The sequence below is a fragment of the Callithrix jacchus genome, chromosome 12 (assembly GCF_049354715.1).
Source record: "Callithrix jacchus isolate 240 chromosome 12, calJac240_pri, whole genome shotgun sequence".
NCBI lineage: Eukaryota > Metazoa > Chordata > Mammalia > Primates > Cebidae > Callithrix > Callithrix jacchus.
Genome location: NC_133513.1, coordinates 114,495,226 through 114,567,314, shown reverse-complemented (window position 1 = coordinate 114,567,314; position 72,089 = coordinate 114,495,226). Strand labels below are relative to the sequence as shown.

Here is a 72,089-nt window from a genome sequence, read left to right as displayed (position 1 = left end):
CCTGAATGAAGTGAGAATGTGAGCCATGCACATATCATGGGGAGAAGTGTTCCCTGAAGAGGGGACAGGAGGTGGGAGTGTGCTCCTAGTCATAGGAATAACAAAAAGGCAATTTTGGCTGGAACAGAGTAAGCAAGGGGAGAATGGGGAGGAATGAAAGCAGGTAGGAACGGATCCTTTGACACCTTCCAGGCCCTGCTAACAACTTTGGATTTAAGGAAGGCTACATCTCAAATGACTTGAGAAGAATCAAAGTAACTGAATAGAAAAGATCAATAAAACTAGGAATTGGATTTTTAAGATAGACAAAATTGACAAAACTTTACATAGACTAATGAAGAAAAAAGAGAGAACACTTGGATAAATTATAAGTGAAAGAACATAACAACTGATACCACAGAAATACAAAGGACCTTGAACAATTATATGCCAATAAATTGGATAATCTATAACTGGGTAAATTCTTAGAAACACACAACCTATCAAGACTAAGTCATGAAGAAATAGAAAATTGAAACAGATCAATAGTGGATTTAATCAGTAATAAAATATCTTCCAATAAAACGCTCAGGCCCTGGTGGCGTCACTGGTGAATTCTACCAAACATTTAGGGAAGAATTAATGATAGTCCTTCTCAAACTCTTCAAAAAAAAAAAAGAACAAGAAGAAGAAGAAAACATGTTCAAATCCAGTTTACAAAGTCAGTATAATCCAGGTACTAAAGCCAGCAAGGACACTACAGAAGAAAAAAAAAAATCACAGGCCAATATCCTTGATGAACATAGATACAAGCATCCTCAACAAAATACTAGCAATTCAATGGCACTTTAAAAAGACCATGTACAATGATGAAGTGGGATCTATCCCTGGGATACAAAGATGGTTCAACATATGTGTCTTGTTCTATTTTCTGTTGTTTGTAACTGAAATCCTGAAACTGGGTAATTTATAAAGAAAATGAATTTATTTTTTACAGTTATGGAGGCTGAAAAGTCTAAGGTCAAGGAGTTACATCTGGTGAGGGCCTTTTTGCTGCTGGGGACTCTCTGCAGAGTCTCAAGGGAGCATATGGCATCATATGATGAGGAAGCTGAGCATGCTCATTCAGCTATCTTCCTCTTCTAAAGGCACCAGTCCCACTCCCATGATTCCCAGTAATCTACTAACTCTTTATTAATTTATGAATAAATCAATCCATCTATAAGGGCAGAGCCCTGATTCCCCAATCACCTGTTAAAAGCTCCACCTCTCAATACTGCCACACTGAGAATTAAGTTCTGATACGAGTTTTGGAGGGGAACCTTAGAAGTGTGGAAATCAATACATTTGACATACTGTAGTAACAGAATAAAGATTATAAAAATCATGTGATCATGTCGTTAGATGCAGAAAAAGCATTTGACAAAATCTAATGTATTTTTATGAAATAAATTATCAACTAATTATGTGTAGGATACATGTACCTCAACATAATGAGGACATATAAAACAAGCCCACAGCGTATATTACCTCAGCAGTAACAAGCCGAAGGCTTTCCCTCTAAGATCAGGAGCAAGACAAGGGTGTCCACTGTCGCCACTGTAATTCAACATAGTATACTGGAAGTCCTAATCATAGCAATTAGGCAAGAGAAAGAAAAGCCATCTAAATTGGAAAAAAAGAAACGAAATTGTTTCTGTTTGAAGATGACATGATCTTATATAGAGAAAACCATAGAAACTCCACCAAAAAACTTTGAGAAGCAATAAGCAAATTCAGGAAAGTTGCAGGATATAAAATCAACATGCAAAAACCCAGTAGCATTTCTATACACTAACAACAAACTATCTGAAAAGGAAAATCAAGAAAACAGTCCCACTTATGAAAACATTGTCTTAGTCCATTTAGTGTTGCTATGAAAGAGTATTGGAGGCTGTGTAATTTATTTTAAAAGTTTTTGTTTGGCTTGCAATTCTGCAGGCTGTACAATATTCATGGCATAGGCATCTGCTGCTGGTGAGGGCCTCAGGCTTCTTCTGCTCATGGCAGAAGGTGAAAGGGAGCTGGTATGTGCTGAGATCACAGAACAGGAGAATAAGCAAGAGAAAGGAGAGAGGAGAAGTCCCAGGCTCTTTTTTTTTTTTTTTTCCCTGAGACAGAGTCTCACTCTGTCACCAGGCACTAGGCTGGAGTGCAGTGGCACGACCTGGCCTCACTGCAACCTCCGCCTCCCAGTTTCAAGCAATTCTCCTGCCTCAGCCTCCCGAGTAGCTGGGACTATAGGCACTTGCTACCATGCCCAGCTAATTTTTTTGTATTTTTAGCAGAGACATGATTTCACCATGTTGGCCAGGATGGTCTCCATCTCTTGACCTCATGATCCGACCACCTCGGCCTCCCATCCCAGGCTCTTTATAACAATAAGCTCTTGTGGGAACTAACAGAGTGAGAACTCACCCTCCAGAGAGATTCATCTATTCATGAGGCATCTACCCCTTGAGCCAAGCACCTCCCATTAGGTCCTACTTCCAACACTGGGGATCAAATTTCAACATGAGGTTTTGGGAGGCAAACATCTGAACTATAGCAAGCATCAAAAAATAAAATACTTAGGAATAAATTTAACCAAGGAGGTGAAAGTTTCTACACTGAAAACTGTAACACATTCAATAAAGAAACTGCAGAGGGTATACATAAATGGAAAGATATCCTGTGCTCATGCGTGTTTTTTTTAGATGGGCCTTTGCAGCCGTTGGCTGTCACTGTCACGGTTTGTCCGTAATGACCGCAGTGGTTATTGTTCATTGAGCACTGACTCTGTGCAGGATTTGGAGCCTGCTTCTGAGCCTGTGTTCCTAACCATTGTGCTTGCTGTCCTTGCCCCCGTCTGGCAGAGGCACTCAACAAATGATGCTTTGTATTTTTGAGGCTGTATGGAATGGAAAATTATTTGAGGCCAGGAAACAAGTGTGTGGGGCGGAATTTAAAGTCAATCATTTATTCTTAGAAGTGAAGCCTCCTGGAAGCAGTCGGAGACACAGTTCCCATCAGCACCTGCACAAGCCACGCTGTTCTCTCGGCCTCACCATGTCCAGGAGGGAGCTGGCCATTCTCAGCAATGCTGTGTTGTCTCCAGTGATATCAACTGACCGCCCTAGGAACCCCATAGCCTCCCCGACTCCAGCCTTATCTCTGAACAAAACACCCTCCTCCACACATCAGCGAGCTGCTTGTGATGCTAGTTCTGCTCCTCAATCAGGCTCTATTCATCTGTGACCCTAGACGCGAGCAGAGGAGTGCAGGGCAGATCCTTCTTTCCACCTGAGTGGCTGCGATATGAAGACTTGCTTTGGAACACTGGGGTGCCCTGAGCGTCTCCGTGCTCCCTGGGCCCTGCACCGCTGCATGAAAGGCCCTTCTTGTTCTGCGAGCGGCCGACTGTGAGATAACCGCCAAGGTGCTTTTCATGTGGCTGCATCCAGGCGCTCCCGTCTGCATTGTAATCGCCAAGTTAAAGGTAACTCGATAGGCAGATAGGCCAGGAGCCTGGAACTCGGGCCTATAGCCCTTTATCCCTACTTTAAAAAAATTGAGATGGCAGTAGCTTTAATTGTTAAATTCCCCCTGCTTTCTTAAATATCTCAGTATGCAATTTGGCAAGCAGCTAAGCTTATTTCTTAGTTGGAGAGAAACCAAAGCCCCCCAAATTTGAGTCATTTGCTTATATCCTATAATTCCAAAATCATCTGCTCATACTCATGGCTTCACAGTTGATTCAATAAGGCATGGGATGAAGATCACAGGATGCCGTGTCATGATCTCACTGTGCAGTTCCTGCCTTCTGCCATGCTCTAGTCACTCCTAGAAATAGCCAGGAGCCAGTCAGGGATAAGGGGATGTGCAAGAATGCCTGAAGAGACTGAGGATATAGTAATGCATACATTGCTTTTTACTTTACTTTGGATGTGGATGTTCCCAGCAAGAAATGGCTGACATGGGAAAACTTGACTGGGTGAAGGTGGAAGGGTCACATGCCTCTCTAAGATTCCGTCCTCCAGTCTGCAATGGGAAGGGTGTGACCAGAGAGTCTCTGCCACGCTGAGAATGGAAAATTATCTGAGGCCTATTATTTTCAACAGTCCTGCAGGCCAGCTTCTAGAAACGGGCATGCATCCTTCAATGGTCACATTGGCACCTGGGTGTGCTGATCATCCTGGCTTGCCTGAGAATGAAGGAATTCCTGGGATGCTAATCTCAAAACAGTATTGGGTAAATCTGGACACAAGATTTTAAATCATCCTGGGCAATTTTACCCTACCTTTCTAAATATATTTATTAGCAAAAGCTGCAGGATTTGTGTAACAGGCAAGCACCTGTGCTTTATTAGTGGTTACTGAGTGTATCTTTCAGACTGGAGGGAATTTTCAACAGGAATGGTAGTGGCTCCATTGGAAGATGCTAGAACTGTGGTTTTCACAGGAAATAGGAGTGAATCAAACATTACTATTTGGGGTCTAGGATGTCAAGCGTCCTAAAAGAAGGATTTCATCCAAAACTCTGGTAGCCTCCCTGCTGAGGAATGTTGGCTGTCGCCAGGTTTCTCCCCCTGCCTCTGGTCTTGATCCTCTGTTGGTTGGCGGTCCAGCGCATTGACCGAACATGCCATTCTTGGTGGCATGAGGGTATGGAGGGGTGGAAGCTGCTCTGTTAATAGAGGTGGCACTTTTATATTGACTCATTCATTTATTTTAAGAAATGTTTATTGAGCACATACTATGTGCTCTGGGAATAAAGGGCAAAGAAGGCGTGGTTTCTCCCCATGGAGCTTATACTCTAGCAAGAAATGCACCACAAAAAACTGATGACTGCTAAGAAAAGAAATTCAGGGTGAGGAGGAGCCTAAAGCAGGCAACGGTCCTCATCCAGGGAGAAGAAAAGAAAGAACAAAGGAAATGACTGCTTCTGTGGCTCCTGTTGAATGGCTAAGAGGCATCTCACAGTGAACAGGTCCAAAATAGTGCACTTGGCTGCCCTAAGTCCTGCTCTTTCTGCAGTCTTCCCACCACAGCGGAGGGCACTACTTTCATCTCCTTGTTCAGACAAAAGTGTTTAGAGTCATCATGTCTCTCCTATTCTATACCCAATCTGTCAGCTGATTTGGCTGAATAAACTTTAACAACAGAATGCAGCCACATGTCCCACAATCCCTGGTACTCCCCTAGTCCGGGCTTTCGTTCCTGTTGGTCTGGAGTTTTGCAATAGCCTCCTAAGTGTTTCTGGGTGTGTACCTTTTCAGTGTAGCCACTGGAAGGTCCTTTTAAATGACAACGATAACAATGGTGAAAGGAGGAGGGGCAGCAGCCACCACTGCAGCTTCAGTCTTCCATTTTTACTCTGCTAGGGAGACTAAATGGTTTGGACCAAGGAGGAATTCCCCACAGCACAGCACAGCAGCTGTGGCAGATCATGGCCAGACTGCCTTTTAGGCCAGACCCTGACCCATCCCTCCACACTGTGCAGGGCCTCCCTGCAGGAATTGCAGCAATTCCAGCCAGGGGTTTAGGGACAGAACTCTGATCTCCCTGGGACTGAGCCCCTAGGGGAGAGGGGTGGGTGTGGTCTCTGCATATCAGCACACTTAGTCTTTCCTTTTGCTGACTCTGAGGAATCAGGACAGTCTGGGCGAGTGGGATTCCCCATAGTGCAGTGCTCCCCCTCTGCCAAGGGGCAGCTAGAGTGCTTCATCAGGTAAGTCTCAGATCCTGTGCCTCCTGACTGGGTGAGACCCCCCCAATAGGTGTCACCACATACCTTATATGGGGGCATTCCTGCTAGCATCAGGTTGGTGGCCCTCTGGGACAGAGATTCCAGAGGAAGGAGCAGGCAGCAATCTTTGCTGTTCTGCAACCTCCACTGGTAACACTTCCAGGTGTGGGAGGGACCCAGGTGAATAGTGTCTGGAGTGGGCCCCCACCACACAGCAGCCGCCCTATGAAAGAGGAGTCTGTCTGTTAAGAGAAAAACAAACTAAAAGCACACCAACAACAGCATCAACAAAATGTCCCCCCGAGAAACCCCATCCAAAGGTCAGCCTCAAAGATCAAAGCTAGGTAAACTCACAAAGATGAGAAAGAATGAGTAAAAACATGCTGAAAACTCAAAAAGCCAGAGTACATCTTCTCCTCCAAATGATTGCAGCACCTCTCCAGCAAGGGCATAGAACTGGGCAGAGGCTGAAATGGATGAATTGACAGAAGGCAGGTGGTAACAAACTTGGCTGAGCTAAACTAACATGTTCTAACCACATGCAAAGAAGCTAAGAACCATGATAAAACATTACAGGAGCTGTTAACCAGAATAACAAGTTTAGAGAGGAATACAAATGACCTGAGGGAGCTGAAAAATACAACATGAGAACTTCACAATGCAACCACAAGTATCAATAACTGAATAGACCAAGTAGAGGAAAGAATTTCAGAGCTTGAAGACTATCTTGCTGAAGCAAGACAGGCAGACAAGCTTAGAGAAAAAAGAATGAAAGGAACAAACAAAAACTCCAAGAACTATGGAATTATGTAAAAAGACTGAACCTACAACTGATTGGGGTGCCTGGAAGACATGGGGATAATGGAACCAGAAGTATGTTTTCCAACCAAGTTGGACATCATCCTGAAGAACTTCCCCAACCTAACAAGACAGGCCAACATTCAAATTCAGGAAATCGAGAGGATCCAAGTAAGGTATTCCATGAGAAGACCAACCCCAAGACACACAATCATCAGACGCTCCAAGTTCAAAATGAAGGAAAAAATGTAAGTGCAGCCAGAGAGGAAGACCAGGTCACCTACAAAGAGAAGCCCAACAGAATAACAGTAGACCTCTCAGCAGAAACCCTACAAGCCTGAAGAGATTGGGGACCAATACTCAATATTCTTAAAGAAAAGAATTTCCAACCCAGGATTTCATGTGGCCATACTAAGCTTTGTAAGTGGAGGAGAAATAAAATCCTTTTCAGACAGGTAAATGCTGAAGGAATTAGTCATCATCAGCCCTGAAGGAAGCACTAAATGTGGAAAGGAAAAGCTGTTATCAACCATTGAAAAAACACGCTGAAGTACAAAGAGCAATGACACTATGAAGCAACTACCTCAACAAATCTGCAAAATAAACACGTAGCATCGTGAAGACAGGATCAAATTAACGCATGACAATATTAGCCTTAAATGTAAATGGGCTAAATATCCTAATTAAAAGACACAGAATGGCAAGCTGGATGAGTCAAGACCTATCAGTGTGCTGTATTCAAGAGACTCATCTCATGTACAAAGGCAAACATAGGCTTAAAATAAAGGGATGTAGGGAAATTTACTAAGTAAATGGAAAGCAGAAAAAAGCAGGGATTGCAATCCTCATTTCTGACAAAACAGACTTTAAACCAACCAAAATTTTTAAAAGATAAGGGTATTACATAATGGCAAAGGGACCAATTCAACAAGAAGAGTTCACTATTCTAAATATATGTGCACCCAATGCAGGACCACCCAGATTCATAAAACAAGTTCTTAGAAACCTGCAAAGAGACTTAGACTCCCGCACAATAATAGTGGCAGTCTTCATGCCCCACTGTCAGTATTAGATCATCAAGACAGAAAATTAAAAAGGATATTCAGGACTTGAACTCAGCTCTGGATCAAGTGGACCTGAGAGATAACTACAGAACTCTCCACCCCCAAAACAACAGAATATATATTCTATTCAGTGCCACATGACACTTTCTCTAAATCAGTCACATAATTGGAAGTAAAACACTCCTCAGCAAATACAAAATAACCGAAATCATAACAGTCTTTCAGACCACAGCACAATCAAATCAGAACTTGAGATTAAGAAACTCATTCAAAACCACAACTACATGAAAATTGAACAGCCTGTTCCTGAATGGATGGATCCTGGGTAAATAATGAAGTTAAGGCAGAAACCAAGAAGTTCTTTTTTTTTTTTTTAGAGACAGAGTTTCGCTCTTGTTACCCAGGCTGGAGTGCAATGGCGCATTCTCAGCTCACTGCAACCTCCGCCTCCTAGGTTCAGGCAATTCTCCTGCCTGAGCCTTCCGAGTAGCTGGGATTACAGGCACGCGCCACCATGCCCAGCTAATTTTTGTATTTTTTTTTTAGTAGAAACGGGGTTTCACCATGTTAAACAGGATGGTCTCGATCTGTTGACCTCATGATCCACCCACCTTGGCCTCCCAAAGTGCTGGGATTACAGGCGTGAGCCACCGCGCCCGGCCAAGAAGTTCTTTGAAACCAATGAAAATGAAGAGACAATGTACCTTATATGGTTTGGCTCTGTGTCCCCACCGAAATCTCACCTGGAATTGTAACAATCCCCGTGTGTTACATGAGGAACCAGGTGGAGATAACTGAATCATGGGGGTGGTTTCCTCCACACTGTTCTCATGGTAGTGAATAAGTCTCAAGAGATCTGATGGTTTTATAAATGGGAGTTACCCTGCACAAGTCCTCTTGCCTGACATCATGGAAGTTGTGCCTTTACTCCTCCTTTGCCTTCTACCATGATTGTGAGGCCTCCCCAGCCATTTGGAACTATTAGTCCATTAAACTTCTTTCCTTTATAAATTACCCAGTCTCAGGTATATCTTTATTAGCATCATGAGACCAGACAAATACAGTAAATTGGTGCCACTAGAGTGGAGTGCTGCTGTAAAGATACCCAAAAATCTGAAAGCGACTTTGGAACTGGGTAACAGGCAGAGGTTGGAACTTGGAGGACTCAAGAAGAAAGGAAGATGTGGGAAAGTTTGGAACTTCCTAGAGCTTGTTGAATGGCTTTGGCCAAAATGCTGATGGTGATATGGACAATGAAGTCCAGGTTGAGGTGGTCTCAGATGGAGATGAGGAACTTGTTGGGAACTGGAGCAAAGGTGACTCTTGTTATGCTTTAGCAAAGAGACTGGTGGCATTTTGCCCCAGCTCTGAAGATTTGTGGAACTTTGAACTTGAGAGAGATGATTTACAGCATCTAGGGGATGAAATTTCTAAGCAGCAAAGCATTCAAGAGATGACTTGGGTGCTGTCAAAAGCATTTCGTTTTATGTACTCACAAATATATGGTTTGGAATTGGAACTTATGTTTAAAAGGGAAGCAGAGCATAAAAGTTTGGAAAATTTTCAGCCTGACAATGCAATAGAAAAGAAAAACTCATTTTTGTGGGGAGAAACTCAAGCTAGCTGCAGAAATTTGTATAAGTAACAAGGGGCCAAAAGTTTATTTCCAAGACAGTGGGAAAAATGGTGATAAAAGTAATGATTTGTGCATGAATCATGCATGAATAGTCATCATGGACCAGAAACTGAGTTAAGTGTTTTATCTGGGTTGGCTCTTTACCCAAAGTAGGATGAAATTAGCAGAAGTGGGTACCACAATTCTCATTGTTTTTGCAAGTAAAGAGAAAGAGGCACAGACCAGTTAACTACCCCAGCCAAGATCACACAGCAGAGCAAGGATGTGAGCTTGGATGGTAAAACTTGAAAGGCCACACACTAAATTCTCACACTCCCTAGAATGGCCCTTTTGCAGGGAGTGGAACACAACTTTACAGCATGGAGCTTTAAGAATCATCTGGATCATTAATTGTTGAAAAGAAAGAAAGTGGCTTGTCCCCATCCACACAGCTCTCAAAAGGCAATGTTTCTATGTCCAGACCCAGCATTTGAGGCCCTTCCCACTGTACTTGTAACCTGTGACTGCTGGGTAACCCTTAAATGGGCAACCATCTAAGGTAAGTTAAGACAGTTCTTTTATCTTCAAAGACTTTGAAATCTGGGTCACTTTTCCAACAAGGAGACTGTTTCTTAGCATCCACCACATGTGGTAGCAATAACCTTGACTTTCTGAACACACTTGAAATTTTACAGATCTCTGGGTAATTGTCCCATCATTTGGTAAACCAGTATTACCAGCCAGTCTCTGAGGAGTAACTCAATGCCCATTACTTGTCATAGCTCTGAAACTGCTGCAGCTAAGCCAAGAGACAGGCCCGTAGGGCACCCGCATCTACCAACATCCTGCCTCACACAAGGCAGCCGCAGCACGGATTATGAAGAAACCATCGTGTATGTAAGGGGAAAAGTGTTTGACTCAGTGTGTCACTGTCAGAAGGACTTGGCCTTGCAGATGGTCATTCCCTCCATGAAAAGAGAGCAGTGCTCCTTCAGCAGTGGCACCCACCTGGCTGTACCCAGTGCATCTCCCGCTGCTGTGGACCGTGATGGGCACAGCACAGGGAATGCACTTTGGGCTCCTGGAGCCAGTGGAACATGACTGGAAGGGGTGGGTGTTGAAGTCAAATGGTTCCTAGCGCCCATCAGAGAGATTTTTGGCATATCCGTGACCTTCTTTGAGTACTAGTCTTCTTATCTGAATACAGGAAACAAATAAAACCTCAGAAGTTATTGCAAGAATTAATTTAGGCTATGTGGAGTGGGGGTTGGCAAATATTTTCTATGAAAGGCCAGCTAGGCCTTGCAGTCTGTCTGGTTTCTGTCACAACTACTCAATTCTATTGTTGCCAAAAGCAGCCGTAGACAATATGTAAATAAATGGACATGGTCGTGTTCCAATAAAACTTTATTTACAAAATAGGTCAGAGGCTGGATTTGGTTTGTGAGTTGTACTCCTGATGTAGAGCCTCTGGATCAAAATCTGGCACATGCTAGGTACTAAGTAGAAGCCATTATTATTGTCATTATTATTACTACTTCTACTGTTACTCTGCTGATTCTACCATTTATGGCTGGGTGATTGTAAGCAATCATAATTGATTGATGGTGTAAAAATAAAGTAAGATATATACATATAATTATAACAAAAGTAATCAGAGAGTTATTCTAACCAACACTTAGAGAAGGCTTACCATGTGCCAGTCAGTCTTCTAAGCACATTACACATATTAACTCTTTAGCCTTTTAAGCACATTATACATATTAACTCTTTAACTGCAGGTAGATTTTATTGTTTTCCCCATTCTGCAGGTGAGAAAACTGAGACAAATAGATCTTAATAACTTACCATGTAGCCAGGATTTGAACCTAGACAACATGGCTTCAGAGCCCATAACTCATTTCTTTGCTTCCTCTTCAAGTGTGAGGCCTTTTGAAGATTTGGGGACTGTGGCATGGCTCAGCCTGTTGAAAGACTGAACCACAGGCCCGGTCATGTCCTCAGCTTGGGAGGATTCTTCTAGCTCCCTGTCCTTGACTCTAATTGCTGGCCAGTGTGGGAGATGTTTGGGGCACAGCTAATTACGTCTGAGCACCTGGGCAGCTCATTTACTGGCGCTAATTAAATGACTTCAGTGCTAGTGGTACCCATTAACCAGCTGATTACTTTTTCTCTGCCATTAACAGTGAAATTACTGAGCCTGGAAAAGGTCTGTTGGGAAAGAAAGAACTCTTATTTGGGTGGGACGATTATTTCATTTTTACTATATATTACGTCCTTTAAAACAAACAACCTTTAGACATCATTTCATTTTGGAAACCTATTTACCAATCCCCAAATCCAAAATTTGGCAGAATTTGGTGATGATAAAATTTCCACTTCAAGTAAAATTTTAATTTCTCAAGGATTTATTGCCCTTTTCCATGGCTAGGTGTATTTCCCTTTGAATTTAGAGCACTTCTCCTTTGAATGTCTCTCCAGAGCCCAGGATGTGTGTGGACCTGAGAAGCCAGGGAATTGGCTTTGCTGTCCCCCAGTGACCTCACAACGGCAAATTAAACCAGGAAAGCAAAAACAATCAGTTCCTTGCTGGGAAAGGAGAAACAGCCGTGCCCCTCTGTTGGCAGCAAGTTGAGCAGCCTGATCTCATGGGTCTTTTTCATGTATGACATGTGATTCATACACACACACACACACACACACACACATACATACATACATACATACATACATACATATATATATCAGTGCAGTTCTCAGTGAGCCAGGCCAGTGGGGGGAGAATAAACCTTGCTTTCTTTCCATTTGATTTCCATATTTATAGGTAGGGGTCTTTGGGCTCTCTGCCTTCTTTTGTTGAACACATTTGGAGAGATTATTTTTCTGAGCATGGTGGGTATTCTCTTTGAGGTCACATGCCTGCTGTTTCAAAAACCAACCCTGGGCGATCTTCCTCTGCTTGATTTATTTGGAAATATCTGCATCCTCAGTGCCACTCACCCATCAAAGCTGGAGAAAGCCAATAGCCAAAAGCCAGATGGCATTTCTGTGTTGGTACACTCCCAGATGCACCAGGTGGCGGGGAGAAAGATGGAGGCAAGGTTTATGGAGCAGATCAACCCAGACGGGAGAAAAGGGAGTCCTCTGGATAAAAATAGCTCGGTATGAACTCCCGTCCCCCACTCCTTAATGATTTCTCTCTGATGGTGTTTGCTCTCAGAGGAGCAGTGGGCGGCGAGGATGGCTACTCAACTGGAGAGAAGCAAAGGGAACCCGCCTGCCAGGTGGGTTTCCCAACCCTGCACGGCTCTAAACTTCCCCACATGTGAACAAGTGTTTACGGTTTTAAAGATGTGTTGAGTAATTGCACATGCGAGATATCTCCCCTTTAATGCGCCCAGCATGTTCCAAGGCTTTCTACGAGAACACCCTGGTTGACAATGAAATTGTTTGCCTTCTCTGTGTTGAGGCTTAAGGAGGTACTGGTTTGTGTTGAGATATAATTGGTAGCACTTGTGCCTTTGTAGTCCTTTTTTTAGCTACTGAAAATTACTGCCTTAATCCACTCTTTGCTTACCCGGATTACCACAGAAGCCCCACGGAGCTGCCCTTCACAGCAGAGAACACAGTGACAGTTCTTAAAACTGATTTTGATGCTCACATAACATTTCAAGATGCTGGGTAGAAAACAAAAACAACAACAGCATCAATTCTCTTTCAAGTTCTCTCAATTTCCAAAAATTTTGAATCACTGCAGAATCATATAATTGTTCTTTTGCTATTCAAAAGTCATCAAAAACCCTCCTGTTTTTACAGATGGGTTTTTCTGATTCTCTTCCCCCACCTCCAGCCCTTCTCTTAATTATTCCTTGCTCTCTTTATTTTCATGGGAAAATAGCTGGTGTCACCTCAGGGAGACAGGGAGGGCATTCTGCTTTGCTTGTTATTTTTTATAGAGTTCTTTGTCTTCTCTCCAGCTTCCAGCAAAACATAGCCAAAATAGTTTGGCAGATCACTTTGCGTTAGTAAAACTCTCTGTGCCAGCCATAACCAAAAGTTGGAGAAAAGAACTAAAGTCAACTTGCAAGTATGTCTCGCAATCCACAAACATCTTACCCTCAGTTCTCAGACGGGATTCTGTGATTAAGCAAGACTGATGGGTGGCTGAGATGTCACCTCCCTGTCAGTCCTCCACTTGCCCCAGGATCTCTCCCCATCTCAGCGGCAAATGATGGAACTTTACAGCCTGGCCGCTTCCTATCAATTTGTTCCACGACTGCATATTTCCAACTTGAAAATCTTTTTACTACTGTTTTGCAGTTTTCCCAACTGAACACTTTGGCATCTGAGAAAGAGACTCTGAGAGGCGCAGCCCTGGGAGGATGGAGCCCTCCCTCCTAGTTGACCAGCTCTGTCCCTGCTCCAGACTCGCTGTGGACAATGCCTTCATTCCTCCTGCAGGCCTTCTGTAGGTTGTGAGACAGGGACATCCTCACCTGACAGCTATGTGCTCATGTGGAGAAGACCTTACGATTTCCAAAGTCTTTCCAACATTTGAGTCTGAGCTTCTGTCTGGCTGGAATCAGACATTAATTACCTTTAAATGAGAAGTAAAACCTTACTAACCCTTCTTGCTTTCACCCAAACCTTTTCCATGAGGCTGCACTGCCTCCCCTCCTCCTAAGCCAGGGTTAGGGCAGCCTATAGATGAGTTTTTCTGCTAGTTGGATGATCTGGTGGCAGCGACAACCAGAGAAGCCCCTTTCCTTTCCTCCTGCTGCATCCCACTCTCATGGCTGTAGCCGTGGAATTCGGATGCTTATTATTCCAGGAAAATTACTTGTTCCTTTGCCGTTTTGTGAGATTCTTGAGGATAGTTTTGTTGCTGCTCACTTTTGTGCAACTCTCATTTTTGAGTAGGGTAGGTGCTCAATAGATGCTGTTTGGCTAAATCCTATATTCTCTCTGAAGTGATGCCTCTTTCTGATTGGCATTAATCCTAGAACTGGGAGTAAAGATCAAATCCCTGCAGCATGGCAGAGAGGTGCAAGGGCTGTATGGGAAACAAGAAGTGTAGGCATGGCCTTGGAGGAGCAGTTGGCACCGGGGTGCTCCCACATGGACGATGGTGGTGATGCATGGGCAATCTGGAAGGTCTAGAAAGAACAGAAGAGTGCAGGCATCCATTCATTCACCAGTAGGTGTTGGGTGTCTGGGGCAGGGGAGCAGATACTGGCTGGGGTCCTGCAGTGAACAGGAGAAAAACAAACCCTCTGCTTCTGGTGTGTGCCGCTTACTAAGGGAGGCAGATGATAATGTGTAATTAACCTCAAGAAGTTCTGCAAAGGAAAGGTGCTCCCTCCCCAGCAGGGGTGCAAGAGTAGTAGATGGCCGAGTGCAGTAGCTCAAGCCTGTAATCCCAGCACTTTGGCAGACTAAGATCATGAGGTCAAAAGATTAAGACCGTCCTCGCCAACATGATGAAACCCTGTCTCTACTAAAAATGCAAACAATTAGCTGGGTGTGGTGGCATGTCCCTCTAGTTCCAGATACTCAGGAGGCTGAGGCAAGAGAATCTCTTGAACCCTGGAGGCAGAGGTTGCAGAGAGTGTGCCACTGTACTCCAACCTGGCAACAAAGCAAGACTACATCGCAAAAACAATAGAGAATAGTAAACCTGAATCCAGGGATTCTTGGACAAGATAAAAGAGGGCAGATGATGAACACGGGGCCTTGGGCTCAGAGCATCAGTGTGGGTACTCAGGATCATGATGGGGGCCCACGGCAGAGAAGGAGTTGTAGCAAGGAAGGCTAGATACTGGATCCCAGCAATCCAGGTTGGAACTCCTTAAATCTCTCTTGAACAGGTAAGAACTTGTCCCGAAGGAGACAGGGCTGAGCTTAAAGTTCGGAGCCAATTTCACTCCAATCATTCATTCATGGAGCAGCTACCACGTGACTGATAATGTTATAGGCAAATAGCAAAACCAGTTCAGTTCCTGTTCTTGCAGAGTTTTCACTCCAATGGGAAAAGCGATCAAGTAATAATTTCACAAACATATCTAATTATAGACTGCTGAAAGTGCTATGAGGGAAAGAAACAGAAGCCATAGTGAGTAACCAGAGGGTCTAATTGAAAGTGGATTTTTACTGAGGTCTCTCTGAGGATGCAAAGTTTGGCCTAAAGGAGTTGGGCTGATGAGAATTGGGTGGAAGAGCACTTTAGGTAAAGCAACAACATGTGCAAAGGGCCTGTGGTCTGCAGAAAAATGTTCCCCCCGACCACACAGGTGTTCACACCTGAATCCCTGGAGCCTCTGAATATCTTACCAAACACAGCAAAAGGAACTTTGCAGATTAAGGTTATGGTCCTTGAGATGGGTTCATAGCCTGGATCATCAGGGGGCCCCAATCTAATCACATGAAACAGTAAAGGGAGAGCTTTCCCAGCGGCAGCCAGAGAAAGATGCGCCAACCAAAGAGTCAGAAAGATGCTGCATTTGAAGATGGGCTGTACACTGGAGGTCAAGCAGCTCCTAGATGTTTGAAAGGCAAGGGAACACGTTCTCTCCCACAGCCTCCAGAAAGGAACACATCCCAGCAGACATGGAGACTTTAGCCTAGGGAGACCCATGTGGGCTTCCAGCCTAGAGAACTGTAAGATAGGAAATGAATCCAGTCTTGGTACATAGCAAACAGCTTGGTACATTCCAGAGACCAAAAGGTGGCTGCTGGTATGGCCAGAGCGTTGGATATGAGACAAACACACAAACCATTTAAGTGATTGAAACCGGGAAAGGACAGACATGGCAATCTGATTTCTATTTTGCAATTCCACTTTAGATGTTAGGTGGAGAAAGGATGAGGGGCAAGCATAGAATGGAGAGACTAGTTAGGAGTCTATTTTAGGAGCCCTCGTTAAAGGTGGTAGGAGCTTCAATGAGGGCAGTGTCAGAGAAGAGAAAGTAGCATATGCAGTTGAGAGCTGTCTGGAGGAGGAATTAATCACATGTGATGATTGACTGGATTCAGGGAGCAAAGGAACAGAAGAATCAAGCATGCCCCCTCTCTCCCCTTCAGGCTTTTGACTTGATCATAGGGTGAGAGCAAAGGTCTAGGAAGCTGGGCAGAGGCAGGGTTCACTACACCCAGCCGCTGCACGGATGTCTCCACCTGCCACCATCAAAGCTGATCACTAAGAAGCATCTGTCACCTCAGAAGACCATGGGAAATCCTCCAGAAAGCCAGAGAAATGCCTACTGCAAGATCCACTGATTGGGACTCTTTTTGAAAGTATGAGTGATAGAAAAACCAAAGTATCTTAAGTATCTTAAGCCCAAAGATAATTTATGCTTATTTTTAAGCTGGAAGTCCAGAGGTTACATCTGGCTTAATCTGGGCTTGGTTCAGGGTTCAGATGATGTCACAGGGCTCATCCCTTGGCCTCACTTTCTTTAAAGGGCTCCATTCTCCATCCCTGTATGCTGACAGCCCCAAGTCCAGCAAAAGAGAGTAAGTGTCTTTGTCCTGGAATACCCAGTAACATTACTGAGATTCATTTTGGTTGGACCAGCCTTGATCTATCCCCACCACCATCACTAAGGGCACCCTAGGACAGGGAAAGAAAGGTGCTGGATGGCTTTGCCTGGGTCAGGAGTTCTCCTTAAGCTACGGCCAGAGAGAGAGGAAGGGGTGGAGGCCCAAAGAGAAGTCAGGAACGCTCCCTGCAGGAAACAGGCTGGATAGGCACAGAAGGGCCAGCTCCCCAACCCCTCACACAGACATCCACAATCCCTGGATACATTACTGATTCATAGTAAAAGTGTGTGCGACCCAAACGTATGGCTTTTTGACTGAGAACCTTGTGTAAAACTAAAGCAAACTGAGTTCATCATCAGAGCTTTCTCTTCCCTTGGCTGTTGCTGTTCATAGTCACAGTGTGAGCAGAACAGAAGTGCCAGGTTGGAAGGGATGGGAAGGGTAGAACATACGAAATGGCAGGTGGTGTCAGGGAAGAGACTGACTTGGAAACTACAGATGAAAGCAGTGCTCTGGGGCCACTGAGTGTGGGGGCAGCAGGACATTCTGAGGCATCGCCGCACTGTCCATCTCAAGTGTTGGGCACATCTCTGAGGAAGGGTCCTTGTTTCCGTGGCCCCTTCCCACGGGAAGAGTAGTGTCCCAATGGCCAACTTGTCCCTTGCTTTCATCCTGGCTCTTACCTTTTGCTGCTGCAGCCACAGCCATGAGTATCCTCAGGCTTCAGAATAGGCTCACCTCTAGTGTCCTCTGCTGTGACAAGGAGAAGATCTGGTCGGACCCCAATGAGACCAGTGAAATCACCAATGCCAACTCCCGTCAGCAGATGCAGAAGCTGATCAAAGATGGGCTGATCATCCACAAGCCTGTGACTGTCCATTCCCGGCTCGATGCCAGAAAAATACCTTGGCCCACTGGAAGGGCAGGCACATGGGCATAAGTAAGTGAAAGGGTACAGCCAATGCCCGAATGCCAGAAAAGGTGGCATGGATGAGGAGAATGAGGATTCTGTGCCAGCTGCTCAGAAGATGCCACGAATCTAAGAAGATTGATTGCCACGTGTATCACAGCCTGTACCTGAAGGTAAGAGGAATGTGTTCAAAAATGAGAGGATTCTCATGGAACACATCCACAAGCTGAAGGCAGACAAGGCCCACAAGAAGCTCCTGGCTGACCAGGCTGAGGCCTGCAGGTCTAAGATGAAGGAAGCACACAAGCACCGTGAAGAGGCCTACGGGCCAAGAAGGAGATTATCAAGACTTTGAGAAGGAAGAGACCAAGAAATAAAAGCTCCCCCTCTGTCTGTACATACTGGCCTCCCTGATTACGTAGATCAGCCATTAACATAAAACAAGCCTTAAAAAAATGAATAAATGGCATATAGTTTCCAACTCTTCCCCCATTCAGGGAGGCCATGGGAGTTTTGGTCAGCCTCAGAGGGCTGTGTGTCTTCAGCAGATATTATTTGAGGAACTAAGCAGGTCCAGGAGCCACAGGATCCATCTCTTGGCTCTACTGCCTTTGGGTGGGCTCAGGAACTCTGAGTAATTGAAAAAGGCATGGGGAATATTCTGAAGGCTCTCTAGAAGGCAGTGATGTGTGCGTCACATCTTAGAAAAGGCCCTAGAAAAAATAACGCTAAGACCTGGGCACACAGGCAAGGGGTATTTTATTTGATATGGCCCGTGGGCAGTTCAGACCAAAGCAGATGCTGTCAGGGCCCTGGCTGTAGTCCCTCAGCTCTCCTCATTGCTTCCTATGCTCACAGTTTGCTACTGCAAGCAACTAAGGCTCCCCCGCTGATGGCATTCTGTGGCTGGAATGTGCTTGTCCCCATTCTAGAGTTGGCTGGATTGCTGGGTAGGTAACACCATCAGAAGCAGCTCTCATCAGCGACTGATGGGGGCTGAGGAGTGAATACCCAAGCTCCCACAGTGTCCTCTACTCTGAGGAAGACAAGAGGCTTCCTAAGCTCCCCCAAGCTCCCCCAGTGCCCTGTGCTCTCAGAAGCCCCAGTGAGCAGAGATGTGCTGGTAAACAAGCTCTTTGGTAGGAGAGGAAGTAGAGTAAGGGTCTCAGTGATCCACCAAATCCCCATTGCCAGCACACACAGCAATGCCCCTCTCTGATTATACAGGCAGCCTTGCCCTTCACTACAGCATTGTTGGTGCTCTAGGGACCAGCACCCCTCAGAGCCTGACTCAGGAAGCCCGCCTACCTGCCACGGCAGCCCTGGCCTGCTGGGGAGGCTATTATAGTGGAGCTGTGTCTCCCTGATCTCCAGGATGGGGTTAGGCTTCTCTCCAGCCAGCTCAGGCTGGCTCCGGCAGGCCCTTTTTGATTTGGCCCCAGCACTGCAAGTCACGTGCTGAGACCCTTGGGTGATGGGCTGAATAGACAGAGCAAATGGTTCTGAGTTCCTTTCTCCGCTTTACCTTCCCCAGGGCATCTCACTTCTGGGCTGCCTTTATCCTCACACCAGAAGACTGCTCTCCAGGCTTTACTGTCAGTAGGATTTTTAAAAATAGCGTTTCTATGGTGAAACAATGTCCCTTGTTTGGAAATTCACAGAGCTTTATAAAATATGTTCCTGTGTTTTCCTGGATCAGGGCATATTGTAGAGTCTAGGGATTTATTTACAATGAAGAAATTGTTTTTGCAAATTGTGGTTAAACAAAGGGATTGTTTTTGGAGAGCCGAGTAAAGGAGACATTGTTTATAAGTTATTTGGGACACAAGCTGGAAAGGGATGATTTTACAAGGAATCGCGGGGAGGCAGTCATAAACACAGTTGTCCATTTCTTTGGAACAGGCAACTAGGACTAAAACACTGTCACCTCTATCATTCTTCCTTTCTTTCTCCAAGCTTATTTCATCTTCTCTGCTCCAGTCCCTGCAAATGAGCATATATCAGTGGTTCCCCCAGCAGGGTTCCCCCTTACTCAGGGTTTGATCGCACTGGCTCCTCCCAAGCTCAGGAGGAGATTTGTGGCAGGACCTTCCTTATCATGCCATGAGGCTTTGCTTCCGAAGAGCTCTCAGAGCTTTGCAGATAGAGTATCTTTTTTAACGGCACCAAGTCCCCAAGCAGGGGGAAATGGAGCATGTCAGAGTTCATGAGATGAAAATAAAAGCCAAATCCAAACTCTTTCCATTGTCACAGTCACATCTTAGGAGCTTTCCCAAGTGGCAAAACTAGGGCACAGAGGCAACAAGCCTATTAACAAGACCTGCTTTTCTGGAGGATCCCGTGAATGGCATTATCTGCCAGTGGGAAGATACATCCTGACTTATTTAAGGCAAGTTGTCTTCTTCCAGGCCCTGAGCTTTACGTATTTAGAATTTTACTTTTGGGGGAGCAGAACAAACTTCAGTGGTTGGGCATGTGGAGGTGGGAGTGTGAGATGGAGCTTGTTTGCCCGAGTAATCACTTTGTAAGTGACATTTCAGCATGGTAAAAGATCTTGGGAAGAATGTATTGTCCTTCTGGATCCCTATTAGAGTGAAAATATCACTAGGACGTATGAGCTCCTGAGTGAAGAACACCAGACAGTCTGCAGCATCTGTGGTGATGGGCTGACTGCTGCTGGGAGGCACGCAGGGGGGTGGCTGGGAAGTGATGAGCGGGCTTGCTGATGGAAACAGTGTGAAGGCTCCACTCCACTTACCTGGCAATTTTTCCAAGGACAGTGGACATCTTATTCAGTATCACTCATGGATAGTTCAGACCCATAGCAAATGCCATAGTCCCTCACCAATCCCCATTCCCTTCCAGGCTAATGGGTTTCTATGGTAAACCACAGAGTCTTCCTTCCCCCTGAGGGCGTTCTGCAGCTGGGAGTACATTCATCCTCTTTCAGGGTGGCTGGAATCCTGAGTAGGAGACACTACAAAGAGCAGCTCTCACCAGTGATGGATGGGTGTTGGGGGAGAGATGGGCCAGCTCTCCAGTGCCCTGTGCTCCCAGGAGGACAACTCTGAGAACAATATCATTGCTTAGAAGCCCTCAGCAGATAGCAGGTGCAGGTAAATGGGCTTTTGGGAGCAGATGGGCCCAGGTAAAGCCCCATTTGTAGCATTTGTCAATTTCTGTGGTGTAAATACTCCCACTTTCACTGTAGATGAGTTTAGGTTACCAACAGATGTCCCCGAACTTGGAGTTGGGGAATGATACACACACCTGACCCTTGCAAGTCAGTTCCCATGGCTCTCACATGTCCCTGCCAGAGGGACTGAGGACCTGTGGCCCCTGGCCATAACATGTCGGTGCTGGCATCTTTCCTTTCCCTGTCTCCATGCCCCACTACTATATCAGTGCTCCCTAGATCCCCTCCAAAATAAACAACTTGTACCCAAATACTTGTTTCAGGATCTGCTTCTGGTGGCCTACAAATTAGACCCTGATATGCTCAGAATCTGGTGTTCTTTGAACAAAGTGAGCAGAATGCCCCACTGGATAGAGAAATGTGTGTCCTCCTGAGCAGGGCCCAGCCTCTCTTTCAGTCTCGCTCACTTCCACATGCACAACCCATCAGCTTTCTCTGATGTCCTCCCCACACCACTGAGGTCTTGCTCCCCAGAGGTTCGACCACTGGCATCACCTCCACTTCTGCCTCTCTGTCCTCCACCATTTCTTCAGGCCAGATTCCTGTCCAGCCTCTGCTCAAAAATCACTCCTGGTCTGTCTGGGCAGAATGAACTACTTCCTTCCTGTTTCACTGACCTGTTTGAACCTTGATGACAGCATTTACCCACATTCGGCTGCAGTTAGCTTTGCTTGGGTTTGTGACTCTCCCTCTTGGCTCAGGGAACCTGGAGGGCAAGGACCATCTGAGCAGTGTCTGCCCAGAAGCTGGCTGGTGGCTGTCAATAAATATTTGCTGAAATGAATGGACCCAGCACTGGCTAGAGTTGTTCACCCACCAGCTCCTGCTTCAGTTTTCTGTAGATCACCACTGAGAGCACTCCCATTGTTGGAGCAGGCTGGTGTGGTCATGGCTCCATGCTCTAGGAAGGCAGTTCTGTGTGGGTGCTCATTGCTTCCAACCTAAAGGGGAAAGGATACCAAATCTCCAAGGAAAATTTTCCAGTTATGCTAGGGATGTGTTCCATATAGCACGGAGAGGTGAGATAGAAATCGTTTCCCAACATTTCCCTCTGATGAGAAATAAGGTCACCTGGCAGTCACCATAGTCTAGTGAACACTCTGATTGGCAATATTGTCAGGGGGATCATTATTTTGTTCTTTCATCCATTTGTTCATCAGATATATATCAAGAGCCTGGGAGTATTCAGGGATTAAGAGGCTCTGTCTGAACAGCCTGGCCCCAGACTTGGTACTTTCTCTGTTACAGGCTGGGAAACTTTGGAAAGTCATTGAATCCCCTAGAGCTCAATCTCCGTGTCTGTAAAACAGGGATAATCCAGTACCTACCTCTTAGCGATTGAAGCATGTTTGAATGTGATGCTGTATATGAAATGTTTTCTGCTTATACCTGGTACAGGTAAGCATTCAATACATATCGGCAATTGTTAGAATAAAAATATAGGTCAGGCTTTGTGCAAAGCTCAAGGAGTAATCATTTGAATAAGGTGCAGCCCTTGTCCTTGGGAAGTTCACAGCCCTGGGAGAGAGAGAGACAGCAGACCCAAGATCTCAGGGTAAGATGCAAGGGGTCTGAAAACAAGATTTGCAAGGGTCTCAGGTGGGCCGGGGAGATGACACAGCAGTGCCCCTTCCCCTAGCCAGGAGCTATTTTTAAATTTCTCTGGCTTCTGATAGAAATGCTCAGTTTAGCCATGCTCAGTGTCTCATGCCTATAATCCCAGCACTTTGGGAGGCTGAGGTGGGTAGATCACGAGGTCAGGAGTTCAAGACCAGCCTGACCAACTTGATGAAACCCTGTCTCTACTAAAAATACAAGAGGTAGCTGGGCATGGTGGCAGATACCTGTAATCCCAGCTACTCAGGAGGTTGAGGCAGGAGAATTGCTTGAACCCGGGAAGCGGAGGTTGCAGTGAGCTGAGATTGCACCACTGTACTCCAGCCTGGGCAACAGAGTAAGACTCCATCTCAAAGAAAAAAAAAGCCCAGTTTAGCTAAAACTCTCACTTTTATATTTCTACTCTGACATAATGGAGGAGGCTAGCTGGGATAGAGCTGATGTGGACAGAGCAAGTAGGACATTAGGGGAATACTGGGGCCTCCCCTGCCATCTTCCGCCATCATGACCTCCTCCTCCCCCCATAAGACAGGAAGATGGAATAAAAAGGTCTCAAAGCCCCCCTGGCTGATGTCTTCAATCCCCTGCAAACTCAAGGAGCAACTGCCAGCTCCTCCTAAGGAACAATTCTCGCTCAAATGAACACTTGGGCTTTTTTCCAACTACTTAAACTCTTTGATTTGTTTAATCCAGGAAATGAATTGTAAAATGGGAACTCTCTTACTCAACTTCTATTATCTCTTGGCTCTAAAAATGTTAGAAGTCACATTCCATGTCCCTCTTTTAGGTCTAAGGAAACAGTGGTCTGCAAACCAGGGTGATTTGGCTCTCTAGGAGGCATCTGGCGGCATCTGAAGATATTTTTGGTTGTCATGACTTGGGGAGGGGGTGGTTGCTCCACTGGCATCTAGTGGGTGGGGGTCAAGGATGCTGCTGAACATCCTACAACACACAGAACAGCCCCCACCACAAAGAAGTATCCAGTCTGAGATGCTGATAGTGCTGATTCTAAGAGAATGAACTCTGGTCTAAGAGAATGAAAATTAGGGGAGTGTATGTGTGTGCATGAAAGAGCAAGACCCGTGGACTGGCTGTGAAGGGAGATGCACCAGTTTCCAAGGTCACTGAAGGCCATGGAGCTGGATGTCCCTTTAGACTTCCCTATATCAGAATCAGATTTACTGGTGAATTCAACTCCACGGTACAAAGTCATATTCAGTTTCTAATGAGAGCGGCTGGGAAACAGATCTGTGAAATGAAGCCTGAAGTTGACCAGATGACATTTATGAGGCATCTGAAGCTCACACTTCTGTCCAGTGATGTAACTCCGATGATAGCCAGAGAAATCCAGACTTCAAAATTCCAAACAAAACAGGGAGTTGTGGCAGAGGTCAAGCGGGTGGAACAGAAAAGAGCCTGGTCATTATAATGGATCTCCTACTGTGACACCAGCAACAAGCAAGCAGCGCTAAAAAATAAACAGGACCTTTTCCTTCCAGGAGTCACGAACGACACTAATTGGTTTGATGATATCTTAGTGACCATCTGGGAGGGAGACCCCTCGCCAGGCTCTGGATGTCAGGCGATAGTGGGTCTGTGGTGGCTGTGGCAAAACATGTGCTTCTTGGACCTCATGGTCCCGGGCAGTCTGGGCCACTGCTTCCCATGCAGCACTTGCAAAGCACGTGGCCCGAAGTCCTTTGTCCGCTTTGCAGAGATCTGGCAATGACTCTCCTTTTGAAGTGGTTGAGCATTCCAGGGTGTTGGATGCCGTGCAGACTTCTCGTCACCAAGGGGCTTGCTGGAGTCACTATTTATTTTAACCTTTCCTGTCTGAAGACTCTGAATTTCAGTCTCCAGCTGTAGGGCATTTCCAGCATGGATTGTTCAGGAACACTTCCAGAGTACCAAAAAGGCCTCAGAGTGGCTTAAGGAACCCAGTTCCAAAGACACCATGGCACCCAGATATTTTGGAAGAGCCTGGGAAGAAAGCACAGGGCTCCATGGGATAAACTCTACCTATTTGCAGTCTGATCATTTAGATGAGTGGGACAATCACCATTTGCTTTGTTTTGTTGTTATTATTATACTTTAAGTTCCGGGGTACATGTGCAGAACATGCAGATTTGTTACATAGGTATCCACATGCCATGGTGGTTTGCTGCATCCATCAACCCGTCATCTACATTATGGATTTCTCCTAATGCTATTCCTCCCTTAGCCCCCCACCCCCTGACAGGCCCTTCCCAGTGTGTGATGTTCCCCTCCCTGTGTCCACGTGTTCTTATTGTTCGGCTCCCACTTATGAATGAGAACATGTGGTGTTTAGTTTTTTGTTCTTGTGTCAGTTTGCTGAGATTGATGGTTTCCAGCTTCATCCATGTCCCTGCAAAAGACATAAATGCATCCTTTTTTATGGCTGCATAGTATTCCATTGTATTTATGTGCCACATTTTCTTTATCTAGTCTATCATTGATGGGCATTTGGGTTGGTTCCAAGTCTTTGCTATTGTGAATAGTGACACAATAAACATACGTGTGCATGTGTCTTTATAGAAGAATGATTTATAATCTGTTGGGTATATACCCAGTAATGGGATTGCTGGGTCAAATGGAATTTCTGTTTCTGGATCCTTGAGGAATCGCCACACTGCCTTCCACAATAGTTGAACTAATTTACACTCCCACCAACAGTGTAAAAGTGTTCCTATTTCTCCACATCCTTTGCAGCATATGTTGTCTCCAGATTTTTAAATAATGGCCATTCTAACTGACGTGAGATAGTATCTCAATGTGGTTTTGATTTGTATTTCCCTAGTGACCAGTAATGATGAGCATATTTTCATATGTTTGTTGGCTGCGTAAATGTCTTCTTTTGCAAAGTGTCTATTAAGAGCCTTGACCCACTATTTGATGGGATTATTTTTTATTGTACATTTGTTTAAGTTCTTTGTAGATTCTGGATATTAGCCCTTTGTCAGATGAGTAGATTGCAAAAATTTTTCCCATTCTGTTGGTTACTGGTTCACTCTAATGATAGTTTCTTTTGCTGTGCAGAAGCTCTTAAGTTTAATTAGATCCCAATTGTCTATTTTGGCTTTTGTTGCCATTGATTTTGGTATTTGTCATGAAGTCCTTGCCTATGCCGATGTCCTGAATGGTATTGCTTAGGTTTTCTTCTAGGGTTTTTATAGTGTTGGGTCTTATGTTTAAATCTTTAATCCATCTGGAGTTAATTTTTATATAAGGTATAAGGAATGGGTCCAGTTTCAGCTTTCTGCACATGGCTAGCCAGTTTTCCCAACACCCATTTATTAAATAGGGAATTCTTTCCCCACTGCTTGTTTTTGTCAGGTTTGTCAAAGATCAGATGGTTGTAGATGTGTGGCATAACTTCCATTTGTCTATATCTCTGTTTCTGTACCAGTACCATGCTATACTACTGTAGCTTTGTAGTATAGTTTGAAGACAGGTAGTGTGACGCCTTCAGCAATTTTTTTTGCTTATGATTGTCTTGGTTGGCTATACAGACTCTTTTTTGGTTCCATATGAAGTTTAAGCTGTTTTATTCCAGTTCTGTGAAGAAGGTCAATGGTAGCTTGATGGGGATAGCACTGAATCTATAAATTACTTTGGGCAGTATGGCCCATTTTCACAATAATGATTCTTCCTAACCATGAGCATGGAATGTTTTTCTGTTTGTGTCCTCTCTTATTTCCTTGAGCAGGGGTTTGTAGTTTTCCTTGAAGAGGTCCTTCATGTCCCTTGTTAGTTGTATTCCTAGGAATTTTATTCTCTTTGTAGCAATTGTGAATGAGAGTTCACTCATGATTTGGCTCTATGTATGTCTGTTATTGGGGTGTAAGAATGCGTGATTTTTACACATTGATTTTTTGTATTCAGAGACTTTGCTGAAGTTGCTTATCAACTTAAGGAGATTTTGGGCTGAGATGATGGGGTCTTCTAAATATACAATCATGTCATCTGCAAATAGAGACAATCTGACTTCCTCTTTTCCTAACTGAATACCCTTTATTTCTTTTTCTTGCCTGATTGCTCTGGCTAGAACTTCCAATACTATGTTGAATAGGAATGGTAGGTAATAGAGGGCATCCTTGTCTAGTGCCAGTTTTCAAAGGGAATGCTTCCCAGTTTTGCCCATTTAATATTATCTGTAGATGTATAATAAATAGCTTTTATCATTTTGAGACATGTTCCATTGATAACCTAGTTTATTGAGAGTTTTTAGCATAAAGGGCTGTTGAATTTTGTCAAAGGCCTTCTCTGCATCTATTGAGATCATCATGTGATTTTGTCTTTGGTTCTGCTTATGTGGTAGGTTACATTTATAGAGTTGCATACATTGAACCGGCCTTGCATCCCAGGATGAAGCTGACTTGATCATGATGGATAAGCTTTTTGGCTTGCTGTTGGATTCAGTTTGCCAGTATTTTATTGAAGATTTTCACATCAATGTTCATCATGGGTATTAGTCTGAAATTTTCTTTTTTAGTTGTGTCTCTGCTAGGTGTTGGTATCAGGATGATGTTGGTCTCATAAAATGAGTTAGGGAGAATTCCCTCTCTTTGTATTGTTTGTAGTAGTTTCAGAAGGCATGGAACCAGCTCCTCTTTGTACATCTGGTAGAATTTGGCTGTGACCCCGTCTGGTCCTGGACTTTTTTTGGTTGTTAGGCTAATTGCTGCTTCAACTTCAGACCTTGTTATTGGTCTATTCAGGAATTCAACTTCTTTCTGGTTTAGTCTTGGGAGGATGTAAGTGTCCAGGAATTTATCCATTTCTTCTAGATTTATTGGTTTATGTGCATAGAGATATCTGTAGTAATCTCTGATGGTAGTTTGTATTTTTGTGGAACCTGTGGTGATATCCCCTTTATCATTTTTTATTGTATCTATTCAATTCTCCTCTTTCCTTTATTAGTTTGGCTAGTGGTCTATTTTGTTGATCTTTTCAAAAATCCAGCTTCTGGATTCATTGAGTTTTTGAAGAGTTTTTTTGTGTCTGTATCTCCTTCAGTTCTGCTCTGATCATAGTTATTTCTTATCTTTTGCTAGCTTTTGAATTTGTTTGATCTTGCTCCTCTAGTTCTTTTAATTTTGATACTAGGGTGTCAATTTTCGATCTTTCCTCGCTTCTCATGTGGGCATTTAGTGCTATAAATTTCCCTCTAGACGCTGCTTTAAATGTGTCCCGGAGATTCTGGTTTGTTGTGTCTTCATTCTCATTGGTTTCAAAGAACATCTTAATTTCTGGCTTCATTTCATTTTTTATCCAGTAGCCATTCAGGAGCAGGTTGTTCAGTTTCCATGTAGTTGTGTGATTTTGAGTGAGTTTCTTAATCCTGAGTTCTAATTTGTTTGCACTGTGGTCTGAGAGACTGGTTGTTATGATTTCTGTTCTTTTGCATTGGCTGAGGAGTGATTTACTTCCAATTATGTGGTCAGTTTTAGATTTAGTGTGACGTGGTACTGAGAGGAATGTGTATTCTGTGGATTTGGGGTGGAGAGTTCTGTAGATGTCTATGAGGCCCGCTTGGTCCAGATCTGAGGTCAAGTCCTGAATATCATTGCTAATTTTCTGTCTGGTTGATCTGTATAATATTGACAGTGGCGTGTTTAAGTTTCCCACTATTATTGTGTGGGAGTCTCAATCTCTTTGTAGGTCATTAAGAATTTGCTTTATGTATCTGGGTTCTCCTGTATTGGGTGCACATATCTTTAGGATAATTAGCTCTTCTTGTTGCATCGATCCCTTTACCCTTATGTTATGCCCTTCTTTGTCTCTTTTGTTCTTTTTTGGTCTAAAGTCTGTTTTATCAGAGACTAGGATTGCAACCCCTGCTTTTTTTGCTCTCCATTTTGCTTGGTAAGTCTTCCTCCATCCCTTTATTTTGAGCCTATGTGTGTCTTTGCACATGAGATGGGTCTCCTGAATACAGCTTGATCGGTCTTGACTCTTTATCCAATTTGCCAGTCTGCATCTTTTGATTGGGGCATTTAGCCCATTTATATTTTGTGTGAATTTGATCCTGCCATTTTGATACTAGCTGCTTGATTTGCCCATTAGTTGATGAAGTTTCTTCAAATGATCTTTACGATTTGGTATGTTTTTGGAGTGGCTGGTACTGGTTGTCCCTTCTCATATTTGGTGCTTCTTTCAGGAGCTCTTGTGAGGCAGGTGTGGTAGTGACAAAATATCTCAGCAATTGCTTGTCCATAAAGGATTTTATTTCTCTTTCACTTATGAAGCTTAGTTTGGCTGGATATGAAATTCTGGGTTGAAAGGTATTTTCTTTAAAGATGTTGAATATTGGCCCCCACTCTCTTCTGGCTTGTAGGGTTTCTGCCAAGAGATCCACTGTGAGTCTGATGGGCTTCCCTTTGTGGGTAACCAGATCTTTCTCTCTGGCTGCCCTTAGCATTTTTTTCCCTTCATTTTAACCCTACTGAATCTGATGATTATGTGCCTTGGGGTTGCTCTTCTTAAGGAATATCGATGTGGTGTTCTCTGTATTTCCCGAATCTGAATCTTGGCTTGCCTTGCTAGGTTGGGAAAGTTCTCCTGAATAATATCCTGAAGAGTGTTTTCCAACTTGGTTTCATTCTCCCTGTCACATTCAGGTACATCAGTCAATCATAGATTTAGTCTTTTCACATTATCCCATATTTCTTGGAGGCTTTTTTTCATTTCTTTTCACTCTTTTTTCTCGAATCTTGTCTTACTGTTTTATTTCATGAGTTGATCTTCAATCTCTGTTATCCTTTCTTCTGCTTGATTGATTCAGCTATTGAAACTTGTGTATACTTCATGAAGTTATCTTGCTGTGTTTTTCAGCTCCATCAGGTCCTTTATGTTCTTCTCTAGGCTGGTTCTTCTAGTTAGCATTTCGTCTAACCTTTTTTCAAGGTTCTTAGTTTCTTTGCATTGGGTTAGAACATGCTCCTTTAGCTCAGAGAAGTTTCTTATTACCCACCTTCTGAAGCCTGCTTCTGTGCATTCTTCAAACTCATTCTCCATCCAATTTTGTTCCCTTGCTGGTGAGGAGTTGCAATCCATTGGAGAAGAGGCATTCTGGTTTTTGGTGATTTCAGCCTTCTTGTGCTGGTTTCTTCACATCTTTGTGGATTTATCTATCTTTGGTCTTCGAAGTTGGTGACTTTCAGATGGGGTCTCTGAGTGAGTGTCCTTTCTGTTGATGTTGAAGCTATTTCTTCCTGCTTTTTAATTTTCCTTCTAACAGGCCCCTCTGCTGCAGGATTGCTGGAGGTCCACTCCAGACCCTGCTTGCCTAGGAATCACCCGCTGGGGCTGCAGAATAGCAAGGATTGCTGCCTGTTTCTTCCTCTGGTAGCTTTGTCCCAGAAGAGGATGAAGGAGATGTCAACCAGAGCTCTCCTGTATGAGGTGTCTCTTAGGATATACAGGGGTCAGGGAGCCACTTGAGGAGGCAGTCTGTCCCTTATCAGAGCTCAAGTGTTGTGCTGGGAGCTGTGTTGCTCCCTTCAGAGCTGCTGGGCAGGGACGTTTAAGTCTGCTGAAGCAGAACTCATAACTGCCCCTTTTCCTAGGTTCTCTGATCTGGGAAGGTGGGGCTTTATTTATAAGTCCCTGATGGGCTGCTGCCTTTTTTCAGAGATGCCCTGCCCAGCAAGGAGGGAGTCTAGTCACAGTCTGCCTGCAGAGGCCTTGCTGAGCTGCCACGGGCTCCACCCAGCTGCTGTGTAAACTTCCTTGCGATTTCGTTTACACAGGCATGGTTAGAACTGCCTTGGTAATGGCGGGTGCCCCTCCCCACACTGGGGCAGCTGCTGCCTCCTTCACTGAGTACCACTGTCCTGCCAGCCACTGTGGCCACTCCCTGATACCATGATTACTGATGTGCCCTTCACAACTTTCAGAAAGTGAGGACTTGGTCTCCCAACTCTCTTGTGGTTATTGGAGTCTCTATTGTATTCCATTTTTATAGCAACCTATGGTCATGGTCAAGAGCAAGGTCTTCACTGTCCCATGCATCAGAGCTTGAGCTCTGTTTGCTAAGTACTAGGTAGAGAGTCTTGAACAAATCACAACCCTTCTGGACCCCCATATTCTTCATGTGTAAAATGGAATAAAATTCCAAATATCATCATTACGATTATATTTAAATGGTGATGGAAAGCTGAGTCACTGTTGTCAATTACACCCATTATCTCTCCCCACTTCCTACCTTGTACTTCACACTTCAGCTACGTGAACACATGCTTTTCTATGCTGTTGCACATACCTGTGCTGTTGTTAATTCTCTCCCTTTTGCCTAGAAGTGCCTCCCATCACCTTTCTCTGGCCACACTCCTACAGATCCTCTAAGACCCAGTTCAGTTGCTACCTCCTCAGGAAGTTCTCTCTGATTGCTTTGCCTTCCCACAGCACCCACAGCCCCTGAAGTATGGAATACCAATATACCTGATTGATAAGTGCTCAAAATCCATAGGGTAGGCCTCATACACTGATCACTTCATTGTTGGGTTGTCTGTCTTCTTTGTAAGCTGATGAGCATCTTGGAGGCAGGTTCTATGTCTTATTCTCTTACATTCCTGATACCAGCATCATACATGACCCTTAGACCGAGGCGGGTGGATCATGAGGTCAAGAGATCAAGACCATCATGGTCAACATGGTGAAACCCTGTCTCTACTAAAAATACAAAAAAAAAAAAAAGTAGCTGGGCATGGTGGCCCATGCCTGTAATCCCAGCTAGTCAGGAGGCTGAGGCAGGAGAATTGCCTGAACCCAGGAGGCGGAGGATGCAGTGAGCCGAGATCGCACCATTGCACTCCAGCCTGGGTAACAAGAGTGAAACTCCGTCTCAAAAAAAAAGAGAAAGTTCAGTTGCTATTTGTTGCACTTCAGTGACTTGCATTGTTTGGATTGAACAGTATTTCTCTCTTGGGGGACGGGGTCCTCTCTGAGTAGAGCACTAACGTGTTGGGATGAGAGAAGGAGAATAATGACCAGATCAGACCAACCAGCAGAATCCACCCTAATGGATAAAGAGGAGGCAGACATGCTGGCCAGATAGCCTACACCTTTAAACTAAGGTGGTTTGGTTTGGGGGCTTCTGAGCAGCTTTACTTTAAAATGGAAAAGATTCAGTGTGTGAGAGTAGCACTTCCCTAATAGCTGGCCCTGTCTCTTTCCTCCTGATGGGGACAGCCAAATTTAACATGTAGGAGGGATGGATGCAGAGACATGTGTCACCCAGCAGCTAAACGCTTTCTGCTCAAAACAAGACCCAATGGAAAGGATCAAAGGCTGCACATGGCCAGGCAGTGACAAATTTATGAAGTCTAGTCATCCTCATGAAAACATTGTGTATTTTAATCTGCCCAGTGGAAATAATTCAATCTTGTGTTTCTGTTGAAGGAATTGCGAGTCAGCTACACTTCTCCATAAAGACATAAGAGATCTGTTTAAAGTGACTTTTCCATCTTTCAAAGAATCAAGGTTTTCTTAGCAATAGAGGCATCTAAATGCACCTTTGTATTTCCTCGTGCTGAATGTCTAGAGTTCCATAAGTACACAAGCTTTGTTATTACACTAGATTTACAAACAAAATTGTTGGCACGGGAAAGTCCGTGGTAGGTGGAAGAGACCACCCATACGTGTGCGGATGAAAGCCCAGTTGGAAAATCTCCTTATGTGAGCCAAAAGTGTGACTGCATTTCTAAAACTTGGCTGTTCTCTTGGTGGTCGAAACAGTGAACCTTTTTGTTCATTGAATGCTGAAAAAACAAGTATGCCAAAGAGTGCCTTTTCCTAAAGGGTTTCAAAACTCTTTGCTATTTTTGACTCCTTTCCTCTCAGGACTTAAGAACATTCAACAAATGTGAATCAGAGATGTTTGATTGTTTCGTGTTTGCATCGGAGATTTGAGGCCATGGCCAATAAGTGTTGGCCCATTCGCCTACCATGGGGCTGACAATGAGGCCTCTTTATACCCAGCTCCTCTGGCTAAAAAGTGAGATAGATGCTGAATGTGTTCACTTGGTGGGGATGTGGGAGAGACATTTGGGCATTGGATGAAGGAGAAGAAAAGCATGATCTTTCTTCTTGGAAAATTCATTGTGTAGGTGGCTGACCTAGGTTCCAAGCATAGTCTGTGGTTACGGAAGGGAGAGGCTGAGTCTCCAAATTGGGAGAGAATCAATGATTGGAATTTCATGAGCTTTCAACTTTATTTATTTATTTACTTATTTTTTATTTATATAAGTTCTGGGGTACATGTGCAGATTATGCAGGTTTATTACATAGGTATACACATGCCACGGTGGTTGTTTGCTGCATCCATCGCCCCGTCATCTACATTAGGTATTTCTCCTAATGCTATCCCTCCCCAATCCCCCAACCCCCTGCTATTCCTTCCCTAGCCCCCTACCTACCAGTCTCATGATGTTCCCTTCCTTGTGTCCATGTGTCCTTACTGTTCAACACCTATGAGTGAGAACATGTAGTGTTTGGTTTTCTGTTCTTGTGTTAGTTTGCTGAGAATGATGTTTTCCAGTTCCATCCATGTCCCTGCGAAGAACATGAAGTCATCTTTTTTATGGCTGCATAGTATTCCATGGTATATATGTGTCACATTTTCTTCATCCAGTGTATCATTGATGGGCATTTGAGTTGGTTCCAAGTCTTTGCTATTGTATACAATGCCTCAATAAACAATTGTGTACATGTATCTTTATAATAGAACAATTTTTAATCCTTTGGGTATATACCCAGTAATGGGATTGCTGGGTCAAATGGTATTTCTGTTTCTAGATCCTTGAGGAATCGCCACACTGTCTTTCACAATGGTTGAATTAATTTACACTCCCATCAACAGTATAAAAGCATTCCTATTTCTCGACATCCTCTCTGCCATCTGTTGTCTCTTGAATTTTTAATGATCTCCATTCTAACTGGTGTGAAGTGGCATCTCAGTGTGGTTTTGATTTGCATTTCTCTAATGACCAGTGATGATGAGCTTTTTTTCATATGTTTGTTGGCTGCATAAATGTCTTGCTACCTGACTTCAAACTATATTACAAGGCTACTATAATCAAAACAGCATGATACTGGTACCAAAACAGAGATATAGACCAATGGAACAGAACAGAGACCTCGGAAGGAATGCCACTACAATCATCTGATCTTTGACAAACCTGATAAAAACAAGTAATGGGGAAAGGATTCCCTATTTAATAAATGGTGCTGGGAAAACTGGCTAGCCATATGCAGAAAGCTAGAACTGGATCCCTTCCTTATACCTTATACAAAAATTAACTCTAGATGGATTAAAGATTTAAATATGAGGCCTAACACCATAAAAACTCTAGAAGAAAACCTAGGCAGTACCATCCAGGACATAGGCATGGGCTAGGACTTCATGGCTAAAACATCAAAAGCAGTGGCAACAAAAGCCAAAATAGACAAGTGGGATCTAATTAAACTTAAGAGCTTCTGCACAGCAAAAGAAACTATCAATAGAGAACTGGCAACCAACAGAATGGGAAAAAATTTTTGCAATCTACTCATCTGACAAAGGGCTAATATCAGAATCTATGGAACACAAATTTACAAGAAAAAAAGACCTAACATCCCATCAAAAAAGTGGGCAAAGGATATGAAAAAGATCTTTTCAAAAAAACTTTCAACTTTTAACCAACTGGGTCAAGAAATTCTTCAACTTGTGTGTGTGTATGTATGTGTACATATATGTGTAATTGTATTTGTGTATTTATATATACATGTATGTAATGTAGTAGATATGTAACACTGTGTAATGCTTTATATATATGTGGATATGTGATACATTATGTAATAAAGTTGACACAGTTTATCTTATTTTTATGTTTTTGTCATGACCTCTGATAAAATGAAAAAACTTTTTGAACTAGTTTTTTTTTTTAAAAAAGTAACTATAAGTACAACGCAAAAAACTCAAAGAGTGCAATAAGCTCCACAATAATTAAAAAACTCTCCCTTTTATTCTGGGTCCCCAAGTCCCCTCCCGTGGCAACCACTGTTAACAGTTGTTTTTAATGCAGTCTTTCCAGGGATGTTCTCAGCTTGCATTTGCACAAACACATATACACCTTCGAACCACACAGCCAGACCAAATGGGAGCATATTATGTTGTTCTCCACTCTTTCTTCCTAGTGATTTAGTTTGGAGATCCTGTTCTAACATGTTCATCTACCTTATTCTTTCTAACGATGGTGTAGTGTCCCATTTATTTAGATGTAGGCTAGTTTAGCGTACCATCCCTCACCAAAGGACATGCAGGTCATTCCTAGCTTTCTGTTATAATAAACAGCACTGGAATTAATCTTCCATGTGCAAAGATAGCTCTAGGAGAACCTCTCAGGAGTGAGTTATCAGTGTAAATGGGTATATGCACTGCTATTAATTATGATTGTCATTGTTATTGTATTTTTATAGTTATCCACAGAGGTGGAGCCAATTTATTCACCCACCAGTAAAGCCAAGAGCATCTGTTTTGTTATCTCCTCATTAGCCCCGTATGTTTCAATTTTTGCCAATTTGATGATGAAAAATGCCACAATAAATGTGAGGGTTTATAAAATCAGAGTTTAATTGCTTTCTTATAGGTATTGCAATATCACAATGCTTAAACATCCCTTAGCAAGCATTCCATCCAAACCCCTCATTTTACAGATGAGTAAGAAGGCTCAGGGCAGAAACGGCCCTCTGAAAGTCCGTGCAGTACCCTCCTGCCTTCCTTCTTAGGTGCAGAGTTGCTGTTCCTTGCAAGCAATGTTGTATCAATTACTCGACTTCATCAGCGAGCTACAGTTCCAGGATAATGGTACCCCATCATGCACCATTTTTGTAAATGTAGATCACATATAGGCAGAGTTGGTAGCGAAACATCTTTGATCACTGGAGAATTTTTAAAGGTTTCTCTCCTGGGGGAGGTGATGCATCATTTCACGTCTGCAAGTGTATGATTGTAAGGTAGGAATGATTGATAGCAGATCTTTCCCAAGGGGAAGGGCTTTTGTTTGTGGGGTGAGAGGAAGGAAGGGCAGGCAGGGGACAGTAAGAAGGGAAGGAGCCAGAGTCAGACTGGATTCTGGTTCTGGTCCTCTCCTTTCTGGAGTTGCTACTTTGGGCAGGCTACCTCCAAGCATCAGTTTCCTCATCTGTAAAATGGGGATAATTATGACATCTATCTCTTATGATTTTCATCAAGATTAATAATATAATACCTGAAAATCATTTGGCACAGTGCCCAACAGATTAAACCCCAGTCTGTACAATGGGTTAGCATCAATGTGATCTTCCGTGGCTTTCATTAATTCATTTCTTCTAGCCGTCATCCCAGTGGCCTCTGCTCTTCACTTTCTTAACTTGCTTGTCCATTTTTTTCTCAGACGATCATGTGAAATAAGAACATTATCAGAGACAGTGACTTTCTCATGGAAGAAACCATCAGCACACCACAGGAAGGCAAATGTGGGGTCTTTCCCAGAAAGACCAAGCCCTGTCTCGGTTGTGGCGAACTCTCAGAGATGTAGGTGGCGCCAGTGGTATCTGTAGCCTCAGTCCATCCAAAAGCATGTAGAGAAGGGCTTCAGGGTCAATCTTGACTTCTGCAGGGTCAACCACCAGCGTCCTGCAGATCTGTGCCTGGCACAGCATTCCTCTGAACCTGGCTGACATTCTCCACTCATCTCTGATTTCAGAAGCTGGACACCCTTGGAGATGCAAAAGACCCCATGGTAATGCAGAAAAGCCACCTGAAGGCCGATCAGCGTTAACACAGCTTTTTCAGACGGCAGAAATGCCAAATATGAGCTCTTCTCCTCCAGTATTTTAACTCTAAAATAAAAATGTCAGTGGCCCTTTTTCTCTTTCATCTAGGGATAGTGCAGTCTGTGCTCTTAACTCCTAAGTTTCGGAGGCTAGTGGTTGCTTGTGCCTCAGAAACGTAGGAGTTAAATCACAGACTGCACCACTTTAGGGTACAAAGACACTGTGTGCTTGTCACTTCTTAGCATCCTTTGCTCACCAGTAGGAGAACTAGTTTCTAGGGTATCTACTCGTTTCTAGGTCTGTAGAGGACATACTCTGTGTGACCAGATTGCAGGTTAGTATCTCTGGAACTGCATTGTTTGGCCTCCTCACAGAAATGTCAGGTCTTTTTGATAGAGCTGAAACCAACCCTACATCCGCTCCTTTGCTAGAAAAGATTCAATGTAAAGATTAGTTATAGGAACAATAGCCCCTTTTTAATCTCACTTTTATGTTACACACTCCTCTAATTTTGCTTGCCCTGCCTCTCTCCAAACAATCGGGGCTCTGTCAGAAGGCTTTCAACCATGTTTCGAGCACCTTTGAAAAACAACACACGTGTGCGTGCACACACACATTTACCAAGTACAATGTGTGCACTTCATAGTTAGCTTCATCCATAGGAAACATGTAGAAAAGTGGAATTAACTCTAAAGCATGAAGTCGGTGGTAAGGGGTCAGGGCTCTAGAGCTAGCAATGCCCCTCTCTCACTGCGGTGCCCTATGACAGGTTGTCAGCCCTCTGGCTCTATTGACTCATTTGCATTACAGGACATTGGATTGAGTGATCTAGGTGGGAATGGAGCCTCTCCATCTGCAATATATCTGTAACTCAACTTCATGCTGGGATTTATTGATTCTTTGTGTTTCCCTCTTTGGTTTTTTTTTTCTTCTTCTTCCATTTTTGGGGATGTATAGAACAAAATTTAAAAAGAAAGTAACAACCTTTTATTTCTACGATGTCAAACTAGTAGATTGATATACAGTCATCCCTTGGTATTAGTAGGACATTGGTTTCAGTTCTCCAAAAGATACCAAAATCTGAGGATGCTCAAGTCCCTGATATATAAATGGCTTAGTGTTTGCATATAACCTACACATATCCTCCCATATGCTTTACATCATCTCTGGAATACTTATAATGCCTAATACAACGTAAATGCTTTGTAAATACTTGTTACACTGTATTTTTTTCTTATTTGTACTGTTATTTTTTCTGTGTTCATTTCCTTCAATATTTTCAATCCATGGTCTGCTGAACCTGCAGACCCATGAATAAGGACAACTGACTGTATATACATCCAGAATCTCTTTCTCTTCTCTTGACCTCTTTTTTTTTAATTTGAAACTTTTATTTTAGGTTCAGGGGTACATTTGTAGGTTGTTATATAGGTAAATTGCATCTCACAGGGGTTAGTGTACAGATTACTTCATCACCCAGGTAATAAGCATGGTAACCATCAGGTAGTTTTCAATCATCAGCCTTCTCCTATCCTCCACCCTTAAGTAGGCCCCACTGTCTGTTATTTTCTTCTTTGCATCCATGTGTACTCAGTGCTTAGTTCCCACTTATAAATGAGAATATGTGGTATTTGGTTTTCTGTTCCTGCATTAGTTTACTTAGGATAATGGCTTCCAGCTCCACACATCTTGCTGCAAAGGACATGATCTTGTTCTTTTTTATGGGTGTGTAGTATTCCACGGTGTATATGTACATTTACTTTATCCAGTCTAACACTGAAGGATATTTAGGTTGATTCCAAATCTTTGCTATCGTGAATAGTGCTGCAGTGAGCACATGCATGCATGTGTCTTTATGGCAGAATGGTTTATATTCCTTTGAGTATATACCAATTATGGGATGGCTGGGTCAAATAGTAGTTCTGTTTTAATTTCTTTGAGAAATTGTCAAACTCCTTTCCACAATGGATGAACTAATTTATGTTCCCACCTGCAGTGTATAAGCATTCCCTTTTCTCTGCAGCCTCAGCAGAGTCTTGTTATTTCTTGAATTTTTAATAATAGCCATTCTGATTAGTGTGAGATGGTCTCACTGTAGATGTGATTTGCATTTCACTAATAATTAGTGATGTTGAGCATTTTTTCATATGCTTCTGGCCACGTGTATACCTTCTTTTGAAAAGTGTCATTCATATCCTTCACCCACATTTTAATTGAGTTGTTCATTTTTTGCTTGTTAGTTTGTTTAAATTCCTTGTAGATTATGGATATTATATTTTTGTTGAATGCATAGTTTGCAAATGTTTTCTCCCATTCTGCAGGTTATCTGTTTACTCTGTTGATAGTTTCTTTTGCTGTTCAGAAGCTCTTTAATTAAATTAGGTCCCATTTGTCAATTTTTGTTTTTGTTACAATTGCTTTTGATGTCTCCATCAGGAAATCTTTGCCAGGGCCCATGTCCAGAATGGTATTTCCTCAGTTATCCTCTAGGATTGTTATAGTTTTAGCCTTTACATTTAAGTCTTTAATCCATCTTGAGTTGATTTTTTTATGTGGCATAAGGAAGACGTTCCTTTTCAATCTTCTGCATATGGCTAGCCAGTTATTGTAGCACCATTAATTCAATAGGGAGTCCTTTCCTCATTGTTTGTTTTTGTTGATTTTGTTGAAGATCAGATGGTCTCACGTATGTGGCTTTATTTCTGGGCTCTCTATTTCATTCCATTGCTCTACATGTCTGTTTTTGCACCAGTACCATGCTGTTTTGGTTACTGTATCCTTGTAGTATAGTTTGAAGTTGGGTGATATATTATCTCCAGGTTTATTCATTTTGCTTAGGATTGCTTTGGCTATTTGAGCCCCTTTTTTGGTTTCATATAGTTTTTTAAAAAAATTCTTTATAGTTTGACAGGGAGAGTATTGAATCTGTAAATTGCTTTGGGCAGCATGGCCACTTTAACATTATTGATTCTTCCTATCTGTAAGGATGGGATGTTTTTTTCCATTCGTTTGTGTCATCTCTGATTTCTTTGAGCAGTGTTTTGCAATTCTTATTGCAGAGATTGTTTATCTTCCTGCTTAGCTGTATTCTCTGGTCGGCTGTATTTTTAGATATTTGGCTCTTTCTGTGGCTATTGTGAATAAGATTGCATTCTCGATTTGGTTTGCAGCTTGGATGTCAGCGTAGAAATGCTACTGAGGTCTATGTACTTCAGTGTGTTTTCATAGTGGCTGGTAATGGTCTTTTCTTTCCATATTTGGCATTCCCTTAAGGATCTTTTGTAAGACAGGTCTGGTGGTAATTAACCCCCTTAGTATTTGCTTGTCTGAATAGGATCATATTTCTCCTCTGCTTTATAAGCTTAGTTTGGCTGGATATGAAATTCTTGGTTAAAATCTCTTTTCTTTAACAATGCTGAATGTATGTTCCTAATCCATTCTGGTTTGTAGGATTTCTGCTGAAAGGTTCACTGTTAGCCTAGTGGGGTTCCCTTTGTAGGTGACCTACCCCTTCTCTCTAGCTGCCTTTAACATTTTTTCTTTCATTTTGACTTTTGAGAATCTGTTGACTATGTGTCTTGGGGATGGTCATCTTGTACAGGATGTTGCAGAGGTTCTGCGTATTTTTTCCAAATTTGAATGTTGACCTCTCTAGCGAGGTTGGGAAAATTTTCATGGATGATATCCTTAAATATGTTTTTCAAGTTGCTTGCTTTCTCTCCCTGTTTTAGGGATGGCAGTGAGTCATAGATCTTATCTCTTTACATAAACTCATATTTCTTGGAGGTTTTGTTCATTCTTTTTTATCCTTTTTTCTATATTTTAATCAGACAATTTTGGAGAATCTGCCTTTAAGTTCTGAGATTATTTCATCAGTTTGGTTGATTCTGCTGTTAATACTTGTGATTGTACTCTGAAGTTCTTGAAGTGAGTTTTTCAGCTATCTCAGATCAGTTTTGTTCTTTCTTAAAATGGCCATTCCATCTTTCAGTTCCCCTATCATTTGATTCTATTCCTTAGATTCTTTGGAATGTGTTTTGGTTTTCTTCTGAGCCCCAATCTTTGTTCCAATCCATATTCTCAATTCTATTCTATTTTCTGAAATAATTCTATAATATTAAAAAAAATTTTGGCTAATGATTAAAAGAATATATTGCCTCACATAAATAGAAAGCCCCACAGGTGCCAGTTCTAGATGCAGCTGGAATCAGGAATCACAAAGAGATGGTTGGGTCCCTTTGCATTTCCCCTGCATACATATCACTTGCTCTGTTTCCTCTGGATTTGTTCTATGCTCAGGTCAGCTTTCTCCTTGTGATGGTAAATATCACTGTGGGCAGTCCCACACTTACATTATACTAAAAAAAAAGATTTTGGTATTGCTAAGTGATTGGAGTCATTACAGCTTCTTTGTTTAACTACTTGGTTCAATTTTAGATAATATTCACTGACTTCACACTCTGAAAGATAACATTAGCAATCCCATACTTATTCCCTGATCTCTTCTTACTAGATACCAGTTTTTGATAAATTACCATGTTTATATTATCCAGATTTATAAGATTCACATTTATCATCATCATTTCTATAGTTGTTTAATATTAGTTCTATATGTAAATAATTCAATCCTCATTACCAATCATTGTACTATTTATTGTTCTCCATTCCTGATGTCACTATTTTGATTTATTACGAATTGATTGGATTTTATTATCAAGTAGCTTTTCCAGAAAAAGTGTTCATTAATGCCATATGCCTGATGGTTTTTCATGTTTGAGACTATCTTCAGGTTGTGTTTTTACTTAAAAGGTATTTTAGGTAGGTAAAATTTTCTTGGAATATACTTTCTTGTCTCCAGGTAAGTGTCATTGTGCCAAGTCTTCTGGCATTGAATTTTGCTAAGGAGAAATCTGAAGCCAATCTGATTCTCCTCCCATTTATAGGTGCTTTTTTACTTGCCTTTTTGCTTGAAAAATTATTTCTTTGTCCTTTAAGAACTTAACAAGGCTATGTCTTAATATTCAAATTTTCCTGGAATACTGTATGTTCTTGTGGTCAGTGGATTTGGGTCTATCTTCATTTTGGGACGTTCTCATATACCATATGTCTAAATGCACCTTGATTTTCAGTTGTATTCTCTATTATGGGATACCAATATTTTTCATGTTGAATTGCTTTTTTCTGACTTTTATATTTATTAGCTTTTCTCATTTTTATTATCTTTGTAATTGTAAAAAAAATCTGCATTTAAGTTGATTTTCTCAAACCTCTCTAATGATGAGTTTCTGATTTACTACATACTTACCTTTTCTGGTGCTCTTCTTTGTAACTTGTAGTTCCAAGTTTCCGTATGATACCATTTTGCTTTAGTCTAAGGAACTCCCTAGAGCATTTCTCGTAGAGTGTGTCTGCTGGAAACCAATTTTCTCAGCTTTCATATATCTGAAAATACATTTTATTTTACCTTTGTTTTGAATGGATTGCTCAACTGGATACAGAATTCTAGAATGGGTCTTCTTTTGGTTTTCTTTTCAGTATTGTAAAGGTAATGTTTCACTGACATCTGGCCTTCATCATTTCTTACAAGAGATAAGTAGTTATTCAAATAATTGTTCTTCTAAATGTAACATGGGTCCCCTGCCATATGCCCTGGCTTTTTGCTTTGAGATTTTATCTTTATTTTGGGTTAGCATTATTTTAATATAATGAATCTGTTTGATTCTTTTTCTTTAAATTTACCTTTCTTGGAATTCACTGAGTTTCTTGGATCTGTAACTTAATATTTTTTACCAAATTTGGGAATATTTTGGCCTTCATTTCCTCAAATAGTTTTACCAGCCTACTCTCCCTCTTCTTTCCTTCCGAGACTACAGTTACAAAATTAAGTTAGACTACTTAATATTGTCCCACAGTTCAGTTTCTGATTTATTTCTTTTCCATTTTTTTCTCTGTTCTTTAGATCAGATAATATCTACTCATCTGCCTTCAATTTACTCTTCTTTTGACCATCTCCAATCTACAGTTAAGTAAATCCAATAGCTTTGCATTTTATATATTGTATTTTATTCTGGGTTTTTTGGCTCCATTTCTCTGCTGAGAATTCCCATATTTTCACCCTATATTTTAAAAATTCCTTAAACATACTTTTACTAGGTGTATTAAAGTATTTGTCTTCTAATTCCAACATTTGTGTCATCTTAGGATCAGTTTCAATGACTACTTTGATCCTTGGATATGGGTCACATTTGCCTATTTGTTTTCATAGTCTGTTTGTCTTAAAATTGTGTCCCTAACATTGTGTAATATATATTGCAGATTCTGGATTCTGTTATCTTCCTTTGAAGAGTGTGAATTTTTTTTCTAACCAGGAGGTAAATTATTAGCTAATCATTTTGAACCCATGGAGGCTTGAGTTTATACTTTGTTAAGATGGGTTCATTTTGGTTGTTTCCCTTTGTCTAATGGCAAATTCTTATTTTTAGAGCATAGACTTTTTTTTTTAATTGTACGTTAGGTTCTGAGGTACATATGCAGATCGTGCAGGATTATTGCATAGTACACACATGGCAATGTGATTTGCTGCCTCCATCTCCCCATCATCTACATCTGGCATTTCTCCCCATGTTTTCCCTCCCTGACCTCCCCACCCCCTGCTGTTTCTCCATTGCCCCCCTCAACAGACCCCAGTGCGTGATGCTCCCCTCCCTGTGTCCATGTGTTCTCATTGTTCAACACCCACCTGTGAGTGACAACATGTGATGTTTCATTTTCTGTTCTTGTGTCAGTTTGCTGAGAATGATGGTTTCCACATTCATGCATGTCCCTACAAAGGACATGAACCCATCATTTTTTATGGCTGCATAGTATTATGTGGTGTATATGTGCCACATTTTCCCTGTCCAGTCTATCACTGATGGGCATGTGGGTTGGTTCCAGGTCTTTGCTATTGTAAACAGTGCCACTATGAACATACATGTGTATGTGTCTTAATAATAGAATAACATATAATACTTTGGACATATACCCAGTAGTGAGATTGCTGGGTCAAATGGTATTTCTATTTCTAGGTCCTTGAGGAAGTGCTACATTGTCTTCCACAATGGTTGAACTAATTTACACTCCCACCAACAGTGTAAAAGTGTTCCTATTTCTCCACATCCTCTCCAGCATCTATTGTCTCCAGATTTTTTAACATTTGCCATTCTAATTGGCATGAGGTGGTATCTCAGTGTGGTTTTGTTTTTGCATTTCTCTATCAGTGATGATGAGCATTTTTTTCATATGTTTGCTGGCCTCATATATGTCTTCTTTTGAAAAGTGTCTATTCATATCCTTCTCCCACTTTTGGATGAGTTTGTTTGTTTTTTCCTTGTAAATCTGTTTTAGTGCTTTGTAGATTCTGGATATTAGTCCATTGTCAGATGGGTAGATTGTAAAACTTTTTTCCCATTCTGTTGGTTGCCAGTTCACTCTAATGCTTGTTTCTTTTGCTGTACTGAAGCTCTGGAGTTTAATTAGATCCATTTGTCTATTTTGGCTTTTGTTGCCAATGCTTTTGGTGTTTTAGTCATGAAGTCTTTTTCTATGCCTATTTCCTGAATGGTTTTGCTTAGGTTTTCTTCTAGGGTTTTTATAGTGTTAGGTCTTATGTTTAAGTCTTTAATCCATCTGCACTTAATTTTAGTGTAAGGTGTCAGGAAGGGGTCCAGTTTTTGCTTTCTGCACACTGCTAGCCAGTTTTCCCAACACCATTTATTAAACAGGGAATCCTTTCCCCATTGCTTGTTTTTGTCAGGTTTGTCAAAGATCAGATGGTTGAAGATGTGTCACGTTGCCTCCAAGGCCTGTGTTCTGTTCCATTGGTCTATATCTCTGTTTTGGTACCAGTATCATGCTGTTTTGATTACTATAGCTTTGTAGTATAGTTTGAAATCAGGTAGTGTGATGCCTTTGGCTTTGTTCTTTTTGCTTAGGATTGACTTGGTTATGCAGGTTCTCTTTCAGTTCCATATTAGGTTTAAGGTGTTTTTTTCCAGTTCTCTGAAGAAGGTCATTGGTTGCTTGATGGGGATAGTGTTGAATCTATAAATTACTTTGAGCAGTATGGCCATTTTCACAATATTGATTCTTCCTAACCATGAGCATGGAATGTTTCTCCATCTGTTTGTGTCCTCTCTTATTTCCTTGAGCAGTGGTTTGTAGTTCTCCTTGAAGAGGTCCTTTACATCCTTTGTTAGTTGTATTCCTAGGTATTTTATTCTCTTTGTAGCAATTGCAAATGGGAGTTCACTCAAGATTTGGCTCTCTGTTAGTCTGTTGTTAGCATATAGGAATGCTTGTGATTTTTGTACATTGATTTTGTATCCTGAGACTTTGCTGAAGTTGCTTATCAGCTTAAGGAGATTTTGGGCTGATATGATAGGGTTTTCTAAATATACAATCATGTCCTCTGAAAGTAGAGACAATTTGACTTCCTCTTTTCCTAATTGCATACCCTTTATTTTTTTTACTTGCCTAATTGCTCTGGCTAGAACTTCCAATACTATATTGAATAGGAGTGGTGAGAGAGGGCATCCTTGTCTACTGCCGGATTTCAGAGGGATTGTTTCCAGTTTTTGCCCATTCAGTATGATATTGGCTGTAGGTTTGTCATAAATAGCTTTTATTATTATGAGATATGTTCCTTCAATACCTAGTTTATTGAGAGTTTTTAGCATAAAAGGCTGATGAATTTTGTCAAAGGCCTTTTCTGCGTCTTTTGAGATAATCATGTCTTTTTTGTCTTTGGTTCTGTTTATGTGGTGGATTATGTTTATAGACTTGCATATGTTGAACCATCCTTGTATCCCCAGAAAGAAGCCTACTTGATTGTGATGGATATACTTTCTGACGTGATGTTGCAATAGGATTGCCGGTATTTTATTGAAGATTTTTGCATCTATGTTCATCATAGATATTGGCCTGAAGTTATCTTTTCTTGTTGAGTTTCTGCTGGGTTTTGGTATCAGGATGATGTTGGTCTCATAAAATGATTTGGGAAGGACCCCCGCTTTTTGTATTGTTTGAAATAGTTTCAGAAGGAATGGTACCAGCTCCTCTTTGTACATCTGGTAGAATTTGGCTGTGAACCCTCCTGGACCTGGACTTTTTTTGGTTGGTAGGCTAGTAATAGCGGCCTCAACTTCAAGGCAGGCCAACATTCAAGTCCATGAAATATAGAGAACACCACAAAGATGTTCCTCAAGAAGAGCATCCCCAAGGCACATAATCATCAGATTCACCAGGGTTGAAATGAAGGAAAAAATTCCAAGGGCAGCAAGAGAGAAAGGTCAGGATACCCACAAAGGGAAGCCTATCAGACTCACAGTTGGTCTCTCCACAGAAACCCTACAAGCCAGAAGAGGGTAGGGGCCAGTATTCAGCATCCTTAAAGAAAAGAACTTTGTTTTGAAAGTTCTTTTCTTTAAGGATGAATTTCATATCTAAGCTTCATAAGTGAAGGAGAAAGAAAATTTCATATCTAAACTTCACAAGCAAAGATAAAGAAAATCCTTTATGGACAAGCAATTACTGCAAGATTTTTGTCACCACCAGGCCTGCCTTACAAGAGCTCCTGAAAGAAGCACTAAACAAGGAAAGGAACAACCAGTACCAGCCACTACAAAAACATACCAAATGGTAAAGACCATTGACACAATGAAGAAAATGTGTCAACTAATGGGCAAAACATCCAGCTAGCATCAAAATGGCAGGATCCAATTCACACATAACAATATTAACCTTAAATGTAAATGGGCTAAATGCCCCAGTCAAAAGACACAGACTGGCAAATTGGATAAAAAGTCAAAACCCATAGGTATGCTGTATTCAGGAAAGCCATCTCATGTGGAAAGACACACATAGGCTAAAAATTAAGGGATGGAGGAAGATTTATCAATCAAATGGAGAGCAAAAAAAAAAAAAAAACCACAAAACAAAAAAATAGGAGTTGTAATCCTAGTCTTTGATAAAATGGACTTTAAACCAACAAAGATCAAAAGAGACAAAGAAGGGCATTACATAATGGTAAAAGAATCAATGCATCAAGAAGAACTAAGGATCCTAAATATATATGCACACAATACAGGAGCACCCAGGTATGTAAAGTAAGTTCTTAATGACCTACAAAGAGACTTAGACTTCCACACAATAATAGTGGGAGACTTTAACACTCCACTGTCAAATATTAGACAGATCGAGACCGAAAATTAACAAGGATATCCAGGACTTGAACTCAGATCTGGACCAAGTGGACCTAATAGACATCTACAGAACTCTCCACCCCAAATTTACAGAATATACATTCTTCTCAGCACTGCATGGCACCTAGTCTAAAACTGACCACATAATGGAAGTAAATCACTCCTCAGCAGATGCAAAAGAACGGAAATCATAACAAACAGTCTCTCAGACCACAGTGCAATCAAATTAGAACTCAGAAATAAGAAACTAACTTAGAACCGCACAGCTTCATGGAAACTGAACAACTGGCTCTTGAATGTCGACTGGGTACACAATGAAAGGAAAGCAAAAATAAAGATGTTCTTCAAAACCAATGAAAATGAAGACACAAGATACCGGAATCTCTGGGACACATTTAAAGCAGCGCCTAGAGGGAAATTTATAGCAATAAATGCCCACCAGAGAAGTGAGGAAATCTCTAAAATCAACACCCTATCATCAAAATTGAAAGAGCTAGAGGAGCAAGATCAAAAAAAACTCAAAAGCTAGCAGAAGACAAGGAATAACTAAGGTCAGAGCAGAACAAAAGGAGATAGAAACACAAAAAAATCCTTCAAAAAATCAATAAATCCAGGAGCTTGTTTTTTGAAAAGATCAACAAAATAGACAGACCACTAGCCAGATTAATAAAAAAGGGAGAAGAATCAACTAGATGCAATTAAAAAAAACACAATAAAGGGGATATCGCCACTGACTCCACAGAAATACAAACTCCAATCAGAGATTATTACAAACAACTCTATGCACATAAGCCAGTAAACCCAGAAGAAATGGATAAATTCCTGGACTTTCGCACCCTCCCAAGCCTAAAGCAGGAAGAAGTTGAAGCCTTGAACAGACCAATAACAAGGGACATAGTCTTTATTTATCAAAATGGCCCTTCTGGAATTTCAATGAAATCTGTAGCTATTTATCAAACCCCTGTAATTTGGCAGGATTTGGACTCAACATTAGTTTCCCTGCTATAGCCAACAGCTCAGATCTCTGCTCAGTCTTTTAATCCTTCTAGCTCTATCTTTCTGCTACATCTCTGGAGTTTCCCTAACGATGTGCAGATCAGAGATCATCCAACAACTTGAAGAAAAGACATATGCATATTTGGGCGCTCTCAATGTAAGCTTTCTGTGATTTTCTCCCTCAGTTTTCACATGCTTTGGCTGCCCAAATTTAATTTTCTAGTATCTCAAACCAACTTCTCTGTGGTTTTCTGCTTCAGTTCGAGCCACACAACACTTTGTAGTCTAGGGGGATGGCCTCAAGGAAAAATCGTATAAACGTAGATCTCACCCAATGTAACTGTAACTCCCATCTTCTAAGGGTTGAATCTCTTCTAGTTCTGCCTGATTTTGATTGCTCTCTGGCATATTTAAATAGTTCTTTTTTTTTTTTTTTGAGACGAAGTTTCGCTCTTTTTACCCAGGCTGGAGTGCAATGGTGTGATCTCAGCTCACCGCAATCTCCACCTCCTGGGTTCAGGCAATTCTCCTGCCTCAGCCTCCTGAGTAGCTGGGATTACAGGCACGCACCACCATGCCCAGCTAATTTTTTGTATTTTTAGTAGAGATGGGGTTTTACCATGTTGACCAGGATGGTCTCGATCTCTTGACCTCGTGATCCACCCGCCTCGGCCTCCCAAAGTGCTGGGATTACAGGCTTGAGCCACCACGCCAGGCCTAAATAGTTCTTTTAAAAAAATACTTTGTCTAGAGTTAGCCCAAGAGTAGCTGTTTCACCATTATTGGAATTAAAACCCCATAGTAATTTGATTTTTAATAGAATGTATTCTGTACCATTATGTACAATCATCATGAGCTGTTATTATCCTCATTTTGTTTCCTTAGACCCGAGCCTCCGTTTTTATCTCACTTTGTTGATTTAAGATCTTAGTGTTATTCCTTTGAAAAATAGAATTTTCATTTATCTGGCAGTACTGTGCACACCAAAAGAGGATATGCCACGTTAAGATGTTTTTGATGGGAGAATAAGTCCTACCTGGAAATGTAGTGGATTCATTTTCAGCTTTGTGTTCACAATGTCACATTACACAAAGTTGTGTTATCAGCAGTTCCTGCATTTACATACAGTTTTATCAATTAGGACTCCTTTTGTTGTAAATGACACAAATTCTGTCTCAAATTGACTTAAGCATGAAAGAAAACTTACTGACATATATAACTGAAAAGTACAGGGATTTGTCATTTCGTATGCTGCTTGATCCAGGGGTTGAAATGATGTCTGTTGGTCTCCGTCTCCATCTCTCACTTACACCCTTTGTGAGCATGGGCTCCATTCTCAACAGACTCACCTCATCATGGCAAAATGGCCACTCTAGCTCACTCTGGGCCAGGTTCAAGTCCAGTAGGAATATGAGGGGTTGAGTCTCTTTCAGCAGTAGTCACTGATTCTCATCAGCTCTGAATGCAACATCTCCTATTCCCGAACCAATCAGTTTGGAGGGAGAATGTGATCCTCTGATTGGCAGGCCTGAGTCAGTGGCGTCTTCCCAGTAAAGAGCTGGAGTCAGCGCTACTAAAGCACATGGGTTGATAGTGGAGGAAAAAGTAGTTTTCCAAAGAAATACTGTAGCAGAGTCAACAGAAGAAAGATCACAGGACTCTGGAAGACCATGGAAAATGTTTGCTATAACGGAGTAGTGCATTAGTTGGTAGATTTGGTCCAGGTATTATTTAAAACTGAATGGCTTGAAAAGTTTAACCTTTCTGCTCACTTAACCTTTGGGGTATATCTCAGAGCCTACAGGAACTACCCTGGAGGAATCCATGTGCATTTCCCAAGCAAATACTCTGAGATACTCACAAGAAGCAGGGAGGTTCCTGTGGCCCAACTACCATTGATCAAACCACGCCAGGTTTATTGGAGATAAAATAAGTGTTTGAATTTTATAAATTAAATAGAAAATAATTTCTTTAGGGCATTACGATCAAACATCCATCTACCAATAGGGTTCTTGCGAAAGATCCAGTGATAGGGTCTGTAGAAGATACTAAAGGTTTGCTCAGATCGTGCCTTCTTATTTATCACTGGCTTAAAACAGAAGTGAGACTTTACTCTGGGTACAGCCTGGTTTTGCAAAGCCTTAAATCTTCAGAGGAATGTGTAGAAAACAGATTAACCCTATATGGAATTTGTTTTCAGGAAGCCAGGCACAACTAGAAAGAACTAGATTGAACTCCTTTGCTATGTAGCAAGAAAAAGAATTATTCTGTGGGACAGAGCAAAGCGACTTTGGGTGTATTTTTTCTCAAGGACACTTAACTTTATTTATGGTCTCTGTTTCTTGTCACTTCTCAGGTTATCTGGGAACTTTCAAGGCATTTGCTGGCTGGTTAGTTTTCTCTTAATCAGTGTAAGTATCCTTGCGTCCTAAGCCTGGATTTTGCTGTCCTGGTAGATAAAGAGGTTATCATCATGTTATTCTCACATCTAACCTTTAGAAGTTTAAAAAATTAAAATTCCACATCTGAGGATTTTCACAGATCTCTTATTCCAGTTTGATGTATAGAGGTGGGTGTTCAACTTGATACTCTTAGGATTAAGAGAAGGTTTGGACCCTTAGGGTTTTTATTTCTTAAATGTCTAACCCATTTATGGAATATTTCCATAATATTCTTAACTGGCATAATATCCTCCATGCCAGAGGCTAAAAAGAAAACCAATGTCTATTTCTTGTATTTGCAAGCCTTTGGGGCAAAGAGTCTTAGTACTGGGCGTCTCTCAGAGCAGAGGGAGGCACAGACATGGATATTTCACTGTATACTGTGAAATTCTCAGTTTTTAAAGTACTGGTTGTATTCCATTTGATTAAAAGGTAAATACCTAGCATTTTGAAGAGGAAAGTACGTTGGAACTTAAGCACTTAAAAACAACCTAGTGCAAGCTGACTGGTATCTGATGACACACAAGCCTTTCCAGGTGGCCAGGGTTTGATGGAGTGCCTGCCTTGGTTGGGGGTTCCAGGTGGCTGCTTGAACCTCTTGATGGTCTCTGACTAAGGACTATGCCATTTGGGGGACATCTTATCATATGATCCACTTGCTTTCTGGAATATGAGTGACGCCTCTCAGAGAGGGGCAAGGAGGCTGGCACTGAGGGACTTTGAGGAGACGGCACGCCTAAAACACTGTTTAGGCAAATCTGCTTTGCCAAGGACTCGTCTGGCCTCCAGGTTGTGCCGCCCCACTCTGATCAAGCCTCTGAACCACAATTCAAGTGATTTTGAAAAAGCACAACCCTGACCTTGTCACTACCCTGATGAAAACCCAGATGTCACCTTGTCACTGCAAGGTTACAACCCTTTGGTGACCTCCTGCCACCCTACTCCTTTCAGGATGAAGCCCAGATTCCTGTGTGTGCCTTTCAAGGCCCTGGAAGTCTGGCCCTGCTGCCCTCCAGCCTGAGCTTTGCTACAATCCTCCCACTGGGAGCTGCAGACCTGGGAAGATGCTTGTTTTCTCCCAGCCCCCCACTCTGCTGACCCCTCTGCCTGGCACCTTCTCCTCCCTGTCTTTTTCTCAGCCTCTAGCTCAGATATCAACTCCTCCAGGGGGTCTCCCTAACACTCCCCTCCCTGAAATCTAAGTCACAGAGCCTCCGCCTGCTCCCTCCTCTGGACTCTGGGACAGAACCATCCTCAGCATTGCATCCTTGGGGTCCCAGCTTGTGCCTGGCATATTACGAATGTCCAGTAAATATTTGTTGAATAAACTTAAACATAGTTCATATTTTTTTTTCGTCAGCTGGGGCTATGGAGCAGAAAGAAATGACAGAGAGCCATTTGTTTTGCTTTCTCTTTTTTTTTTTTAAGTTGTGTCATTTGAGAATCTGTGTGTGTGTGTGTGTGTGTGTGTGTGTGTGTGTGTTTAAATATCTTTCAGAATCTGCCAATTTGCAAAGGGCCTGTCTTGATCTGTGGCTATCAGAACTAAATATCAGAAAATGCAGAGCCTGGGGAGTAGTTTACTTGGATTTGGAGAGGTGAAACAGATGAATGGAGCCATTCCTTCATGATCTGAACTATACCTGTTTATAAATAATGAATAGTGATGAGGTATTTCCTCCTAGCTTGGTTTTGTTTTGTTTTGTGTTGTTTTCCTTAAGACATCTTGCTTTGGGAAAGTGGGAGGGGAACTTGGAAAACTGTCCCTTGAAACATTCATTAACTGAGAAATGGTGTTAGGGGAAAGATATGTCTCATGGAAATGCAGCTTAGCTATCATACATATGGAATGCATTTTATTTGAGTCAAAAAGTTTCTGAAGAAAAGAATCCCATAAATATACAAAGTGCTTTATTTTGTTATTCAACTCAATTCAAAAATGCTACAGGGAATATAATATATGAAATGCTGGCTTTTGAAGACCACACCTAACATTTTATTATTGTTGGCATATTTATTGAAACATGTAGCATACATGATTGATTTATTTCCATGCTGTTTTGCTGAGCTCATGTTTATGTCTTGATTTCGGTTCCAGGCTGAGTTGTGTCTTTAGAATCTTATTTGAAAGATTTTTGCAATATGAGAATAGGTCCATTTTGATTTTTATTTCTGCAAGTAGCAGAACTGCTTTTGGAACTTCCTTTATGAAAAAAAAATGTTAGATAGTGCTAATTAGGAGATTTTCTGGGAGACTTCCTCTCAGAAATGTCTTCCAAATGCATTCTCCTCACTGGCTCAGACTTCCATAGCAGAAGTACCTGGGTCAGGGTTGAGAATGCACATCCCTTTTTGATATGGTGTGGTACTCATCCCAAACATAAAAATACGCCTTGTAGGGTCTTAGTTTGGGTTGAGAACCACAGGCTTGTCTGAAATGTGCATGCAGCTTACACTTTCTCTGGTTTCTTTGCCAACACTGGAGTAAAATATGTTTAAAGAGAAGATAAGACCCTGGCCAGTTGAATGGAAAATAATAAAATGAGTATCTTACCACTAAACCCAGATTTCTTTTCACCAACTCTGAGCCACCTCTGACATGATCAAGGGTCTTTGGGGAAATGCCCTGGACTTGGCATCAAGTGAAGAAAGTATTCCAGCGAAGTTAGATTATGAGAATTTCTCTTATTGAAAGATGCCCTTTGTGTAAATGAGGAGGGAAGAACAAGGGGGATTTGGAGCTCAGCTGACAGACTAGAGAGGGCTGCCCCTCTCTTAGAAAACAATCCTCCCTGGCTCCAGTATCCTGGGACCATTGCGATCCCAGCTCTTTTTGTTGTAGATCCGCAAGAGTGGATCCTAAGTACTGCTTCTTCTGTTAGTAATAAATGAAGTAGTTAACTTGTCTTTAGGGGCCAAGTTAGAAAAAAATACAAACTAAACATGAGAGTTGTTTACCCTGTGAAACCCTCAATAAGGAGGTAGGGAGGGGTGGGAAGGAGGTACACCAGAGGGAAGACCAGCTGGATACTCATCTCCCAGTTCACATTTACTCAAGCACTCGGTCATCGAGGGAGAACTGCCTCTATTATTTAAATTGTTGTTCTTCCTTTCTTTTCCTAACCCACCCAGCTTCACCCACACCCACTGCGTGCTTGCCAGTCATTGAATGTGTATGTGATGTTATCCCGTTATGAATCAACCAAGAGACTTCGTGATGGCAGAGAGCCTGTCCATTTCAATCATTCCCGTATTGCTGGTGCCTACAGTGTCTGCCGTTTTCTGTAAATGTTTGTTAAATGAAGTACATTATTTAGGAAGAGATGACAGGAGAAAAAGAAACCAATAGTAGATGTTCTGAGAGGTATGAAATGGGTGATAACGATTTAGAAGAGCAGCAGTAACTCCATCCAGGTGAAACTGATCAAGGGCAGCTTCCCAAAGAGTTTGGAATTTGAAATGGCCTCTGACAATGGGGTTTGATTAATGGGAAGATGGCATCTAAAAGATGCAAACACTGAATAAGTGGAGGCAGGCAGTAATAAGCTGTGATCCCAGAATTCTGGGTAGACCAGTTAGCTGAGAAGGTTAGTAGAACAAAAATAGAAAATGTACATAACTAATCCAAAAGTTGAACTAATCTGAGTTAGTAATATAAGTAAAATCTTACATTTCTAGGATTTAAAATTTTATATTTCTGCCTTTTCCCTCACCCATCCTGTCTGACTTCTCCATTTTCCAGTAGATTACTCTTTCTGAAATTTCCCTTGAGTTAGAAAGCTATTGGTTATTTCTATTTCTAGATCCTTGAGGAATCACCACACTGTCTTCCACAATGGTTGAACTAATTTACACTCCCACCAACAGTGTAAGAGTGTTCCTATTTCTCCACATCCTCTCCAGCATCTATTATCTCCAGGTTTTTTAATAATCATTCTAACTGCACATGTACCCCAGAACTTAAAGTACAATTAAATAATAATAATAAATAAAAATTGAGCAAAATTCAAAAAATATATATATATAGTTTAAATGTTCCTGAGTAGGATCTGAGGAGGTGCTCAGGTGTCACAATTCCTGAAATTGGGGTTCTCAGTGACTAATGTAGACAAGTCCATGATCTCCATGAAATGTGATACAAATGGGTAAAATAAAAGTGCTTCACTTTTATTGTATATGGGGCAAAACCAAAGTGAATGTGATTTCTATACTTTCTTTTTTTCAAATATGTATTTATAGAGTTAAAGAAAGTTTTTAGAAAAGAGAAAAATCCTGAATGAGGGTTGTGGATTTGTGCAGATAGAATAATTCGTATACTGAAAATGGCTTAGATATCAAAAAAGCCTTAACCAGTGGGGAATGCAGATAAGTTCCAAATGTTTCTCAGCGCTCTAATGATAGAGGAAATGCAACAATCAGCAGCACATTTCCTGCATTACTATGCAAATCATGCTACCACTAAATTAATAGTTGTCATTTGCTGTGTTTTGTTGCTTCTCTTATCCCTTCATTTTGGTATCAGAGACTAAGAAAAAAGGCATACTTCTGTTATCAGTCAACTTTTGACTACATGTATTTTTCACTCTTTTTGGCCAAGCTCTAGTTCACTGACACAGATTTAATGGAAAGAAATGATAGTACTATTAAAAAATAATTATGGACTTAAAATAGCAGGCACATTTTTAACCACCACAGTTATAACAGAGATGGGTTATGATCAGAACCTTAAACGTAACTGTGAATTATCTTCCTTCTGCTGTTGGGGGCACCGGGGGAGGGGTAGACATTGATTCTAAGTGACACTTTTCCCTTTAGAAATTATTTTTGGATAGAGTCATCATCTAGAGATAATTTTGCTGTGGCATGTTCCAATAAGCATTTAATGGTGTATTGGTGATTCCCAAGGTGAGTGGGGAGGGTGAGCTGCGTATCAGCACCAGCGGGGGCATCTTCAATGTACACCCTTCCTCTGGAGATCCTGACATGTAACTTAAGGAAGACCATTCTACTTACTCCGTGCCAGGAGGAACAACTTCTACTGATGAGCTGTAGAACGTTCTTTAGCTATATGTGGATCAAAATGGGTTGAGAACCACTGGTCTGAATATATTTTATCACTACAAGAATTAGGCCACTGTTGCTTAACTCTCATATCTGATAGGATAAGATTAGCTACCAATTCCTGAATATTCATTACATGCTAGGTCTTTGCTACGTGCTTGTCCAATCTAAATATTATTCTCTCTTAGAGATGAAGTGAAGGCCTGGTATATGGATTGTCCAAGGCCACCTGCTAGGTGGCATTGTAGAGATTTGCATCCTAGCTTTTCTGGCTCTCAAGCTAAATTAACAAAGCCCCTATTGATTCAAATAACTGGGGCATAGACCTGTAAGGAATGTTTGTTTTTGCCTGTCACGGTCTCTTTCTGTCATAGGGTAGCAGCACCTTGGGTTTCTTTCGGGGATCATTTCTCGCTCATTCTTTTTTTTTTGAGACAGAGTTTTGCTTTTGTTACCCAGCAGGCTGGAGTGCAATGGCGCGATCTCTGCTCACTGCAACCTCCGCCTTCTAGGTTCCTGCAATTCTCCTGCCTCAGCCTCCTGAGTATCTGGGATTACAGGCACGCACCACCATGCCCAGCTAATTTTTTGCATTTTTAGTAGAGTTGGGGTTTCACCATGTGACCAGGATGGTCTCGATCTCTCGATCTTGGGATCCACCCACCTCGACCTCCCAAAGTGCTGGGATTACAGGCGTGAGCCACCACGCCCGGCCCATTTCTCGCTCATTCTTAATTCACGTGACTCTCTAGTACAGTCAGTTTCCCCACTGACTCCCAGGTTGGGCACTATTTTTTTTGGCTCACCCAATCAATCAGCACATCCTATAACTCCAGCCACAGTGATTGGTCCAGGGATGGGCACATGACCCAAGCAGGGGAACCAGAACCGATTCTGGGATTTAGGCTGAAATTTGAGAAGGAATCTACCAGGATTGCTAAGACGGAGCATAGGCCTGGAGCTGTGTGAAGATTCTGCCTGAACATAGCCAACACATTTTTATGAGTCAGGCTTCTTTACAGAAACTAAACCAATAGGCTATATATACACACATGCATACACACACATACATACACACACGTGCACACACACACATAAGTCATATGCTGCATAACGTTTCAGTCAGTAATAGACTACATAAATGATGGTGAGCCCATAAGATTATAATACATAGTTTTACCATATGTTTAGATACACAAATGTTTACCATAGTGTTGCAGCTGCCTACGGTGTTCAGTACACTAACACGCTGTACAGATTTGCAGCCTAGGAGCAAAAGGCTTCACTATACAGCCTATGCATATAGAGGGTGATACCCTCTAGGCTTGCATAAGTATGCTCTATGATGTTCACACAACAGCGAAGGCTGAGAAGTGCTGAGATCTGCAGCTGGCAAGCTGGAGACCCAGGAGAGCCAATGGTTTAAGTTTCAGATTGAAAGGCAGGCAGTCTCAAGACCCAAGAAGAATGGGTGTTTTGGTTCCAGTTCGAAGACTGGAAAAGACGTGTCTTTGATCAAGTCAGGCAGGCAGAAGGAGTTTCCTCTCACTGAAAGGTCATCATTTTGTTCTGTTCAGGTCTTCAAGGGATTAGATAAGGCCCATTCTCATGAGGAAGGGAAATTTGTTCTACTCAAGTCTACCAATGCAAATATTAATCTCACCCAAAAACACTTTCGCAGACACACCCAGAGTAATGTTTGACCAGATATCTGGGCACCCTGAGGCCTAGTCAAGTTGACACATAAAATGAACCATCACAGCCTTGAAGAACAAAGATGACTGATGCAAGACTGTTGATTCCTGACCTTGGTGTTCCAGATCTGGCCATGTCTCATTCTCTACCTCTGGTATTTCCAGTAACATGAGCCAGTAAGCCCCCAGCTTTTTGCCCTTTTTTGTGGGAGAGCAGGGAAGTGTTCTTACTAATGTGACCCTCTTGCTACCCATTATCTTCAAATCTTCACACAGCCTTAATAAAATTGCTGCAAGTGGGAGAGCCGAGCACATGCCTACTGCACTAAAATGTGTTGACAACATGTGAAGGTGCAGTTGCTGATGACCGTGTGGCATGTTCCTGCTGAGGCTCAGAATGATGGCACAGACCCCAAGACAAACACCTTGTTTATGGGCTTCTCAAATAATAGCACTAATGTGTGTTGTGAAAGTGAAATGTTTTTTATATATTTGCAGTCTTTCAGTAATTTTAAATTTCTACATCAGTCTTATTTTTAAATGTTTGTTTATTTTGATTTTTTAAAATTTCAAATAAAAGTGCTTGGTGAAGCAAAGTAGTCCTGTGATCTTGTGCACACCATTTAAAATGGGTTTTCTGCTGAGCTCTTTGGAATAAATTCTCAACAGCAAAGGTTAGGTCTTGAATGCTTCCTTGTTTCCAGGGTCTTTGTTTCTGGCTATTTCTATGTTCGTGAATCTAGCTACAATATTTGCCCATGTACTTTTGTGATATAGAGATGGCACTAAAAAAGTGTAAATTCTAATTACTTCCCGAAGCACTTTGTGCTCTTTTAGATACGTCCATGAGTACTGGTTCTGCATTCATGCAAAAATGCTTATTGCTAAAGAAAAAAAAAATGAGCATGGGATGGTCCTTAGGCAATTAATGCAGAAGCCAATCTCACAGTAGAACAATACACAGGGTTTTTGGACAAAGGCCTCTCTTCTGCTACACAAAGCCAAGACTGCATTACTGCAATAGGAACCATGCTTGCTTAAACTGGTCTGTCCCTGCCACACCTGCCCTGCTGATTGCTACCTCCTTAGAACGTAGAAACAATTTATCATTTATAAAATCAAGACAGTTGATATTTTCTTGGTCTACTTCTTAGGGCAATTTTGAGAATAAACTAAACTAAGAGGTATGAAAAAGTACATTAAAATAGTCCCAAAAGTAGTTGCTACATATTATTCTTTGTAGCATGGGATTGGGAACATTCTAATGGGAGCTGAATGATGAGTAGTTTTTAAACTAAAATCATTTTAGGAAGTTGGTAATCTGAAGTCTCCTAAGGGTGTTGGTGGAAGTCAGGGGTTGTCAATCTCCCTGTGTCCCGGGGTAGATGACAATCACAGTCCATGGGGAACACAGATTATGAAAAACTCTGCACCACAAATTTTCTGGGAGGTAGAGCCCTTCATGAATGTGTTGCCAAAGCTAGGATAGTACATGAAAGATGGTGGCTCCCTCTGACCTGGGTTGCCTAGGGCGGAAAAGGATGGAGAGGGTGATAGACTCCCCATCTGTACCTCTTTCTCCCCACCCCAGGACTCCCCATCTCTACCTCTTTCTTCCCACCCCAGGACTCCCCATCTCTGCATCTTTCTCCCCACCCCAGGGCTCCCCATCCCTACCTCTTTCTTGCCACCCCAGCACTCCCTATCTCTACCTCTTTCTCCCCACCCCAGGACTCCCCCTCTCTACCTCTTTCTCCCCACCCCAGGACTCCCCATCTCTACCTCTTTCTCCCCACCCCAGGACTCCCCATCTCTACCTCTTTCTCCCCACCCCAGGACTCCCCATCTCTACCTCTTTCTCCCCACCCCAGGACTCCCCATCCCTACCTCTTTCTTGCCACCCCAGCACTCCCCATCTCTACCTCTTTCTCCCTCAGTAAAGCAGATGGAAGACAAATGAGTGAAAACAGGTAATTAGCAGCCATTCTGAAATCTGCTATAATTTTCTTTTGTCTTTTAAACTTTAATAACCTAGCTACTTAAAGTCTTGCTGGCAAACATTACTTGAACTACAACTCACAAATGAATTTGACCCACCAGTGGGTCATGATGCTGTGGATGAGAATTGTTGGTATAGGGTGATAAGCTTAGCTAATTGGTAAGAAAGATTGGTCTACCATGTCTAAAACACATCTGAGAAACTACTCCTTAAAAAGACCAAAGTATCCCTGGAATTTCAGAGTGAACCTCTATTTCTTTCCAGGAGCAGGCATAATATTAGTATTGGAGATAATATATAGGATCACATAGTCTGTGGATTCTCAGTATGTGAAAGCTAGTCCTACCCTCTGATGCTATGTGCCTTACCTGGGTGTTTGGGGCAGGTGCAGATGAATTGGACATAATATCTTCCCTCCTGGAGCTTCCCACTTGCAAGGAAGGCACACACATGCCTAAGTGGCTGAGTGTGGATAAAATCCAAAAGGAAGAGGCAGAGGAAGTTCTATGGGAGTGGAATTAGCAGGGTAGGGTAGTCTGTGTTTGCACTGAGCCAATGGATAAGGTGTGCTTTGGAGCCCTCCTAAAAATAGGGCCGGACATTTTGCCTTAATACATTTCTAGTGTGCCGAAAGATTCCATTTTAAAAAAATTTTTTTGTTTGTTTTATTTTGTTGTAAATCAGGTTTGTCTCATGGGAACACAAAGTCATTGCTGGTGTCTTCCAAGGGAACAAAAACAATTACAAAGGTGTAAAACACAGTGATCACAAAGAAGTTGAGACAAGAGCTTCTATTGGATGCACATGTTCCCTGGCTAGGTATAATGTGTGTCAGCCTTTATTATACAAAAAACTACCAGGTGGTGGCCATGTAGACAGAAGGGGCTTGCTAGTAGAAGTGGTGGGAGGGCTGGTTAGAGCACTCAGCTCTTTTCTTCCTGTAACAGTTTTGCCCTAAAGAAAATAACTAAATGCTTTCCTTCTTTTGACTGTAACAATGAAGTGAGTGGCAACGACCTCCCCTCCTGGGTGCTGCCTGCCTACTGGAGGGTGGCATCATCGTACCTCTATTGTCTGGTTGGGCTTGGGCCTGTGACCTGGGAGCACCAGAGCTGACCTGGAGCTCCAGCTAGTTGAGCAGCTGCAGGCTGAATTCAGACTGAATCCAGTCTTTTTTCTTTCCCTCAACTGCAAAGTGTAGCCTCCAAGGCTGGGGAAGACCTTGCTCCATCCAAGCCTTGCCCAGACGAAAAAGCTGTAACAATGGCTTGCTTGGAACAGTGATCTGTGGAGTGGTTGCCAGTGCCTGGTCTGGAGGTAATGGCAGTCATGACAGCGCGAGCCTTCGCTCAGGAGCTGTGTGATTAATGCGCCAATGCGAACACAATTGGACAGTCTCAGTTCTGAAATTGGGTCAGGGCAGGGCAGTCGCAAAGGTAGGCAGGCATTGTTACAATATAGAGGCAAATAAGAACTCAGGCTTTTTAACAGCCCTGCCCCCTTCCTGGTGAAACACTACAGGGAAGGGACTGGCATTGTTTGAGTTCTGAGTTTGATGGCAATATGCTAGTTGCTTTCTAAAAGTGATTTGACCTGAACCTGTAACAGTTATACAAAGTGGGAGTAAGCCCAGTAGAAGAACCAGGACCCAAATCCAGTCATGGCAGACTAACACCGTTCTCTATGCTCCCTTCTCTATGCCTTTCCGGGAGGTCAGAGACCAGGTCTGTTTTCATTTTTTTCCCCATGCTTAGCCCAATATCAATTCTCCACATCCATGGATGACCAAAGAACTATGCTTGTGGGCATGATCTTGCACCACGCATAGTACAAACAGAGCACTGTAGTCCTATGGAGTGCAGATGCTAGAATCCAGTAGATGGGATGTCTACAAACACGCATAGATTTTCTGCTGTTGGCAGGTACTGTGCTGGGAGCCGCAATGCAAGATAGGCAGGGTCCCTCACTGCACAAGCCGGGAAGCGTTGCTCACACTGGAAGTGTGCGGAGTGGAGCTGGGAGAAGACGAGTCCTCAACCACAGGTCTCTGAACTCCCTACTCTGTGAAAGTCAGAGCATTGCTGCATTGAGCAATTTCCTCTGTTTCAGCTCCTAGTAAGGTATCCTTTGAAGAGTAGATGCTGTGATTTAAAATATAATCAGCCTTCTTGGTTTTTGTTTGTTTTTGAAACGAAGTCTTGCTCTGTTGTCAGGCTGGAGTGTGGTGGTGTGATCTCGGCTCACAGCAACCTCTGACTCCCTGGTTCAAGTGATTCTCTTGCCTGAGCCTCCTGAGCAGCTGGGATTATGAGCATGTGCCACTACACTCAGCTAATTTTTGTATTTTCAGTAGAGACAGGGTTTCACCATGTTGACCAGGATGGTCTTGATCTCCTGATCTTGTGATCTACCCACCTCAGCCTCCCAAAGTGCTGGGATTACAGGCGTGAGCTGCCATGCCCTGCCAGCCTTCTTGTTTTTTAATGCTGGTTTGTTTGTTTGTTTGTTGTTATTGATGATGTTTTTCGGATGCCATTTAGATTTCTCGTTTCTTTGAAGCTGAGGTCCAGGTAGTTCGTAGTGACCCATTCAAGATGCCCCAGTGGTTTCCGGCAGATCTAGAACTATCTCCAGATCATGGGGAAAGTCCAGGGTCTTCTGCATTCCTTTCCTTCCAAACACTGAATTACAAGGTCTTCTCTTGCAAGGTATGGCTACTGAAAGACCCTTTTGAAGCATCACAATGTTTGGTCTGTCTCACGAGAAAACCCAAGCTCGCTTGGCAACAGTGGCAGTTTGCCAGTCCATTGAGGACTTACTCCGTGCCAGGACTGTTTAAGGTGCCTTCCAAGCCTTATCTCATTCAGTCCTGGCAGAAACCCTATAGGAAAAGCAATATTCTTATCAGCGTTTTGCAAAAGAGAAAAACGAATGTTCGGTGACTTGCCCACAGTTGACCCAACTGAGACCCTGGGCAGTGAGACACTGGATCTCCCAAGAGCTGTTTCTCCCTAAATGTTGCACTGAATGCAACAATAATGCTGCCACCTTTTCTGTACACTTTGTGTTTCTTCTGGTTACAGTATATATTTTTGAGGCTTGCTTGAAAAAGGAGAGGCCTAGAGATCCTGTTTATTATTTAGGAAACAGTTTCAGCGATGGCTTTCATAGGAACCTAATCAGTGTCAACCCAGAGTTTATGAACACTTGGCTGACTTATACACAGGCTCCCACACGCTTACTTCTACGCTTATTCAAAGCAATACATGTAAACATTTCAAAACATTTCTGGTGGGCAATTAATTTGGTTCCTTTGGGAAAATATTTGATTGATGATAATGATGCAATGCATATTTTGGAGATAAATAATATCAAAATGGTAATATTAAATTGGTGTCTTTTAGGAATTTGTGGGTACTCAGAAATTGCCATTAAATTTCTGTTGACTTGGAGATCCATTTCTCAGCATGCTCCAAGGAGGGTTCTCAAGAATTCAAGATGGAAGAACTGGGACCAGGCATGAGGCTTTTGGGATTATTTAGAAAGTCTGTCTTCGAGGGAACTAAAGACTTTTTTCCAAATGTTCTTTGTTTTTGTTAGTTTGTTTTTGTTTTTATCTAAAGTACCATGCCACGCTTTAAGAACCCTCTCTGCTGTTACTTCCAGATTTCTTTTTTGGAGTTTATATTTTCTTTTTCTTTTTTCCTCTCTCTTTTATGTGCAGAAAAGATAGTCTGAGAGGGTAACCACTTCTCGCAGACGGATATGGGGAGCACGTTCGTCATGGTTTTATGACCCTAGTGCTTCCAAAAAAAGCAGAATTTCCCTCTGAGCATCTTCTCTGGGTCTGCTGTCTGTCTGTGAAATCTTCAAAGATGCCTCTTCCAGGCATTATGGCCTGTTGTGCATGTGTGGTTTTTTTTTTTTCCCCCATGCTTAGCCCAATATCAATTCTCCACATCCGTGGATGACCAAAGAACTATGCTTGTGGGCATGATCTTGCACCACGCATAGTACAAAGAGAGCACTGTAATCCTATGGAGTGCAGATGCTAGAATCCAGTAGATGGGATGTCTACAAACATGCATAGATTTTCTGATGTCGGCAGTTACTATGCTGGGAGCCGCAATGCAAGATAGGCAGGGTCCCTCACTGCACAAGCCGGGAAGCGTTGCTCACAGTGGAAGTGTGTGGAGTGGAGCTGGGAGAAGAGGAGTCCTCAACCACAGGTCTCTGAACTCCCTACTCCCTATTCCTAAGTTGAATATCAGACAATAGTTTTTGGCTAAGTTCTTCAAGGAATACACTAACAAAATTCACATCTGTGACCACTGGCTTCAATGGAGCATACTTGATTATCAGTATCTCCTTGGATTCATGAGAGGGGCACTGGGAAAGCCATTAAGACATTTACTAATTCTCCTTGTTTTCCCCTTCCTGATACACAGTAGGGTGGAACTTATCTACCCTCTTTGAAGTTAAGCATGACCATGTGACCTGATTTGGCCCTTGAAATGTGAATGGCAGAGCCAAGAGCTAGAGCCTAATTCACCACATTCTCTTTCCCTGTGCCATGGCAACCAGCAATATTTTAGAAGGTGAAGGACACCATTAGCTGGCGATACCGGGCTGATCCATGACGGACACTCACTATGGTATAGGTACTGGATAGTAGGGGTCTAGGTCTGGATGTCTTTCCATGGGGAATGTCCTGAATTTATGAGAGTTGATATCTGAAGTTCCTTTCTAGTCTAAATTCCCAATTACTACAAATGTTAGTTGGAGTTGACTGTGGTGTCTTGCTGCATGGTGCCTCCTTAGTATGTTTTCTGCCTTATATTCAAAGATCTAGGTACAGATTTTGTCTCTGCCTCTTCTTGGCTAAGCAACCTTTATTAGCCAATCATGTAAGCCCATAATTCTTGAACCCCAGTGCTGAAAATCTAAAAGTGAGGTGGCAACAAGCTCAACCTATTTCATGACAGTTTTGTGAAGTCTTCAAGTCAAAACAAGATGGTGCTTGTGGAAGTGCGTTCCAGCCCACTAGATGTGGAAAGCAGCCCTTACTGTAGCATCGCTCCTGGCTAAAATGGTACACACATGGCCACCAAGTCCTGGTTGCTGGGATGAATGTTGGTGTGGATGGTGCCCACATTCTGTTTGGGTCAGAGTTTATAGTGTCTCATTGGATGGAAGAAACTTTTTTTCTGAACTTGGGGATCGGAGGCCCCGTGTCTATTCTGAATGATGCTTCTTGCAGCTGAGCTCTCTTTTCTAAACACAAGTTCTGCATCTGGGCTTGGCCATTTGTAAAGCACCCCAAATCTCTCCCCTCTCTGGATGAAGCTTTATAAGATGATGCCTTAACAAACCCTGTAAAGGCAGAAGGGTCATAAAAGGCTCCTGACAGTGGCACTGGTCCTCCTTCCATCTGAGAGTGCTCAAGATCCCCTTCAGTCATTTGGTCCCGTTATTTCCTGTCTACGTGGTTTCCAGTCCCGCGAATCAATCATTTTGGTGATTTCCAATCAGTGAGAGGCAAGGCAGAATTTACCAACTTCTGATCTGTCTTTCTAGCAGATAGATACCATTTCTTGGACCTACCTTCACCAGTTTCTGTAAATTGATCTTTTGCTATGGAGAAATTTTAAAAAGCATAGCATTTAGTGTGTGTATGTATATATATATACACATACACACACACACATACATATATATGTATATATATCATTATAATATATATAATTATGAATATACAGTTTTTTAACTAGCAGATAAATTTCTTTTATTGAATGTCTTTACCAGTTATGCTGGAAGATACCATAGAAGAATATAGGAAGAATATAGCATGTCTCTCCTCTTGAGAGGCTTACACTGTAATTATGGAAATAGCAACACAAGGAGGGTGGTTGATTAAGTGTGAGACTATTGCAATAGATTAGGGCTCGCTCTCTTTCTCTTTATATATAGAGAGAGCTAAGTGGCAAGATTCTGTTTTCATAAATTTGGAATTGCACAGTGATCCCAAATAACTCAATTCTTCAATTCTTTCTTTCTTCTCTTCTTCTCTCCCTCCCATGCCTCCTTTTCTAAGACATTTTGATCAGTTATCTGCTGATCCTGGCTTTCTTTGGGGCAGATCATGCACCGGACATCTTCCAAAGCAGCTCCTGAGAAGGAAACTCTGGTAACTCCCATAGATATCATGGTCATCTCTTCAAGAATATTCCTTGGAACAAGCACCCAATTGTGATTGCCTTGCCATTTCACAACATGGTTAGAGCCTGGGCAGGGATGTCAGGCAGTAACTGATTCATTCGTGAGTCTGGCCACAGCACACAGCGAGAAATCCTTTCTCTGTCCTAGACCTCCACACCAGCCAAACAGTTAGAGCTTATCTTTAAGAAGATTAGAGAACCTCTAGCTCAAGGCTGGCTTTCTTCCCATGCCAAAAGGCCTGGCAGATCAAAGTCAACATTACTTCACATAGCTGGTGGTTTATCTCCTGCCTGTCCTAAGACCACTGACCTCTCAATTAAGGCTTTAACAACAATTTCTCTTTGTAGAGGAAACCCTCATAGGCTGGAGGACAGTTTACACTACCAGACCTCTGGCTCTGACCCCACTGGCTGTGCAGCCTGTCCTGACGGCTCACCATGCAATTAGGAGGTGGTTTTCAGTTCCCTCATAAAGAAAAAAATGTTATTTTTTACTGACAATATCTCCAAGTGTCCTAAAGCTTTCTATTTTTCATATCTAATGAGGTGACAGGGAATTCATGAGATGACTATGACTTTATCAAGCCTTAATGCTAACATTCCTCTCAAATCCAGAGCTCTGTGGTGCGTCGAAAGAGACATTGATCATCTGAAGCATTGCGTGATTGATTGATGCACTTTTGCATATCCTTTTGCTTTCTCTAAGAGACCTGCCCCTCATCTCCTGTATTGTTTTAGCCTCACTGGAGTTTCATTCAAAAACATGACCTGCTAGTTTGTGAGTTTTGAGTGGATTAAATTTAAATTGAATGCTAAAGAAAATTATGTTGTGTCCTGGCACTGAAAAACTCCCTGAAAGGTGAGGACTTTTCAGACAGATATTCTAAGCCCCAGTGAATTATGAATATACAGTTTTTTTTAACTAGCAGATAAATTCCTTTTATTGAATGTCTGTACCAGTTACCCTGGAAGATACCACAGAAGAATATAGCATGTCTCTCCTCTTGAGAAGCTTCCACTGTAACTAGGGAGATAGTAACACAAGGAGGGTGGTTGATTAAGTGTGAGACTATCACAACAGATTAGAGCTCAGCCTCTGAGTCAGACAGATCGGGGTTTGAGTCTCAACTTTGCTCATTATGATCTGTGGAGCCTTGGCAAAATTATTAAACATTATGAGTCTCAATTTCTTCGTTTGTCTATAAAAATTGGAAAAGCATTCTTAAACTATCTCACAGGAGTGTTGTAAGGATAAAATGACATAAAGCATGGAAGTATGTACCCCAGTGCATGGCATATGGGAAATAATAAATGGTAACTGCTATTATTTTACTATTATTTCCAGTAAATAATAGTAAATTCTGTAAAGTTTCTTATAAAAAAACTTTTACTGAAAGACTGGCAGACAGGAAGCCCTTCCTGGGGCAGAGGCAGACAGGAGCACCTGCTGAACATCGAGAGGACAACTGGTAAGCCCTCAGGAACCACTCATTGGCCATGGATTTTACACCCACTGTCCTAGTCATTCATATCTTATCTGCCCGCCCTACTTGCTGAGAATTACTGAGGGAGCCACAAAGTTAGTTTGCTGTATCTGTTACAGATGAGGGTCAGCTGTCATTTCCATCATAAAATCCATGCTTCATGGATCTAAAGCTTGGAATTTAAAATGACACGGGGCTTAAACTCTACTTAATGCTTTTGATTTAAAACCTACTCAGAGAACAAGAGTTCTTAAGTCCACATGGCAGATAATACCCTTGCAGCCTCTTTGGTATAAGGTACCTTTGAAAACGAATTCTGTATCAGACCTTGCATAGCCTTTTCAATGATAAATAGCTTTAACTTAAGAGTCATAAAAAACACTTTTATGAAGCAAATAATCAACCACATTGGCTTTCTTTATGGGAGAATTAATGGTGCCTTGGGAAGGTTTCATTTTCAGGCATTTTGATGATGACATTTTTAAATGGCTACTTTAGAAGAGAATGGTTTAAGCAGAGGAAGGAGAAATATTTTTACCATTTCCTTAGCTTCTAGAGGTATATATTTAATTCATTTATGTTTTTATGTGAAATTTTATCTCAAATGTAAAAATGCATTATATATTATATCAGTAAACATTTTTTCTTTTGGCTTATGAATTCAAGACATGCTATAACCTAAATGTGCATCTGTTAGCAGACTGATCCTAAAGCATTTTATTTATAAATAACGAGATCAGTATTCTACAGGAAGTATCTGGTAGCCCAGATCAGCAAGGAATTTTAATTTTCTTTTCTTTTTTTTTTTTGAGATGGAGTCTTGCTCTGCCACCCAGGCACAACCTCGGCTCACTGCAACCGCTGCTTCCTGGGTTCAAGCAGTTCTCTACTTCAGTCTCCCTAGTAGCTGGGATTACAGGCACCCAATACCACGCCCAGCTAATTTTTTGAATTTTTAGTAGAGACAGGTTTTCACCGTGTTGGCCAAGCTGGTCTTGAACTCCTGACCTCGTGATCCACCCATCTCAGCCTCTCAAAGTGCTGGGATTATAGGCATGAGCCACCATACCCAGCCAAATTTTAAATTTTTTGTTAAAAAAAATTGCTCTGATTTCAACTTTGGAGATAAGAAACATGCTCAGAGAAATTTCCCAGTGGAAGATTGACAAATTTTGAAACATCTCCAGGAAATGCTCATGATCTCACTGAAAATGTTACAGCTCTGTAGTGTCTAATATTACCCTGTAACCCCTTATTTGTGGCACCCAGGTGAGGGGAACAGGACAGGGAAAGCTAACAGGGCTGCATCTTCATTTCTTGCAGGCACAGGTATCTCCCATAGGCTTTTTAGTTTCCATGTTCCAGGGCCCAGTGAATATGTCTTCTTAACTCAGGCTGTTTTCATAATTAGACCAAGATTCTAAGAAAAGCTATCAAAAGGCTTAGGCAAGGCTGATAAGAGAGCTTAGTTTCGTAACTCAGCTAGTGAATTGGCTTCCACTGACTCATGCTGGTAGCAAGGGGCTGAAACTGCTGAAGAAGTCTTGTGGATTTCTATGGAGATATGAAAGCTAAGGCATTCCAGTTTATTTCTGGGGGTAGACTGAAAAATAATGATGATGCTATTAAGCAACTCCCGATAGACTCCAGTGGTAGAGTCTGCTGCCCACTGCTTGAACCTGGCCTGGCCTGTGGTTTGCTTTGACCAGCAGAATGCAGCAGAAGTTGTGTAAGTTCTGGAGCCCAGGCCTCAAGGCGCATGTAGCTTTGGCCTTTGTCCTCATGGAATGTTTCAGCTACCATGGGAAGAAACCTAGGCAAGCTTACTGAATCATGAGAGACCACATGGAGAGACAGGCCAAACGAACAGCCAGCACGAAGGCCCCAGGCATGGGTGTGAGGTCACCTTAGACCCGCCAGCCCCAGCTGAGCTACCAGCTGACTGCAGCTGCCTGCAACAGGGAGCCTGACAAGACCAGCAGAATTTCCTGGTCAACCCACAAAGTCATGAGAAATTATAAACTGGTTTTAGTTCAGAGGTGTATGGGCCAAATCTGATCTGGCACATGTTTTGTAAATAAAGTTTTATTGGAATACCACCATCATGTAGTCACTGACGTATTATCTATGGCTACTCTTGTGGTACAGCAACAGAGTTGAGTAGTTGCCAAAGAGACCACAAGGCCAAACAAGTCTAAAACACCACTCTTGCCATTTACGAAATTTTGCCTGCCCATGTTTTAAGCTACTAGGTTTTGGGGATGTTTTTGATATATGGCAGTAAATAACATATAGAAGTTGAGTTATTAGTGAGGGTCCTCCAGAGCAACAGAACCCATAGGATATATATTTATTTATTAAAAGATTTATTATATAGAATTCACTCGTGATCATAGGGGCTGAGAAGTCACAATATCTGCAGTTGGCAGACTGAAGACCCAGAAAGAACTGAGGGTGTAGTTTCTGTCTGAGGATCATGAGAGTCAGTGGAACAGATTCTAAGACAAAAGCATGCAGGTTTGACATCCAGGAAGAGCCCATGATTCAGTTTGCATCCAAAGGCAGGTAAAAGCCAATGTTCTAACTCAAGGTATTCAGGCAGGAGGAGTCAGGCAAGTGGGGTCAGCCCTTTTGCCCTATTCAGGCCTTAAAACTGATTGGAGGAGGCCTCGGTTTGAAGGAAGCTCAGCCACACTGAGAGTCATCTGCTTCACTTAGTCTACTATTTCAGATGTCAGTGTCATCCAGAAACGCCCTCATGGACACAGCCAGAGTAATGTTTGCTCAAATATCTGGGCACCCCTTAGCCCAGTCAGATTGACACATAAAGTTAACTGTACATTTGATATCTAAAAATGAGGTGTTGGTTCACAGTCCCTTTCAGTATCTTCACTGCTACTGCTTCCTGACTCTGTCGCATTCCTTCCTTGCCTGTGTGGTCCTGGCAGCTTCACTTCATGTTCTGAATATCGTCAAAGCCTCCCAATGCTTCCCCGACTCCACAGCATGGAGAGGAGCCTGTGGAATGTGAGTCAGCTCGTACCACTTCTCTTGGATACCACACTTCACAAGGAAGGAGGCATCTGTTTATAGATCTGTTGACCCCCAGTGGTGGACATCTTAGAATAATATAGTGGCTCTTAGTATTTCCCAGTGAATATTTGTTAATGGAATGAATAAATGAAAACAACTGGAAACAAAGGGATGAGATGGTGACACCAGTCAAATAAAATATGAAGAGGAGTTCCATGTTACATGTACTTAGCACAATACTGCTGGACTTTGTAAGGATGATTGGCAATGCAATGATAAATGAATTGTATATATGAACATATAAAACAACCAAAGAGGTAAGTACACAAATCATTAAAGCAAATATGATTAAAATTTTTTTTAAAAAAGAGAGAGTAAAAGTGAGGTGTTACAGGAACAGAAACAAAATTGGTGGCTCTGGGCTAGAATGTATATAGAGGGTGGGATGGATGCCATGGGTGAGGGCTGGAAAAAGGTGAGGCAACTGCTATCGAAGGTGGAGAAAAGGCAGTTGGTTACCAAGTGGTGGATGGTAGTCCAAACTCTCATTCATGGTAGCTTGGAACAGAAAATTACCTACTGAATTCATAGACATGGCTAAGGAAGTCTCTAGACAGAATATTGTAAGTGCCACTTGGCTTCTTCTAGCTACATGTGATGTGTACTAGGAGAGATGAGCTTTAGAGAGAGCTATTTCACTTACAAGCAGAATTTAGAAAACATATAAAAGACCCAGGACATGGTTGATTAGAATAAGACACTCTCATTTCCAACACACACAGTTCTCACCCCTGCCAGTAGAAAATTTTTCAAGCAAAACAAGGTGTGAGGTTAAAAATCCATCAAGTTTGTGGCTATAAGGTCCTTTATTAAGACCTCAGAAAACTTTAAGCTGGTGCCCAACAGACCCTCTTAGATAAACAAATGGGCTTTAGGAATCTTAAAGGAATATCCCACTGCAGATTCACACTCAGCCCAAAGTAGAGAGAGGTCTGCCTCAAAATAGAATAAGGGATATAATTTTGGGGGCATAGACTCAACCCCAACCAGAGTCAAGGGAAACATACAAAGTTTTAAAAATATTGCATTGTTAAGGCTTGGAACCAACCCAAATGCCCATCAGTGATAGACTGGATAAAGAAAATGTAGCACATATACACCATGGAATACTATGTAGCCATAAAAAAGAATGAGTTCATGTCCTTTGCAAGGACATACATGAAGCCGGAAGCCATCATTCTCAGCAAACTAACACAGGAACAGAAAACCAAACATGGCATATGCTCACTCATAAGTGGGAGGTGAACAGTGGGAAGGCATGGACACAGGGAGGGGAACAACACACACCGGGGACTGTTGGGGGTTAGGGGGCGAGGGGAGGGAGAGCATTAGGAGAAATCGCTAACGCATGTGGGCCTAAAACCTAGATGATGGGTTGAGAAGTGTGGCAAACCACCCTGGCACATGAATGCCTATGTATAAATCTGCATGTTCTGCACATGTATCTCAGAACTTTAAATGATTAAGAAATATTCAGGATCCAAAACAAAACAAAAAAATGTTGCATTGTTGAAAATACCACCAACTTGGACCAAAATGGACAAAGACCGTTCACAGTGAAAAGAGCTTCTGGACCCTCAACTTTCTATAGGCAGAAGCAAGCAGAGAAAACAATTCAATTGCAAACATGTTCCATCTCTTATAGGAAAGGAAGGACAACTTAGAGGGCAGAGCCAAGATCCCAGAGAGTGGAGCCAGGAGCCAGGAACAATGGCTTATGGAACCACTCCAAAAGAGCAGAAGTGGATCGTAATCAAAAAGCCTTCCATACTCCCAGAGTAGGGAAACTGGCAGTTGGTGCCTGGCTGTATTTCAGAGTGCTGAATTGCCATGTGCCTCCCATTCCTCTTCTTTTTAAGTGGAATTGTTTATGGTGCTTATCCAGTCCCTGTTTCACCAGGTATGTTGTAAAGTAGGGAGCAGTACCGCATCTCTTTAGTTTATAGGCCTCTGCTTCAAAGGGAGATGTGTCCATAGAGCTGCACCTGCAGAAAAGCAGCCGAGGCATCTCATCTATATCTGCATTTAGAGGATCGAGATCCTTGACTTTGAGACCAAGACTGACAGTATAATGGGATACAACTTTTGGGCAAGGAGTGAATGTATTTCGTATGTGAAAACAATGAAAATAGTTTTTGCACCCCTTTTTATTAGAGCGTGGAATCTGGCCTCATGACTTGCTTTGGTCAACAGAATGTGGCAATAGAATGTCATTACAGCTGACTAATTTTTTTTTTCTCAATGTGGCTAATCAATATTTTCTGAGTTAAATATGTCTCAGCCATAAAAATACTATGCAGCCATAAAAAAGAATGAGTTCATGTCCTTCGCTGGGACATGGATGAAGCTGGAAGCCATCATTCTCAGCAAACTAACACCACATGTTCTCACTAATAAATGGGAGTTGAACAATGGGAGCACATGGACACAGGGAGGGGCGCATTATACCCCGGGACCTGTTGAGGGGTGAGGGGCAAGGGGAGAGACAGCATTAGGACAAATACCTAAGGCATGTGGGTCTTAAAACCTAGATGACGGGTTGATATGTGTAGCAAACCTC

General features: G+C 42.1%; 1 pseudogene; it reads left to right on the top strand.

Moving 5' to 3' along the window:
• The first annotated feature begins 13,110 nt into the window (after positions 1–13,110).
• Positions 13,111–26,875, top strand: LOC118146409 (large ribosomal subunit protein eL19 pseudogene; annotated as a pseudogene).
• Positions 26,876–72,089: the final 45,214 nt, after the last annotated feature.